At 36.9% G+C, this 72,089-nt stretch overlaps 1 protein-coding gene and 1 pseudogene across 1 annotated transcript; one reads left to right on the forward strand and one right to left on the reverse strand.

Moving 5' to 3' along the window:
* Nucleotides 1–25,327: 25,327 nt before the first annotated feature.
* Nucleotides 25,328–29,457, reverse strand: LOC111906694 (protein ZINC INDUCED FACILITATOR-LIKE 1-like; annotated as a pseudogene).
* Nucleotides 29,458–31,092: 1,635 nt separating this feature from the next.
* Nucleotides 31,093–33,662, forward strand: LOC111906714 (nicotianamine aminotransferase 1). Its single transcript, XM_023902486.3, has 7 exons — nucleotides 31,093–31,497; nucleotides 32,015–32,354; nucleotides 32,509–32,727; nucleotides 32,846–32,905; nucleotides 32,986–33,141; nucleotides 33,220–33,313; nucleotides 33,412–33,662. The coding sequence occupies exons 1-7, from the start codon at nucleotides 31,232–31,234 to the stop codon at nucleotides 33,525–33,527; spliced, it is 1,251 nt and encodes a 416-aa protein (XP_023758254.1). The 5' UTR covers nucleotides 31,093–31,231; the 3' UTR covers nucleotides 33,528–33,662.
* Nucleotides 33,663–72,089: the final 38,427 nt, after the last annotated feature.

The following is a 72,089-nucleotide window of genomic DNA, read 5'->3' on the forward strand; positions in this document are numbered from 1 at the left end:
TATTTAGAGGTATAAAGTTCAAAACTTTCCTCTTCATTTTGGTTTGTTGTTGCATGTGCCATTTCTAGGGTTAAAACCCCAAAGGTGGAGACTTTATGAGTGTAAGGTGCTCCATGGTCCGAGATCTGTCCCTTTTCAGTAGTATTTGTGGTCTAGATCCATAAAGTTCCCATCTTGGTTGTCGATATGACGTCATGCTTGAGTTCTATGCTTTCTGGGGTTAGAGAATGAAATGTTTTGGGTGCTAGTGACTTATTCAGCCATGCAAAGGCCTAAAGTCATTGACTTTATGGGTTAAGAGGCTTAGATATGGTCAGATCTAAAAGTTGGACGTGGGTCTTAACTGTTTAAGAGCCCAAGACCTGAAGGACTGAAACTGGGTATTACGTCGGGCATAATTCCAGTACGTGCAGCGTAACGGGTGGTGCACCCCAATCCTCTGAAGGTATCGGTTACGCCCAGCGTACATGTTCGGTACGTGCAGCGTAAATCGAAGGGTTGACTGGTCAACTTTAGGGTATTTGAGCCGTGTGAGGGGTAAAATGGTCTTTTACCCTCATGAGAGTATTAAGAGAAGGGATGGTTCAGCCATGGGAAGTGTGCTGATGTCGAGTGTTTATTGCATATGATTAGGCGAAGGCTAGATCTTATCCCACGGTGTCCGAGATTTCCGAGATTTACGAGTTACCGAGCTACACGAGGTGAGTCTTCTCACTATACGTTACCTAGAGTAGTATTTATGTGGACCGGAGGGTCTTATGTGTTATGTATGAGATTATGTGAATCTATGTGCTATGTGATATTTCTATGTTATATGATTGTATAAACCGGACCAGAAGATCCAACGATACAGATCGGACCAGAGGGTCAAACGATTCAGACCGGGCCGGACGGTCCAACGTACTGCGGGACTGGAGGGTCCCGTTGAGACACATCGACTGGAGGTTCGTACAGTAGCCTCGAGTGGTGTATGTGTTGTATGTGGTATTTTGGGGAACTCACAAAGCTTTATGCTTACAGTTGTTGTGTTTTGTGTCTCAGGTACTAGCGAGGACCGTGGAAAGACGCCGGTGTGACCCATACACATTCGAGAAAGGATTTGATTTCTTGTGATCTTGGGATATGTTATATTTTGATACTATTGTTGAATACTTTTGAGAATGTTTTTACGTAAATTTGGTTGTTGAAAAATGAAAAAAATTGTTTTGAAAATCTCATCATTACAAGAATTTTAATCTTTTAAAACACTAGGGTTTTGGAATTAAATGTCTTATTAGTGTGACTTTACAAACTCCAAAACTTGAGGGCAAGTTTTGAAACTTTTCAAGACTTTTCATAATCATAACTTATGAATATTTATGAGTTTTAAAGTTCATGAATGAGACTTTTCATAACTTGAGGACAAGTTACAAAAATCATATCAAGAACACTCCTAGAACAATTATGATTAATAACAATTATCATACAATTTCCTATTGATCTAAACTAACTCACAAGGGTGCCAACTCATCGAGTGCATGAACTGGACTCGTTGAGTTGATGATTTACTGAGTGGACTCAACGAGTCTGTTCATGGACTCGTTGAGTTCATCTGTTACAGTGCAGAAAAATCGATTTTCCAGCTTTGAAAAGAAGTGAGCATAAAATATAATAGAAAACAATCCTAGGCTCTGATACCACTATTCGATTTTAAGCACAATAACACTCCTATGGTTCACGTTCAACCCTAGATGCTTTGGAACTATGTTTTCTCTAATTGTACATGCATTTTTCAAATTTCCGAAGCATACAATTTACCTATCATACTATTGAACATAACAACTAGTTAGATGGCTTACCTCTTGTGTAGTTCTTGAACTTGGAAGCTTTAGCACTTCAAATGTAATGCCTTTAATGTGTTAAAAACACCAAATGCAAAGGAGGCTTAAGAGAATAAGACTTGTAAACTCAAAATCGGTTCTACACTCTTAGTGTGATATTGTGCAACCGATTTCATCACCAAAAGGTTCCTTTTATAGTGTTTCAAACTCTAGGGTTTCGTCGATGTAACCCTAATGCACCATGACCTTCCATATCCCTTAGGCTCCATGGGTTAAAGCTCCATGGACTATTTAGCCCATCCTAATGGATCATTGGCCCACACTATAAGAATGGCTGTTTACATAATCAACCCTGTATATTTAATTAGTCTCTTTTGATCACTAAATTAATTCCAAATTAATTCTTGACCAATACTGATTACATAATATGATTTCTCAATTAATATATTATACTTATAATATATTAATAAATCATCAATAAACTTATTCTCAAAAGTCCATCCTATCAAATTGCACTGGTGATGGCAACCCAAAAAGACCATACTACTAACGGGTCAAGTACATACCTGATATAGTTATGGGCTTAGACACTAAATCCAACAATGAACTCCCACATGTGCTAATCGATCATCACAACACCTGCACCTGAGCTTAAATCCAAATCCAAACCTCATTCCCAAGTGATCATCACCATACTAAAAACAACATGAAAATGATCAAAACATACCCAAGAATCCTCATCCCTCAGGTTTCTTAGATTCTCTGAAACTTTCCCTGATTGGACTATGGATCCTATACTTTCAATAGAACGGACCCAATACTACCTTCCACATCTATCCATACTCTCCTCAAGAATCGTCCCAAATATTCTAAGTCACCTACTAAAAGTGATACTACACATGATCGCTAAAAACCACAACTAAACCCACAGAAGCACTTCCTAGGCTTTCCTAGGTTCCCAACCTCGCTCTGTCATCAGCTGCTGAAGTACTTCCCATAATGTCAGTTGCCAACCTTATGAATACAATCACATGAAACAAAGCTTAGATAATCCTCCAAGTAATAGACTCATCCCTACAACAGTTAGACTCAAATGACAGCTGCACAATACGGTTAATTCCATCACTCTGAGATTATTCAACCATTGTCACATGTGACTTAACATATTCACTTAGCATCAACTCCCATTATCTAAGAGTCCCACAAAGCACAAAGCATGCAAAATTCATGCAGTAACATTCCAACCCATAGGATAATCAAGGGCATCCAATCTCACACAATGCAACTCATGCAAGGAACTTTCACTCTCGTTGTGGATTGGCTTATGCATACAAGTTATACCCAATCTAGTATCGCATGCTTCGTAGGCTACAAGGCATCACATATCAGGCTAATATATCACTAACTGATCAGAACAAGCATGCAAGGCTACGATCTCATACAATAGGCATACAAGGCATCTCTCTTAGCATTTTATCATTCAAACACTGAGAAAATCCTTAGCCCTAACAAGCATGCGATTCATAGATTCATAAATCAAATCATATCAGATAACATGTATGGGTATTTTGGGAAAAACTTACTTGAGCTCAGTCGATTGCATGCACCACACCCTTTTTGTATTAGAAAACCCTTTTCTTTTAAAGAAAACATTTCTTTTGAAAAGCTTTACCAAGCCCTCATTTTGAGTTTAGACGCACCCGAGAGTATATCCGAATCCCTCAAACCAAGGCTCCGATACCAACTTGTAACATCCCAAAAATAAGACCATAAATTTTTTCATTTTTATATTAATAATGCATCAAACCATATCCTTATCATAAAACCAAGGTTATCAAATTGTATCGATACATCATTCATATCAAAGCAAATCACAAATTGCGAAATCGAGTGGTGTGTGCTCTGTAATCATCTAGAGCTCTTCCTTTTGAAACTAGAAGTACCTGAAACATAAATTGAAAACCATAAGCACAAAGCATAGTGAGTTCCACAAAATACCACATACCATACATACATATGTAAACACATAATGGGCTTTTCCCTGGGGTCGTGCCCTGCCCGGCATCAGGCCCCGCCCAACAAACATATAAACACATATACGTGCAATAATCACAAAGATACATAGATAATAAAATGGTCATCGGGCCCCGCTGGATTAGCATAAGAGTACATAACACATGTAAGAGTCACGCAAACATCTAGCATCCAAAAATAACAAAATCATGGGCTGGCATTGGTGCCTTCGACCTACTAAACACAGTGAGGAAACTCACCTGGCACTGCCGAATCTCACAGAAAGAATCTTTGGCTGCTGGCCCGCTAAAATCCCAACGCTAACAATCACAAAATAATCATCCAACCAATGATCGGAACCCGACCCACACTAAGTGTCCAAACTAAGGGAATAGACATTTTTACCCTTCCCATAACTTGCCCCAACCCTATTAACCAAACAACCAATTTCAATAATAATCACTCAAAGCCCAACTTTCTTAGGACTTTTTCAAGCATACCTAAAACAAGCATTAGCCCAAAAATTTGATGGCCCAACAAGGCCCTAAGCATCTAAGACCAATAAATGACTTAATGCATGCATGAGACCATAAACACCATAAAGTATGCACCTTTAAGCATAAGGAACCCTCCAAACATCCATATTTACAAGATTTGGGTTCTAAAATGGCCTTAACCCATCAAGACCAACCAAAAATGGCCTTAACCCATCAAGACCAATGTATGAATGACTGTGGAGGTTCGAATAACCCAGTTATTCTGGAAGTCAAAACATGCAAAGTGAAACACAATAATAATACTTAATCCTATATGTCCTCAAAACTTTTGAGTATAAATAAAACACTTCTTATTTAGTCACCATATTGATTACTCATTATTTATTGTTTGATGTTTCAGATAATCAACTTATTACTTGAATTATAACAACAGCTGTCCCATGCCCCAAGCATGCACACTTTGTTTACCTGTGGTGCATACTTTGTGAAATAGATCAATTGAAAACTTTTCCAATCATGCTCATTTCACAACTCCTTATCCTCATTATTAGTGTAAGAATACAAATTCTTGCCACTATTAGAATATGTTAGATTCTAACATTTTATGCAATGATCCTTTTCATGAAGTCACAACACAAAAGCCACCAAGACTCGGCCAATGAAATCATAAAATACTCTATCATATATTGTTACAAAACAATTTTATAGATGCAACGTTTCTCACTCAAAGTACATTCCTTTGAACATCCTTTTTGCATAAAATTTTCTAATCTAGACATAAAATTCTTAATATACGGCTCCCAATACGGAAACATTTCCATATTTTCCATATGACAACTCATTCTAAATAGAATCTTATCTGTTCATAATAATGCCGTTATGGTCCATCCAGTACTATACTTCCAACTACTCACAAGTGACCAATCCTCAGCGAACTTTGGATCGTCCTTTAATAGTTGTTTAATTATTTTAGTCAAAACCGATTCTAGTCCCTTTTCCCTCTAAATGCACTAGTCATTTGAAAAAAATTTAGAATGGTCAAATATTACAGCATATGCAATCAATCCTATACCCGAAGCATATTGGACACGATGCATATGGTTTCATATAAAGGAAAATGATACTTTATCATCCTTCTGCCATAATATTTTATGTGTCATGTTCTCACAATTTGAACTATGAAAAGGGACGTCGTAATCATAATCGAATTTTGAGAATGCACTATGTATCCATGACTAAATTGATTAAAATTTCACAATCAAAGCTTTAGATTTTGAAACGAAGTATAATATTCTCTCCCTTAATTATAGCAAAAAAAACTTTTCAACCCTTGCGACTTTGCAAAGTATAACACTTGTTTTTTATAATTAATATTGCTAACTTGCAATACTTACCATAATAATCATGCTCCCACTAACATGATGATTATTTCCTTACCAGCATAACACTTATGCTCCCACTAGCTTTGACATGTATTCAGAAAATAGCTGAACTTCCAGAAAACAAGCTTATTGAATTCATTAAGTTCATATTTCTAATACTAGATGCTTTGATAATCCTTTATCTAAGGAGCTTAAACTCATACACCTTTTTTTAGATAACTTATGTGTGTCTAAACAATTTTAGAACTCATGTTACTAAGTCTCAAAATGTTCAGACTAATTTCCAAATCTCACAATTTGAATTATGAAGAGGGATGTCGTAATCATAATCGAATTTGAGAATACAATTTTCACAATTGATATCTTCTTAAAATCTCTCTTAGTAAAAGCATTTCCTCACAATCATTTTCATGAAGGAGAGAAGCCTTATGACACTTGGATTTTATAGTGTATGTGTTCCTATCCATGTAAATTTATCAAAACAACAATCATAAGACGATGTTCATGACAAATTCAACTCTTATGGGTTGAACTTGTTTTATCTTGATTTCTTGCCTCATGGTAGCACGGGTGCCCACCATTGCTTCCAGGTTGTTAAGCAGATCACCCTTACCAATCAATGCACTTTCCTTTGATCAGGGTATCTTGCCTTTATGCAATTAATTTAGAACTCATAGAACTCACATGCATAATTAGCTCAACTGGAATGGCACAGAAACAAAATTATGTCAACACGATAGGTTGTAAACCTCAGGTCATGTGCTAGTGATGATTGATAAGGTTTATTCTCTATTTGTTCTTGAAAATTTTTCAAGATCATTAAAAGCTCCCACTGACCTCTTGACATATAAGATTCTCTTGTCAAGAAACATTCCTTGACAAAACTAATATTCAAGAGTTAGTGTAGTTCCTATCCAAGACATCACAACTTACCAATTTCAAATGTACACGAATAAGAAACTTTCAAACTCCACATTTGATAAGTGTTATAAACCTACTAAAAACATGTCACTCAATTCACAATCTTGGAGTATAACTCTAAAACTCAATATTGGAACGAAGTATGATTGACTTCTTGATTTAACCATTTCCAAAATTGTTGATTCCTCTTCTTAGACATACAAATACACTAAGAATCACTTAGAGGATCAATTGATGTATGGTTCTTAATCATTAAGACGATTATAAAACATGTTAAAAGGTACTCTCCCTTCTTCTTAGAATGGAGAAACTTTTATCTTTCTGCCTTACTGATCCTTCTTATTTGTCCTACCTTTCATTAACACCATTCTAACGATGCAAAATTATACTTAAACTTGTAAGCATAACCATATTCACCAAGCTTTTGGCAAATCATAACGAATGTATTATCTTTCTTTGTGGTGGACTAGACCATTGCATAACATTGCAAACTTGATATCTTAGTCCTTCAATTGACTCTTTGTCAATGAATTAGTCTTAAAATTTTCAAATATCAAGTTTCTAATTCATCACACAAACCAAGTTGCACGATTCCAAGTTTCTGTCCAATTTGAGACTTGGGCGATGAGAAACTCTCCTTATTTGGTAAATTCTTGATATTTCCACAAATAACCTAATTAAGAATCAAATCCGTCATTGCTAATAATAGAAACTTTCAAACAGCACTTTTACATACACGCCATTGCAAGGATAAATAAATAAGCAAAATCAAAATTTATTTTATTGCGGAAAAATTTGTCCTTACAATGCAATTCAACTGAAAACTATGCTATTACAGATTTCTTAGCAATTTATCTTTACTCTAAAGTAGCGGCTCAAAAATCCGATCTTTGAATCCATGCGATAGAAATGCATTTCTTCATGATCAGATTCAGCACACTTCTTCCTTAAGCTTCCTTTCTTTTCTTCGATCTTGTAAAATATCAAAATGTAATCTTATCACATCGTGTATTAAGAATCAAAAATAGGAACTTATAGAGTTAGTTAATGGATTTTACCTGACGTAGAGCCATACATTTTGATTCTCCCATCTCTTAGATCTCTCAGGTAGTTAGGGCAGCTTCGTCTCTAATGCCCCTTCTTTTGGAAGTAAAGGCAAATGGACTTCTTTGGCACAACACATGGGACAATCTCAGCCTTTACTGGACTTCCAATGTTGCCAGTATCCATTGAAGTTTGGGAGTTTGATTGACCAATCAAGTTTGCTTGACCAGCGTGCCAAATCATTGTTGATTCGGCCGAAATAAGCAAATAGGTCAAATCCATGAGGATCACGTCGTGCTCCATCATATAGTACTCTCTAAAGAACTCACTATATGATTCAGGAAGTGACTTAAGAACCCAGTGTACAGCCAGCTCCTTGGGGATGACAACACCTAGCATACCCAACCTGTCAATGTGTGATTTCATCTCTAAGACGTGTGCACAGACTTTCCATCTTCGTGCTTACTTGCCAATAAGGCTTGAGTAAGCTTGAAATTTTTAAGCCTTTGAATTTGTGGGTTAGGGAGAACAATTGGAGGAGGTGGAGGAAGTGAAGCATGCTCTCTTGTTCCTTGATTATATCGTGGAATATCATCTTCAAAGGATTCAGGAAGACCATGATTGTCAAAACCAGACATCTACAAAACGGGAGAAAAATCAAGTCAGGGTGATTGAGTCCTTGATAAAACACCCAAATAAGTCATTAAGGCTAGGATCCAACACAATACTCTACGACCTAGAAGAGGGATGTTGTAATCTAGTTCTAGAATATTTGAAGGTAGGTAAATGATGATCTACCAATTTCCACCATGAAAAACGAAAATGATGTTTAATTTTTAAATGAATTGAAACTCCTAGATTTTTTTGAGAGTCATTGAACTTTTCAATGGCATGTTTAAATCTCAATTATGCCCTACAGGTTTGCGACTGGGATGCCGAGGATCACAAACAAGGTGTGAATAACCATGTGAATCACGTGGTGCACCCAATGTTACTATCACCTAATCAATGTGTCGGTTAGCCACACACGCTCCATTGATCTATGATAAACATCGATCCACCCTTCATTACCAATGTCAACCCCAAATTAGTGTGTCGGTTAACCACACACGCTCCACTAACATTCGACAAGGGTATGAAGTGTAATTCCATGGATTAGCATACAATTTCACATTTTTACATAAAGTAACTATGATTTGGGAATTAGTAAAAGCATTTAGTTACTTTGTACTTCATTATACTTATAATGGAAGGTTTTGTCCTATCCTACCCGTTCAACTAACGACCCTCCACTAGTCAAGAGTGCGGTGGGTAAGAGTGGATACCCATTCAATTGCCATTTTATAGGCAATTTCCTTAAATACCCCTTATAGACCAGCTTCGTGAATGAGGCCTACTAACGGTAAGACTGACTTTTTAATCATACATATATATAATATTAGACTTTTAATGTTACATATAGTATAATGGTGTATTTTATACTTTTAAAATACTAGGTGGTCTAATTTAACAAATTATACTTTTAATTTAGTTAAATGTAAACCAAAACTTTTTGGAATTTTTAACTCTCTTTTAATTATACATTTAATTAACTTAATAAGACCATAAGGATGTAATTTGAACTTTTCAAAAATACTAGGGTTTTAGAATTTAATATTTCAAAATTAAACTTTTAATCAAATTTTAAATTCCAAAACTTGAGGGAAAGTTTTGAAACTTTTCAAAACATTATGGTTTAACTATTTAAATTTCAAAACCTAAAACTATTAAGTTCAAATTTAAAACTATAAAACGTTAAGGGTGTAAGTTGAAACTTTTTCAAACTTTATCAAGAACATTCTAGATCAACAATTCAAATAAGGCAATTAATAGCTAATTGGTGGTTATCTAATTTTGACCAAGTCCAATTATATGCAAGATAATTCACCAAATAACTTAAATAATTAAATATTATCTTATAAGGGAACAAATATTTGATTAATTGGTAATTATCTTCTATTTTGGTAAGGATATTCACCCAAAATCAATAAAACTCGGATTTTATCAATTAAAAACGTTTTTGGTAATAATCCTAAGCCAAAACAGCAAGAAAATCACGAAAATCTGCTAGCAGACTCGCTGAATCGTCGAGTCAGGACTGGAATCGTAGAGTACCTAGTGGACACGGCGAGTTCAGTCATAGACTCTGCGAGTCCAGCCCTAAAAACTCAAAATTTTCGATTTTCAGTTAATATTCAATCAAATAAGCATCAAATTCATCAACAAACAGCCCTAGGCTTTGATACCACTGATGGGTTTTGAGCACTACATCATTCCTATGGTGTACATTTAAAACCTAATGCTTCAGATCTAGTTTGTCTAATGAACATGTTGTTGAATAATCCAAAGCCATAAACCCTAGATCTATCATACTATAAACTGAATTAAGGGTTTACAAATTACCTTTGATTGTTATGTAGTAATAACAATCTATTCCTCCTTGTAATTGGCTTCAGAAAGCTTAGTACTTCAGGTGTTACACCTCTAATTGAATCACAACACCAAGAGAAATAAATATGAAGAAGGAGAAGAGGAGTGGCACCCAAAAACGTCTAGAAACCCTAAGGAATCAGTTGACCACGTTTTTGTTGCCCTAGGGGTCCTTAAATATGTGAGGCTATTAGGGTTTTGAACTTAGGAAACCCTAATCTGACTGCTTAGGCTCTAAGCAGTCCATGGAATCCCTCCTTAGAGGCCTTGGACGATTTCTTATGGGTTTCCCCATAGAATTCGTCCACTCCATCCTCTATGGAGTCCATTAGCCCAATATTCAACTATCACACAATTGACAGTTCTAGTCCCCTTTATTTAATTAGTGTCTTTTAGCTATTAATTAAACAATATGATTACTTCTTTAATATATTATTCTTATAATATATTAATAAATCATAATTAATCTCCTCTCTCTTTAATTCTTCCTACAAGTTGCTATGGTGAAAGCAACCCAAAAGGACCATGCTCATAATCGGGTCAAGTACATACTAAAATAGTTATTGACTTAGACACTAATCAAACAACGAGGAGATAGTGGAGTATTTACTTCATCGGGTTGAGGACCTCCACCCACTTCAGGGGTATGGCTACTCACATGTTCATCCATTGCTCTGCAATATGGAGTAACATTTGTATTTTAGAATATTATGGTTTATTATTACCTAATACTCTACTTAAGTCTTTCCTAAGTTTTGTATCCCTATAGTTACAATCAATCGATTCATATATTGAACTTCCAATAGTTTAAGTCTAAATATAAATCCGTGGCATTTTGTTCGGTTAAACTACTGCTCTGGTACCATGATTGAAAGACATATACTCCATTCTTTCTAAAACTACATCATATTTCTGAAAGAACCAAACTTTCATACTTCACAATATTGTTACTCCAAAACATGCTACATGCATATTCATAAAATAATATTTTACATTGATAGTTTATTTACATAGACTGGATACAAACCGACTATTAAGATTTTTACAAAATTTTATATATATTACGTACTTTCCTAGGAATACAATACAAAATTATAACGTTATCTATTCTACATCTTCTACCAGTACAAAACTATACTGGATGCTTATCACCTGCAATAGTTAAACATTTGAGAGGGATAAGCGGGTGAAACTTAGTGAGCTCAATAACAGTTACAATATAACATTATGCCATATACATTTATCAACATGACAGAAGCAAAGAGGAACAAGGAACAAGATAGGCAAATGAGTATCATATGGCAGGCTTTCCATAACAACGAATAATCAGATTCAAAGATTTGAAATCAATGAGACATAACAATTTTCCAAAGCTTGATATACATCAATAAGACTTCAGCCTAAGTGGTGTAGAAAATATAATTTCAGAATATCATTTCACTAGAATACACAGGCTTTCATCCATGTCTTTGTATTCTACTTGTCACACCCCGAAAACCGAAGGCGGAAACATTTCCGGGGTTGACTCCACGTTGAGTATCAAATCCAATGCACATAGTAAGTAAAGTAAAACAACCATTACATTACATAATAAAGTTTTACAGTTGTTTCAAAAGTAAAGTTTGTACAGTTGTGATACATAGTATATATAGACAAAATGAAACGGGTCTTCATGTACTCCGTCTTCTGATCAAAAGAAATCTCCGGGTACCTATTCTAACGTTGACCTGAGAACACAAGCGGTTTGAAAATCAGCATAAAGATGGTGAGTTCATAAGCGGTTTTTGTTTGTGAACATGTTTCGAGTTTCCTTTCTGTTTCTGAAATGTTATATGCACCAAGAAAATCCTATATTTTCTTAATAGTTGGTTATTGTTTCACAAATGTAAGGTATAGTAAGTTGATACACTGAAAACATGTTTATTCATGTGAAAATGTATAATTGATTATCTGACTGGTTAAACTGTTCTGTTTACTTATCATGTGTTACCAGGAAAGTCCCATACTTTCCTTATTGTATGTTACAAATTGTAAAAGATGTAATGTTATCCAGTTTGTTACTCTTTCTAGTTAGGTAAGTGATACCCAGAAAAGCCCCATTCTTTCCTGCATGTTGGTTTCAAATGTAAACGATGTTAAGGATGTAAAAGATGTAATTGTGATTAGTTTCCATGTTTTCCCCAGGAAAGTCCCGTACTTTCCTGAATGTTAGTTACAGTATGTGAAAGATGTGAAAGATGTAAAAGATGTATAAAGTAGTTCATTATTACTATAAGTAAATCTCTGTTATCCTAATTGCGAGTTCCATAACTATACAATAGACTAAAACCTGTGGCAATAAGTAGTCCACATGTGGCAATAAGTCGTCCACATACTTATGACTTTCGTCACCCTTGAACCATTTCGGTTCGGCTGTAGCTAGCAGCCAGGTGTGGGGTAGTCAGCCCCGTATAGATCTATACACTCAAGTCACGCTCTCTAAATACCAGAGATTCTGGTTATGGGTGTAGTCCTCCACTCGCGTATTTCGGTGGAGTGTTCTCCGAGGACGTGTCTCCAATCATACATGATTAACAAATTTACTAGTGATAATATGACAGTCCTTCACTCGTGTATGTGTGTGAAGTATTACCAAAGACAAAACAGTGTACGAATTATATTGTTCATGTGTTATAATGTCATGCTTTTAACTGATAAAATGTAGAAAACATTTGTGAAATATATAAAACATAACCGTTTATAAAATCCACTTCACAAATAAATGTTTAAGTGAGCTGTATGTTCTACTGGTTATCAATTACGTATATCAGTGTTAAAAGCATATGGATTGTGAAACACACACACACAAAAATAAGTTTTGAGTACAAGAAAACCCTTGTACTTTGCTTGTGTTCCCCCCCTGAAAACAGTGAAAAAGGTAGGGGTATGAACTCACCGGACGAGAAATGTGACGATTTGGATGCTAAGAGCTAATCTGGGGCTTGTAAATACACGAGGTTCCTAATTATAATGTAAATATACACATTTGTATCTAATTAGGACTTAGTTTATTCATGTGATAGGGACACTTGCTTCAAGTCGCGATAACACTCCGATACAAGTGTTTGGAGGGACCCAGGTGGCGTTTAAGGACGTGAAATGACACTAGGGACTTGGGACTTGAGTTTAATCCCCATGAGTAAACTAATAGAAGAGTTTTTGGTCTAAAACACCCATTCCCCATGAGTTTACGGCCGTAAACTCATGGTGGGGGTGGTTTACGGTGCTAAATAACTTCTAACACTTAGGGAATGTTTCTAGGTTTTGTTCTAAATGCTTGGAATGGATTTAAATCACCAAAATGATTAATTTATGGGAGTTTACGGCCTAGCATAGGCTCCTGGCCGTAAACTCCTTAATCCTCATGAAAATGGTGTTAAATGTTGTTAAAACAAATCACATGTGATTAATAGGATTATTCCAAGACCTAACATGAGTTTTATGGGACATTTGAGGGGTGTTATGGAGTTTACGGCCCATGAGACCCTCCTCATGGCCGTAAACTCTTCTATAGGGTGATATAAAGTGTTTCATGGTCTAAAACTTGCATAGAAGGGCTTCTAAAATTCATCTAAAGGCTTTAGGGGTGTTTAGTTTGCATTTTAACACCAAAAATCTTGGAGTTTACGGCCCAAGAACAAGCCTTGGCCGTAAACTCTTAGAAATCCCACAAATGATGTGTTTAAGTCCCTTAAACTATTTTTGGTTGGTCCTTTGATTTATTCCATGGCTTTTGGTGGTGTTGGATGGTTTTCTAACACCTTAGAATTGAATTTATGCCTTGTTTTGGGGAGTTTACGGCCCAAGCACTCACCTTGGCCGTAAACTCAAATAAGTCCCTCAAAAGTTATGTTTCAAGTGTCCAAATGCTAAAACCAAGGTCCTATAATTCATATATATGCCATAGAAGTGATTTGGAAGGGTTTAAGGGCATGAAAACCCTAGTTTAATGAGTTTACGGCCCAAGAATGACCCTTGGCCGTAAACTCCTTCAAACTTCACAAAGTTCATGTTTTAATTGTTTAGGGTCCATATCTTAAAGCCATTTAGCCATATCTAAGTCCCAAACTTGTCAAGGAGGGGTTTAAGGGCTTAAAAACCCACTTAATATGAGTTTACGGCCAATGAATGCTCCATGGCCGTAAACTCATGAATATGGTCATAAATCATGTTTTGAACTTGAATTTGAAGGCTAAGGAGGCTACAATACAAGCTAAGGAGTGTACCTTAGAGATTTGAAGCCTTAAATTTGAGTTTTGGACCCTTAAACTTGGATTTAGGAGAGAGGTTAGAGAGAGAGTAGAGAGAGAAGGAAAAAGCTTCAAATGGATGCTAAAACACGTTTATATAGGTCTTAAAACTTGTACACGGTGGAATTCTACCCGATACCGACGTTAAACGCGGCTTTTGGTCGCACCCGATAAAGTTACCGTAACCCGATACGGCAAATTCTAGAAATATTCTGATCACTAAAGTTGAGTGATAAAATGATTTCTAAATGTATTAAGACACCCATTAAGTCATTTTAAATGTGTATTAATAAATGACTTAATTATACGAAAGATCGTAAATCGAATTTGGAATGACGATTGGTTGCGCGAGTTGGACTACAAAAGAGTTACAATAATTTATACGGAAATTTCGGGTTGTTACATTATCCCCCTGTTAAAGGGAATTTCGTCCCGAAATTCAAAGTTTAAAACACAAGACAAGATACAAATCATGGATCAGAAAAGAGTTGTGGATACTTCTGTTTCATTGAATCTTCCCTTTCCCAAGTGAATTCCGGTCCCCGCTTGGCATTCCAGTGAACTTTCACTAACGGGATGCGACTTTGTTTTGTACGTTTGACTTCTCGATCCATGATTTCAATCGGTTCCTCCACAAAGTTAAGGTTTTCATTGATCTCGATTTCGTCTAAGGGGATTGTTAGGGTTACTGAGTTCGTGAGGTAAATGAAGTTTATAGGCAACTGGACCGATCCTGGAAAGAATCTCAAAGGGTCCAATGTACCTTGGATTAAGTTTCCCACGCTTACCAAAGCGTACAGTGCCTTTCCAGGGCGAGACTTTTATCAGAACACGGTCTCCAACCTGGAATTCTAGGGTTTCCGACGATTATCAGCGTAACTCTTTTGACGATCACGTGAGGCTTTCAGTCGGTTACGGATTTGAATGATCTTTTCGGTGGTTTCACGGATGATTTCAGGACCAGTGAGAGCACTGTCGGGGACTCGACTCCTGGCTAACTGTGTATCCCCCACCTCGGCCCAGCACAGAGGGGATCTGCACTTACGACCGTATAGGGCTTCGAACGGAGCAGCCCTAATGCTGGTGTGGTAACTGTTGTTGTACGAGAATTCGATCAAGGATAGATGTGTATCCCACAATTTTCCAAAGTCAATGACACATGCCCTAAGCATGTCCTCCAGGGTTTGGATTGTTCTCTCACTCTGTCCATCGGTCTGAGGATGATATGCCGTGCTCATATCTAGTTTGGTTCCAAGGGCTTTCTGAAGGGATTGCCAGAATCTGGAGGTAAACCTGCTATCTCGATCAGAGATAATGGATACAGGTACACCGTGTAGACGTACTACCTCCTGGATGTAGATTCGCGCAAGTCTTTCCATCTTGTATGATTCTTTAATTGGAATGAAGTGAGCGGATTTTGTCAAACGATCGACAATTACCCAAATGGTATCGTACCCACTAGAACACTTGGGTAGTTTGGTGATGAAGTCCATGGTAATCATCTCCCATTTCCACTCGGGGATCTCGGGTTGTTGGAGCAGACCTGAAGGTTTCTAATGTTTGATTTTGACTTTGGCGCAAGTCAAGCACTTGCCCACGAATGTAGCTATCTCAGCTTTCATGTTTGGCCACCAGTATTGTTTCTTGAGATCCAAGTACATCTTGTCAGAACCTGGGTGAACAGAGTATTTGGTTTTGTGCGCTTCTTCCATGACCATTTCCCTGAATCCTCCGGATTTGGGAATCCAGATTCGATTCATGAAACAGTGAACTCCGTCATCTCTGATCTCAAGTTTCCTTTCCATCCCTCTCAGGGTTTCATCTGACATGTTCTCGGGCTTGAGGGCTGTTAGCTGGGCTTTTCGGATTTGTATGGGTAAGTTGGAATGGATGGTTATCGTCTGGTTCTTCACATTGTGGCCTGCACTATCCTTTCGGCTAAGGGCATCTGCTACCACATTGGCCTTGCCGGGGTGGTAACGGATTTCACACTCATAATCACTGAGTAATTCTACCCATCGCCGTTGCCTCATGTTTAAGTCTTTTTGATTAAAGATGTGTTGTAGGCTCTTGTGATCAGTGAAGATTGTGCACTTGGTTCCGTAGAGATAATGTCTCCAAATCTTCAATGCAAAGACTACGGCTCCTAGTTCCAAGTCATGTGTAGTATAGTTGACCTCGTGTGCCTTCAACTGTCTTGAGGCGTAGGCAATCACCTTTCCTCTTTGCATAAGCACACAGCCTAAACCTTGATTAGACGCATCGCAGTAGACGACGAAATCCTCTGTCCCTTCGGGCAGAGACAGAACAGGCGCGCTGCATAAAGCTTTCTTCAATGATTGGAATGCAGTTTCTTGTTTATCACTCCAACAAAAGGGTACACCTTTCTGTGTTAGAGTGGTTAAAGGTTTGGCGATTTTGGAAAAGTTCTGAATGAATCGTCGATAGTAGCCGGCGAGACCCAAGAATTGACGAATTTTTGTGGGTGTTTTCGGTGCCGACCAATTCTCTATTGCTTTAATTTTGGAAGGATCTACATGAATACCCTCCCCGCTTACCACGTGACCGAGGAAAGTTACCTTCCGTATCCAGAATTCACATTTGGAAAATTTTGCGTATAGTATTTCGGATCTAAGGGTCTCCAACACTAGCCTCAAGTGTTGTTTGTGGTCTTCTTCGCTTCGGGAGTAAACGAGGATGTCGTCAATGAACACGATGACGAATTTGTCTAAGAAGGGACGGCACACCCGGTTCATCAGGTCCATGAACACAGCCGATGCATTGGTTAGACCGAAGGGCATCACTACGAACTCGTAGTGTCCATACCGAGTCCTAAAAGCTGTCTTGGAAACATCATTTTCCTGGACTCGTAATTGATGGTACCCTGACCGAAGGTCTATCTTAGAAAAGTAACTGGCTCCCTGAAGTTGATCGAAGAGGTCATCTATTCGTGGAAGAGGATATCGGTTCTTAACGGTCAACTTGTTCAGTTCACGATAGTCGATACACATCCAAAAGGATCCATCTTTCTTCTTGACAAACAGAACCGGAGCTCCCCAGGGTGAGGAACTCGGTCTAATGAACCCTTTACTTAGCAACTCATTGAGTTGACTGGATAACTCCTGCATTTCTTCTGGAGCTAAGCGATACGGAGATTTTGCTACGGGAGTAGCTCCAGGAATTAGGTCAATACGAAACTCGACCTGACGTTCGGGGGTAATTCCTGGAAGTTCTTCGGGAAACACATCGGGAAAGTTACAGACTTCGGGGATGATCGCGAGGTCTCTAACTTTTTGTTTCTCGTTGATCACATGAGTTAAGAATGCAATGCACTCCCTTCGAAGGAGCTTTCGAGCTTTGATGCAAGAAATGATATGAAGATTGGAACTGGGTTTATTGCCATAGAATACGAGAGTTTGATCCGAAGGAAGATTGAGACGGATAGCTTTTTCGTAACAAAGAATGTCAGCATGATTGGGACTCAACCAATCCATGCCAATGATAACATCAAAGCTCTAAATGGAAACGGGCATGAGATCTATAGGAAATGAGTGATCGTTTAAGGTAAGTGTACAACCTATGAATATATCGTTAGCGCTTTCTTTCTCTCCGTTAGCCATCTTGACGGTAAACGTTTCAGTTAGTGGTTGAGGATTTGTTTTTAGATTATGTTTGAATGCATGACTAACAAAACTCCTTTCAGCACCCGAATCGAAAAGAATACTAGCATATGAGTTGTCAAGAAGGAACGTACCCAAAACAACAGTGGGATCAACAACCGCTTCCTCCCGTCCCATGGTTAGAATCTTTCCAGTGTTATCAGCAGTTGACTTCTTGGGACAGTTCCTTTTGAAGTGCCCAACTTCTCCACAGTTGTAGCAGGCTTGACTAACACCTGCTCCCGATGATTGGTTGGCTGATTGGGTAAAAGTTCTGCAGAATCGAACTGTGTGCCCTTTCTTACCACAGTTGGTGTAAGACAATTCTCGGCAGGGACCAGGATGATGATGGTATTTACACTTGTCACACAGAGGGAGGTTACCAGCATATTTACTGGTAGGAGTTGAGGTTGTGGATCCCATGACAGAAACAGCAGCAACAGGGGTAGTAGTAGCAGCATGGACTGCTACCGTCTGTTGTTTCTTGGAAGATCCTTGAGAAGATTGACCCTTCTTCTCTTTCCAGAATTTCCTCTTTTCACCACTCCTTTGAGTTGGCTCAGAAGTGATAATGATTTCCTTAGCATCGTCGCTGTGATCAATCAGAATTTGAGCTAAAGTCTTGGCACTATCATAAGTATTCGGACGAGCAGTCAAAACATGACTCTTTATCGGTTGAGATAACCCCCAAACGAACCTTTCGATCTTTTTGTTTTCAGGAGTGACTAATCCCGGGCAGAGAAGTGCGAGATCATCAAATCGGGAAGTATATGCAGCAATGTCAGAACCTTTCATCTTCAAGTTCCAGAGCTCGTGCTCCAATTTCTGCCTTTCGCCACGGGGGTAGTACTCAGCAATGAGAAGTTCTTTCATGGCCTCCCAGCCCATGGCATTGGCTACGGGTAAGGTCAGAGATTTGACTCGGCCATTCCACCAAGTCAAGGCTTTATCATCGAAGGTACAAGCCGCAAATTTAACTTTATCAGACTCTGCACAAGCACAGATTTCGAAAATGGAGTCGATTTTCTGGAACCATCGGGATAAGGAAATGACACCTCCAGTGCCATTAAAGGATGTTGGTTTCGCGCTCATGAAATCTTTATAGGAACTCCCTCTTTGGTGCCCCTGACTACCTTCAGGGTTTTGAGATTGAGGACTACCTCCTGAACCACTAGAGTTCATTTGCGACATAGCTGCTACCATTGCAGCTGTCATCATCGTCTCGAGTGATGCTAGGTCAAACTGGGGAGGGGTGGCGGCGAAGAGGGATTGTCGTTGTTCTTTGAGTTGGGTCTTTTTCTTGGAGGCATCTTGATCTAAAAAGATCAGGAAAGAGAGGATCATAAGTCCTCTGAATTGAATCAAGAGATATGGGACAGGAGATATCTCATCAAGACAAATATAGCATCATACTAAGCGATAAAGCAGAAAGGAGTTATCAAGATAGAACATTTTATTGCTAGAGTAATAATCAAGGAATAACGCGTATACAAGAATTTCTACAAAGGATCGGCTTGAGAAATACTCCCATAGTATTTCATGGTTCGCTGTAGCGACGATTTGTTGTTTGGGATATTGGGTAAGTTTTAGGCATGCCGCATACCACAGTCACTCCCAAGCACATGTTGGCCGTGTCTCGAATGAATATAGTTGGCCAGGCTATATTGACCCTAGACACGACTACATAACTGCCCAGGTTTAACCATAGTACACAACACCCAATTACTTATGTTCGGTTCTACTTGTGGTTACGGATGACGACGGTTCGGTATACTTGTATACTTTTGAAAATACTTGTAGTTTGAAAATACTTTTAATTCAGAGCACTTAGGCCCTTTAGTGTTTATAGTTTTATACCATGTAAGGTTTGGTATACTTCATTCACTATAAACAAGGGCTCTGATACCAATCTATCACACCCCGAAAACCGAAGGCGGAAACATTTCCGGGGTTGACTCAACGTTGAGTATCAAATCCAATGCACATAGTAAGTAAAGTAAAACAACCATTACATTACATAATAAAGTTTTATAGTTGTTTCAAAAGTAAAGTTTGTACAGTTGTGATACATAGTGTATATAGACAAAATGAAACGGGTCTTCATGTACTCCGTCTTCTGATCAAAAGAAATCTTCGGGTACCTGTTCTAACGTTGACCTGAGAACACAAGCGGTTTGAAAATCAGCATAAAGCTGGTGAGTTCATAAGCGGTTTTTGTTTGTGAACATGTTTCGAGTTTCCTTTCTATTTCTGAAATGTTATATGCACCAAGAAAATCCTATATTTTCTTAATAGTTGGTTATTGTTTCACAAATGTAAGGTATAGTAAGTTGATACACTGAAAACATGTTTATTCATGTGAAAATGTATAATTGATTATCTGACTGGTTAAACTGTTCTGTTTACTTATCATGTGTTACCAGGAAAGTCCCATACTTTCCTTATTGCATGTTACAAATTGTAAAAGATGTAATGTTATCCAGTTTGTTACTCTTTCTAGTTAGGTAAGTGATACCCAGAAAAGCCCCATGCTTTCCTGCATGTTGGTTTCAAATGTAAACGATGTTAAGGATGTAAAAGATGTAATTGTGATTAGTTTCCATGTTTTCCCCAGGAAAGTCCCATACTTTCCTGAATGTTAGTTACAATATGTGAAAGATGTGAAAGATGTAAAAGATGTATAAAGTAATTCATTATTACTATAAGTAAATCTCTGTTATCCTAATTGCGAGTTCCATAACCATACAATAGACTAAAACCTGTGGCAATAAGTAGTCCACATGTGGCAATAAGTCGTCCACATACTTATGACTTTCGTCACCCTTGAACCATTTCGGTTCGGCTGTAGCTAGCAGCCAGGTGTGGGGTAGTCAGCCCCGTATAGAGATTCTGGTTATGGGTGTAGTCCTCCACTCGCGTATTTCGGTGGAGTGTTCTCCGAGGACGTGTCTCCAATCATACAGGATTAACAAATTTACTAGTAATAATATGATAGTCCTTCACTCGTGTATGTGTGTGAAGTATTACCGAAGACAAAACAGTGTACGAATTATATTGTTCATGTGTTATAATGTCATGCTTTTAACTGATAAAATGTAGAAAACATTTGTGAAATATATAAAACATAACCGTTTATAAAATCCATTTCACAAATAAATGTTTAAGTGAGTTGTATGTTCTACTGGTTATCAATTACGTATATCAGTGTTAAAAGCATATGGATTGTGAAACACACGCACACGAAAATAAGTTTTGAGTACAAGAAAACCCTTGTACTTTGCTTGTGTTCCCCCCCTGAAAACAGTGAAAAAGGTAGGGGTATGAACTCACCGGACGAGAAATGTGACGATTTGGATGCTAAGAGCTGATCCGGGGCTTGTAAATACACGAGGTTCCTAATTATAATGTAAAGATACACATTTGTATCTAATTAGGACTTAGTTTATTCATGTGATAGGGACACTTGCTTCAAGTCGTGATAACACTCCGATACAAGTGTTTGGAGGGACCCGGGTGGCGTTTAAGGACGTGAAATGACACTAGGGACTTGGGACTTGAGTTTACTCCCCATGAGTAAACTAATAGAAGATTTTTTGGTCTAAAACACCCATTCCCCATGAGTTTACGGCCGTAAACTCATGGTGGGGGTGGTTTATGGTGCTAAATAACTTCTAACACTTAGGGAATGTTTCTAGGTTTTGTTCTAAATGCTTGGAATGGATTTAAATCACCAAAATGATTAATTTATGGGAGTTTACGGCCTAGCATAGGCTCCTGGCTGTAAACTCCTTAATCCTCATGAAAATGGTGTTAAATGTTGTTAAAACAAATCACATGTGATTAATAGGATTATTCCAAGACCTAACATGAGTTTTATGGGACATTTGAGGGGTGTTATGGAGTTTACGGCCCATGAGACCCTCCTCATGGCCGTAAACTCTTCTATAGGGTGATATAAAGTGTTTCATGGTCTAAAACTTGCATAGAAGGGCTTCTAAAATTCATCCAAAGGCTTTAGGGGTGTTTAGTTTGCATTCTAACACCAAAAATCTTGGAGTTTACGGCCCAAGAACAAGCCTTGGCCGTAAACTCTTAGAAATCTCACAAATGATGTGTTTAAGTCCCCTAAACTATTTTTGGTTGGTCCTTTGATTTATTCCATGGCTTTTGGTGGTGTTGGATGGTTTTCTAACACCTTAGAATTGAATTTATGCCTTGTTTTGGGGAGTTTACGGCCCAAGCACTCACCTTGGCCGTAAACTCAAATAAGTCCCTCAAAAGTTATGTTTCAAGTGTCCAAATGCTAAAACCAAGGTCCTATAATTCATATCTATGCCATAGAAGTGATTTGGAAGGGTTTAAGGGCATGAAAACCCTAGTTTAATGAGTTTACGGCCCAAGAATGACCCTTGGCCGTAAACTCCTTCAAACTTCACAAAGTTCATGTTTTAATTGTTTAGGGTCCATATCTTAAAGCCATTTAGCCATATCTAAGTCCCAAACTTGTCAAGGAGGGGTTTAAGGGCTTAAAAACCCACTTAATATGAGTTTACGGCCAATGAATGCTCCATGGCCGTAAACTCATGAATATGGTCATAAATCATGTTTTGAACTTGAATTTGAAGGCTAAGGAGGCTACAATACAAGCTAAGGAGTGTACCTTAGAGATTTGAAGCCTTAAATTTGAGTTTTGGACCCTTAAACTTGGATTTAGGAGAGAGGTTAGAGAGAGAGTAGAGAGAGAAGGAAAAAGCTTCAAATGGATGCTAAAACACGTTTATATAGGTCTTAAAACTTGTACACGGTGGAATTCTACCCGATACCGACGTTAAACGCGGCTTTTGGTCGCACCCGATAAAGTTACCGTAACCCGATACGGCAAATTCTAGAAATATTCTGATCACTAAAGTTGGGTGATAAAATGATTTCTAAATGTATTAAGACACCCATTAAGTCATTTTAAATGTGTATTAATAAATGACTTAATTATACGAAAGATTGTAAATCGAATTTGGAATGACGATTGGTTGCGCGAGTTGGACTACAAAAGAGTTACAATAATTTATACGGAAATTTCGGGTTGTTACACTACTATACCATAGTCACGCTTATATCATACACTTCATGCCACTGGCTACATACCAGTACCTAAGTGATGCTTATGTCATACACTTCATGGCCTAAGGTATAGCTCATTATCATAATAACATGGGAAAGCACATTGAACATATAACACATAACATACAATTGCCCTTATATTGAAACTCACCGTGAATTAATCGGGGGTTAAAATAGTAATTTATGCAGCACTTTGTTATAATAGATAGCTTTCTTCGCTGAAAACTGGGAGCTTTATTGAAAACCGGGCCCTGCGAGGGTTGAGCTTCAAACCGAAAAGATAAATTTCTCAGGCTCTTCGGGCACTTCGGGGCATGTTTCGGGTATTGGGAATGATCCCGGGGCTGCGGGGGAACTTGAAATAGTAAAAATATGAGTTTAGGGGTCAAAATGCCAAATTTTCAAAATTACCCGGGAGGTCTCACACCCTTTATATAGGTGTGAGCCCCGGATCCGAAGCAGGGAGAAGGGAGCACGTGGCTGCTTCGTAGGCGAGGATGGTAGGTGGCGATGCGAGACAAGAACACAGGGCGCGCATGCGAGAGGGGCAGGTGGCGAAGCTCGGAAGGCACCAACACTTAGCCACGCGTCGGATCAGGAGAGGACCGCGCCTTCGGTGCGAGGTGGCTGCGACATGCATCGGATAGCTGGCCTTGGATGACTCACCGACTCGGACATGCGGCACTTCGCGGGCGAGGGTGACGTGGCCGAACTTGAGCCATGAGAAATTCCTCGGTTTTGGTGATTTACTTGGTTTTTGTGCCCCAAACTTCAAAAGTCCATAACTTTCACATACGAGCTCCGTGTTTTATGTTCTTTATATGCACACATAGCTGAAATTATGCTATACAACTTTTGTTTAGACTTTGCCGGCTAATTTTCATTTAATATTTAATATTATTATTTTTAATAGACCGGGACAGGAAAATCCGTTAAAAATTCATAACTTCTTCATCCGATGTTCGTTTTCGTCAGTCTTTTTACCGTTGTACTATTATTGACGAGACCTTCGATTCTCGTTTAGGTTGCATCGGCTAAAAATCACTCGATCTTTATTTCGAGTTTTTAGTTGTATACTGCTATTCCGCAACTTAGAAAATAATAACTTCCTCATACGAAGTCAGATTTGCACGTTCTTTTTATGAAAATCATCGGTTTAACAAATACTATGACTTTCATTTAAATCACCAAGTCTAAAAATTAGTTTATCAAAATCTCACTTTTTACGTCATTCGGTGTCGTGCCGGTTTTGTCGCGGATTTTCGATTGGTCATAACTTCTTTGTTATAAGTCAAATGATGAGGTTTTCGCCTAAATGTTTCTAACGATATTTTTTACAAATTTCACTACAAAAAATATGTCATTTAGTGGCACACAAAAAGTGACACTAAAAGCCCAAAAAAATGTCACTAAAGGTTTCTCAAAGAATCAACGGCATACTTAATAAATGTCACTACAAATGCTCCAACTAAAACCTTTTAGTGGCACTTTTTGTTTTTGCTGCTGCAGTTTTTAGGCTTTCAGTGGCACTTTTTTATTTGTCATAGTAAAAAAATTTCTTTTGTGGCACATATTTTGTGCCACTAAATTTGTTTTGATTTAATAATTCATGTTACTTTAGTTACACATTTTAAGATTTTAGTGGCACTTTTTATTTACCACAATAAAAGTAGTGGCATTTTTTATGTGTCATAGCAGAAGAAAAATTTTTGTGGCATATATTTTATGCCATTACAAGCTCATGTGATTTAAAAAATTCATGCTATTTTTAGTTACATATTTTAAGATTTTAGTAACAATTTTATTTTCTACAATACAATTTCATTTATAATATAACATAAAACAAATAATTAAATTGTATCACATTGAAAATAATCAAAAATTTCATTGTTTTTTATCAATATTTTTTTAACTTTTTGAATCGAATATCTATGTATATCAAATATTTCTAAGGACATGCTAAAGGGGATGACGTCAAGTCCGCATGGCCTTTATGGGCTAGGCCACACACGTGCTACAATGGCACATAAAGTAATGACCAAAGTTAAAACATGCATATAAAAATAAAATAAAATAAAAAACAAAGATATTATAGGTTGAATAAATTGTGTTATCTCATATTGTAGAATCAATGCTAGCAATTCCCTTTCGAAAAACAAACAAAGATAATCCAAAATCCAGTGAAATAAGGCTTAGTTTAGAAAATAAATAATATAACACTCAACACAAATAAATTATATTTATAAGAACAAAGGAAAGACAAAAGCCCATAAAAATGATTACTATCGTTATGATGACTTTCAGAAGATGCTCTCTGGTTAAGTGAATTAGAGTTGCTAGGGTAAAAAGTTGCTTACCTCTGAGTAAGCCATGTCGTGAAGTGAAAAAACACAATAGACAATAATAGAAGACATTAGTGGCCAGTTCTTCAAGAGGCTTCCTAAACTTGAATCTTTTCCTTCATTTGTGTTTTCTCAATATCATATGAAGCAGACTCCAACTCATTTTTTTTTATGAAAATGTAATGTTTCCTACAATTCAAGAAAATGAGTTAACAACCTACTTTTATTCATTTGTTTATTAAAGCATCTTGCTTTCATTTCTTCATATTAAAGCATATTGTATGTTGAAAAATCTACCAAGTTATAGCAATATCCTCTAGATATATAGCAATTTCACAGTTACAATCGAATGCATTTTCTTTCCTTTTTTCATTTTTCAAAGTACATTGTCCAAATAAGAAAAAAAAAATTGGATGTAAAAGAAAAACAGAGAGTTTAAATTGCATACCAGAAGCCAAAATGCAGCAATGGCCACAAAAAGTGCAAAAATAGAGATACAAAGGCAAGGCAATAAATATTGAAATTTGCATCACAAGTCAAAGTTGTAATTTGTTGCCACTTAAAAACATAATAATAGTAAATCAAGAATAATATAATCATTATTAAGAAATAAGTAAGTCACCTCCCAAATAGAGAATCTGAAGATACTAGAGAAGGAAATTTCTCTGCAAGCTTAATTTAAACCAAAAACAAAAAGACAAAAAAGAATCAACAAAAAAACAGAACAATTATTGTAAAACTAATCCCCTTCGAGATAAGCAAATTATGCTTACTAATGGTAAAAGAGAAATTAAGTCTATTAGATTCTTACTGACTTATAGAATCCAATCTGTTTTTGCATGATTATGATTAAAAGATTGTGACCTGTTATTGTTGAAGTTGTGAATGGACATGTATACCCTTCTTTTAATCAATTTTGTAGATGTTATTTTCAATTGGTACAGAGCATATATTATAAAGATACAAGTAGAGATATAAACTTGTGCAAGGTAACCTCCCAAAGTTGGGCTAATGATGAGTCCTATTCCCCATGATGTACTAATCTGTAATATATTACTCACATATTAAAAAGAAAATATTGTACAAAACCATAAATAAAGAACTTTGCAAGTTTCACCATTCATAGATATATCATGTTTGTATAAAAGGGACAATAGAAATATTCATGTTGTGTATTATTCTATAAAGACAATAACGAGTTTCTAATAATACATCAACTTCGAATTAGAATCTTATTACGTATTAAGAAAGAAAGAAAGAAAATAAAATGAGACAATTGCTTACAGCTAACAATCCCAAGGCTTGATGTTCCTCAGGGAAAAGTTGACATGCATATGCCTATATATTCATAGAAAGTTAAAAATTAAAAACTTTGTAACTTTTCACATTTTGAAGATACTAAATATGCCAAAAGGAATACCTTTATTGGTACAAGTATCCCATTTAAAAATCCAAGAAGAAACCTTGTAACAATAGCAATCCAATAATTTACACTAACACCAAAAAGTGTGTTAAAAATAACCCTGAAAAGATTAAAACCACAAGAACTATGAGAAAAAAAAAACGGATTAAGCAAACAATTTAAGTGAAGAAGTGACTAACATTGTTGATGTGCCCAAAAGAATAACTGGTTTGCGATCATATCTATCAGCCACCACTCCCCAAAACACATATGTCATTGCCCTTCAAATCATATATGTAGACCCTTCATAAGATTCATAAACATATGAAATACACTTCTGAGAATGAGGAGGGTATTTATATCTTTTTGCAATGTATCACCTTGTTCTATTGATTCATTAAACATAACGAGGAAAAGTTGCTTACCAACAAAACCTGCATAGTAACTAATGTCCTCCGCTTTCTCCGCAATGTTAAAATCATTTATCTACAATAGACATAAAAAATCATCATTGTGACGATGAGGAGGGCATTTTAGTGTTTTGCACAGAAGAGAGATTGAGAGCTAAATGGAGATGGAGGTGAACAGACTTACCATGAAATAAAGAAATGGAAAGAGAGATGATATTGGTAGTGCTGTAAAGGGAAAATGATATTATTTATTTTGAAAGGAAAAAGGAATTGCTTATCAATCATTAAAGGAAAAAGGAATTATAAATTTGTAAGTGGGGCTGATGAGAGAGTTGCTAGGGTTTTTGAAGCTCCATTATCATTCTTGAAAATATTAAATCATGCAACTTCATGTCTATATGAATTTGAAGATTTGCAAGTTGATGATGTTAAAGCATTAGGGGCAACTATGTCCGTTCTTGGTTTATCTCAAAAACCTATTGAATCACTCAAAGGAATGAAATGACCAATTCCATTCCATCATGCCAACAACTAAATTCCAATCCTTTTACGGGCTCAATTGGCTTCAGTGGCGGAAATATGGCTATGGGAAGTTGGTAGTTCGAAAGGAGTTAGAAGATTACAGTCTCACATCTTAACAGTCACTCGGATGGAATTCTCACATGATGATAAATATCTTTTAGTAGTCTCAAGAGATCGCCACCTGTCACTCTTCTCTATAGATCAAACAAGTCAACAATAAGAATAAAAATAATTACATCACATTCTGTTTTCCGTGGAATTCAATTCCATTCCATTTGTATTGTACAGGTGGAATGGATGGAATCAGTTATAAAGTTGTAACAAGTCAAGAAGCACAAAAAATAATAAGTTATAAACTCTGATACAAACACTCTTCCGCCTCGTGGACCCTGCGACTGGAGAGATTCTCATAGATGGAATTAACATATCAACAATCAGACATCATGATCTTCGTTCAAAGTTGAGCATAATTCCTCAAGATCCTACCATGTTTGAAGGAACTATTTGAAGCAACTTGGATCCCCTTGAAAAGTATACAGATGATAAGATTTGGGAGGTTGCAAAACTATAAATATAAATTTCACTGCATTCAAACATTTTGTAATGCTAGAATGAGTAGAATCTATCCATGTTTGTTACTTCAGGTTCTTGATAAGTGCTAGTTTGAAGATGAAGTGAGGAGCAAGGAAGGGAAGCTTGACTCATTAGGTATATGTTGGACTTTTGGAGTCTACCTTTTCTTTCTAAAAGCTAAAATCATGGACTCTATGTATCTAACTAACAGTTTTTATAACAAAATGTTATAGTGAGTGAGAATGGAGAAAACAGGAGTGTGGGTCAAAGGTAACTGGTGTCTCTAGGGCCTGTGCTACTCAAGAGAACCAAATTCTTGGTTCTTGATGAGGCTACTGCATCAGTTTACACAACAACTGATGGAATGATTCAGCAAACACTTGCACAACATATCACTTTTGTGCTTGATAGTGATATGGTTTTGGTTCTGGAACAAGGTCTGATTGATGAATATGATTCTCCAACAAAGTTGCTGGAAGGTAAATCGTCTTTTTTAACTATATCTATTGCTTCAGGTAACCCATCTGTTATCTGTTAATATCCTTTATTATTTATTTCTATTGATTATTTGATTGTTAACTATATGGTAAAAATAACAGGAACACAAGAAAAGAGGCTGTAGTGATAATTTTTTTACAGGACCCTAGCATTAAGGAATTAGCTGAACAAATAGCAAAAGATCCATCATTCAAATTTGATAAACCCTAGCAATTTGGGCAATGATTTTGCAACAAATCGAGCATATACAACTTCCAATTCACCAACAAATGAAATCTGTAATACGTTATTTGAGCAACAAAAATACCTAACCGTGAGCGATCGAGGAAGCGGCGACGATCGAGGAAGCGGTGGCAATCACAGAAGCAACGACAATAGCAGAAGCAGCGAAGCACAGGCCGGCGGCAGCGTGTTGATCCGGCGGCAGCGTGCATTCAGATTATTCCGCTGATGCGCTTTGAGCACATTACACGTGTTCTTAGTTATCTGGACATCCATTAATTTCAAGACATTCTTCCCATGGAAATGTAAATTAACACTTGATTCTTGATTTTATTTTAAACACACAAATTAATTAATAATTATAAAAAATTTACATAAATATGTAATACTAGTTTTAAATGAGAAATATAAAATAAATTGTTAATATTATAATTAAAATTTTTTAGTTATTATAAGAATTATCTATACGGTATTTTTAATAAATATAAAAAAAAAATTTAGTGGTATATCAAGTCATTATGCCACTAATAACTATGGAATTTAGTGACACAAAAGATTAAGTGTCATTAAATGTATTAATTTTTAGTGGCATATAATAAGTGCAGTGTCACTAAAAACCAGATATAGTGGCACATTAACCATATGCCACTAAAAATATATGTCACTATATGTCATTTTATTTGTAGTATTTCAATAATAAAATTCTACTTATTTCGAATTTTATATTTTCGTTAAATTTCAATATTTACCTTTAGATTGGATCTCATAAAACTTTCAATATTTTCCAAGTGATTTTAAACATAGTTCTATTTCATTTCTAGTAAAAACTATCCGTTAGAACTCAATACTCATAATTATATAATATTTCGTAATATTATTCACTTTTAAAATTTACAAAACACTATTTCAAAACGTGTATCTTACATAATGCATTTAATAAAAACTACAACGCATCAATGAAAACAAACACTCAAATAATTTAAATTGACATAATTCATTTCCACTAATTCCATTATATCATTTTCCATTTTCAATCAGGAAAGATTTTCACAAACAAAAATATATATGTTTCATCGTTTGAGCAATCCGTTGAATTTCCCTATCAGGTTACTCTTATCGGTACCAAAATTACACTTATTTGACATGATCATACAAACAATGCAACATAAAACAACAAATAGTAGATACCTCAATTAGCAATATTGTTCGATTCCGATAGAAAATATCAAATCAATAAAAAAACTCACAAGTCAACATCTATACAGAAAAATCAGCATAACAAATTATTTGTTGAACTATTTTTCCAAGAAAGCCTCATTTATACACCCGAAAACGTCCAAAAACGACTAGTTACAATGGCAACCTAAAGATTAAACGCGACAATAAACAGACAAGTACATAAGGTAATTGCAGCCTAGGGAAGAGTTATTCCCAGTATAAAGGACATGTCAGATAATGACCTTTTACAACATGCTATTTTTCAAAAATAGCATCAAATTGCACTAAGTCTAAAAATGTGGTGTTTTCGACAACTTAGCAAATCTCTTCTTAAATTACATAGAATAAAGATACCGACTAGATTAACTACATACGATTGTTTTTCTTGTAGTAGTACGTTTGTAAATTCTCTTCTTTTGTTCCGATTTTGAATAAAAGAATCTCTCAACCACAATTTGCGAAAGTTATTTACTTATTTTGATATATACAATTTAATCATTAAAGATTTATTGTTTTTTATTTTGATCGTTAGGTGACTTAGAAGATGACAACATAATCACGCCAAAAGACACCTCCAAAGGTAAGTGAAGAGTTCAAACTTTTATCATCAATAAATATTCCAGAGTCAAAATAGCTTTGAACAATACTCCCATCATCATGCTAGTGTAAATGCCAGGAAGATGCCGAGGAAAATACCAGGTACCTGCAGCAAGTCCAAGCACGTAGTGTTGTGTAGGGACCCACCTGACCCCAACAACCACATTTGAGCGCTCATAAATCACTTGATTTCTATCTTAAACGAACGAAATATAGTGGAAGAAGACGAAGAAGAATGGAGAAGCAGGAATGGGGTTTCAAGGAGAACCATGAGCTGCATGCTGCTGCAGCTATAACAGTCAGAAACATCCTTCAAGCCATCATTGGAAACATTGATGAAACACGGACTGGAAAACCAATGATTCATCTTGGACATGGTGATCCTTCTGTTTATCCTTGCTTTCAAACATCTACAGTAGTCGAAGATGCACTTGTTGAAGCCATTCGATCCTCCAAGTATAACTGTTATGCTCCAGGAGTTGGAATTATTCCCGCAAGAAGGTTTGCTACCTTTCTTTAACTTAATACTTTTCATTTAAATGATTTACAAGCCCAACGAAGTTTCCAAACTGTTCAAAAAATCTCAATCATGTTTTGTCTGTCCTAAAAAAACCCAACGAACTTAACATTTTGTCTAAAAAACTCAACTAAATTACACTTTCCTGAAAGTCAAATAACAGAAATAGATGACGTGACTTATTACCGGATCAGGAAAATGACTTGTTAGACCAACAAAGTTTCCAAAACGTTTAAAAAACTCCAATCATGTTTTGACTGTTAAAAAAAACCCCAATGAACTTAAACAAAACAAAATTGAGATTTTTTGAATGGTTTGGAACTTTGTTGGACTTTTTAGATAAAAAGTTAAGTTCGTTGGGTTTTTTTGAACACACAAAACATGATTGGGATTTTTTGAATGGTTTGGAAACTTTGTTGGGCTTTTAAGTCATTTTCCCTTTTGATTTTGCTCTTGAGGTTTGGGAACACGCCTTAAACTATCTTTTTCGTTCGATAATAGGGCTGTTGCGGAGCATCTATCAAGAGATCTTCCCTACAAGTTAACAACCGATGACATATTTCTAACAGTTGGAGCAAACCATGCTATCGAAGTTTTAGTAAAAGTTCTTGCTAGACCCGGTGCAAATATACTCTTTCCTAGACCTAACTATTCATTATATGAAGCTCAAAGTCGATGTAATCTACTTGAGGTTCGTCATTTTGATCTCATCGCTGAGAAAGGTTGGGAAGTTGATATTCATGGTGTCAAAGCTTTGGCAGATGATAACACGGTGGCTATAGTTCTCATTAACCCAGGGAATCCTTGTGGAAACGTTTTCACATTTGAGCATATGCAAAAGGTGTGGTGATTATTGCGTGTACTTTAGATTTTAAAGACAAGATAAATTTTATGTGATACCTTTTGGTTGATAACAAGTCAAACCAAAGAAAAACGTTAAGACAGGTTTATTTGATCTTTTTGTTACACTTCTTTCTTTTTTTCCATAATTCAAGATAGCAGAAATAGCAAGACAACTTGGGATTTTGGTGATAGCGGACGAAGTTTATGCCTATCAAGTTTTTGGAGAAAACCCATTCATCCCCATGGGAGTATTTGGAGATATAGCACCAGTGGTGACGCTTGGGACATTATCAAAACGATGGATTGTTCCAGGTTGGCGCTTTGGTTGGATAGCAATAACTGATCCTACTGGCATTCTTCACAAAACTGGGGTTTTTCTCTATTCCTTTTTTCTTTCTTGCCTCTTTCTTGAACATTTATCATATTTTTTCTTTACTTCTAGAGCACATATCAAGTTTTCCTTTTGTGGTACATTTATGATCGTGTCAGATTTCTAGTTCCATAAAGAGTTGTCTCGAGTTAACAGCAGACCCACCCACTGTAATTCAGGTATATGATTCCACAGTCTTCGATCTTAATGAGTATAATTTCATGTTCAGTTAATTTAATGATCTATCCACCATCTACAGGCGGCAGTTCCTCACATTATGGAGAACACACCAGAGTCGTTCTTCTTGAACATCAACAAGTTACTAAAGGAGGCAGCGGACTTGTTTTATGAGAGACTTAAGGAGATACCCCTTCTTGAATGCCCACATAAACCCGAGGGCTCAATGTTTGCCATGGTAAAGATTTATCATAATGTAACTAGTATTGGTTCTACATAGAAGTTTTTAAATAATCCATATGATCTGCTTCTGCAGGTTAAGATAAATATATCAGCTTTTGATGATGTAGTTGATGATACAGACTTCTGTATGAAGTTGGCTAAAGAGGAATCGATGATCCTTTTTCCAGGTAAAAGACACCCTCATAATCTCTCGCAATCCTAAACGCAAATAGTGGTCCTTCCTTTATATTAGTGTATTAATTGGTGTATTATAATGTCGTTGTAGGGTATGCTGTCGGTTTGAAGAACTGGGTCCGAGTGAGTTTTGCTTCAGAACCGAAAGTACTTGAAGATGCAATTGGGAGGATAAAAGCGTTTTGCTTGAGACATGCAAAACAGTAGTAGGATAATTGTGCGACTGAGGATAATTGAGCGTCCAAAAAGATTGCAATAAATATGGATTAAAATAATCATTTATCGATTTGTATTGAAACCTAAATAAGTTGTATGAGAAAATAATTTGAATGGGAAATCAAATATCCTTGCAAAAAAAAAAAAAAAATCAACATCACACTGTTATAATTAATAAAATTAATATTCTTTTTAATTACATTTATCAACATTAAAAATCATTAAAAAAAAAGTAAAAAAATAAAATAAAATGATATTTAATTTCTCAATTTGTATTCAACTTGTACACGTTTTGAAAATAACATTAAATATAGGCTTTAAAGGTGAAGCTGTCTTCAAACCCTAAATAAATAATGTTATTTTTGTCAAGATTCCTTTTTTCTTGTTCAATCTATTTGTCTATTAATTTATATTTAATAAGAATATCATAAAATCTTTAAATTGAAGAGGCACAACACAAATGAGCATGGCTTTGCAATTAATATGCGAAGTATATCTCCCTTATTAATTATTAATAAAAAGTATTTTGTACAGTTGTCATTGCTCTATATCTATTTTCTATTTATTATGTAACTAGTTGTGAGGCACATGTATTACATGAGTGTATTTAAAATAATTAAATATGTATAAACATTTGAGAAATTTGAATATATAAGAAAAATGAGAAAAATATTGAATTACTAAAAGTAAAGTGTTTTTTTTTCTATGTTAAATTTAAAAAAATCATTTAAATAAAATAATCAAAGCAAATTAATCACATTTTATTTTAAAATTTTAAAATTATAAGGAAAGTTCATTAATGAAATTGATATGCATTTATTATTAAATTTAAATACCATATGAAATTTAATAAAATAGGAAACCACAAAATTATATATGGAATAAAAATTAATTCAAAATAACCACAAAATGACATGTGGCAAAATGAATGAGAGTGTGACAAGTGGCAAAAAAACCTTCATTTATTAGAGAAGACTAGGTGTGAGCCCATGTATTACATGGGTGTATTTAAAATAATTAAATATGTATAAACATTTGAGAAATTTGAATATATAAGAAAAATGAGAAAAATATTGAATTACTAAAATTAAAGTGTTTTTTTTTCTATGTTAAATTTAAAAAAATCATTTAAATAAAATAATCAAAGCAAATTAATCACATTTTATTTTAAAATTTTAAAATTATAAGGAAAGTTCATTAATGAAATTGATATGCATTTATTATTAAATTTAAATACCATATGGAATTTAATAAAATAGGAAAACCACAAAATTATATATGGAATAAAAATTAATTCAAAATAACCACAAAATGACATGTGGCAAAATGAATGAGAGTGTGACAAGTGGCAAAAAAAACATTCATTTATTAGAGAAGACTAGACGAATGCCTGTGCGATGTGTAGAAGCATTTATATGGCTGAATTTTTACAAATATATGTTTTTTCAACATTGTTAAATTTGATATAATAATTCATATACTAAGTAGATATAATATATTGATTATTTTGCAGAGTAATTACATGAATGGTCCTTATGGTTTAAGATAATTTATGTGTTTGGTCCCTAACTTATTTTTTTAACTCGGAAGGTCCTTACTATTTGTTTTTTGACAAAACTTCAAAAATGGTCCCTGTAGTTTTCGAAAATATCAAGTTTGGTCCCTAATTTACAAAAACCTCACGGATCGTCCCTGTGGTTTCAAAACTTTTAACATTTGGTCCTTTCAGCTAACTCCGTTACCATTTAGCCATTAAGTCAAGGGCATTTTTGTCATTTCACTACACAGGGACCATTTATGAGGTATTTAATTACTTTTTTTTAAATAAATAAATAAATAATAATTAATATTCAAGGGGTCTCATCTCTCTCTCTATCTCTCTCTCTCTCTCTCTCTCTCTCTCTCTCTCTCTCTCTCTCTTTCTCCCCGCCAAAATAATAAAGGACCATATTAACCCACTTGTACTGCCATCAACATTGCAGCCTTCCCCCTCCTTCTCGCCGTGAACCACCGAATGCCAAAATAACCGGGCAGTAGAGCTGCCACCCACCATTGGCAATACCCACTTCACCACCGCCACCGTAGTGACTGTTGGAAGACCCCTACTCTGACCATCTATCATCTGACATCATCCATCGCTCTTCCCTCTCGTTATCCCTGCTGAGCAGAAGCAAGAAGGAAGCAAGAAAGGCAACCGGAGCAACCTACGGCCACCACTACAGCCTCCATCTGATGCTGCCACCATGATTCCAGCCGCTACCACCACCTTCTACTGCTTTAATCAATTACAATGCAAAATTACCTTTTCTGGAAGGAAATTGGGAAGATTGGTAGAGGACTAAGAAGCACAAGAATGTGAGGAGTGGGATCAGGTCAAAGGAATGATAATGGATAAGCAGAGCACCTACATTCCTCATGCCTGTATCCAAGTCTCTTACAATTTTACCTTATTTTAATTCCAACTCCTTAATTTCTTATTCCCATCTCTATACATGTTCATCTATTTGCTAAATTGGATGTCTCTGGACAGAAAATTGGAATTGTATGCTTCCAATAGTGATAACTCTTACTAAATAAATCAAAAAATGAAGGAGTACTAGAACAATGCACTCCAGGTGCTCGATGAAACACGTGAATGAAATGTTCCTTCACAAAACTGAAAGTGTATACTTTCATGCCTGGAGAAGAAGATTGGATCTCAATTCGAACAGGCCACACTCGATGTGGTGTTTGGGTTACAACAACAGCAACACCGCCTTTGGGGGTGGTGGTGTTTCTCGGTAGTGAAGGATAACGGGATGGAAGATGGGTGGCTGGGTTGTCGTTTCCGATGGGGAAGGAGGTGATGGCAGTGGTGATTTTATGGCAGAAGGCGGTGCGACCGTGTGGAATCGTAAGTGTGTGTGTGTGTGTGTGTGTGTGTGAGAGAGAGAGAGAGAGAGAGAGAGCGAGAGAGAGAGGGAGAGGGGGTGGGAATCCTTGCATATTAAATATTATTTATTTATTTATTTAAAAAAAAGTAATTGAATACCTCATAAATGGTACCTATATAGTGAAATGACAAAAATGCCACTGACTTAATGGTAACGGAGTTAGCCGAAAAGACCAAATGTTAAAAGTTTTGAAACCACAGGGACCTTCCGTGAGGTTTTTGTAAATTAGGGAACAAACTTGAAATTTTTGAATACCACAGGGACCATTTTTGAAGTTTTGTCTTGTTTTTTTTATCCGTTTGGTCCCTACTGTTTGTTTTTGTTAAGCTTTTGGTCCCCATCTTACATAAAAAAAAACTATTATTTAAATAGAGAAAAATGGTGGGGTAGGTAAGGTAAGGTGAGGGGGTAGGGTGGGTGGGGTTGGGGTGTGTTTATTTAAATAAATTAAAAAATCAAGGAAAAAATAGACTTTTTAGGTAAGACATTAACCATGTGTGTAACAAAAATAAATAGTAGCGACCTTCCGAGTTAAAATAATAAGTCAGGGACCAAACACGCAACTTACTCTAAACCATAGGAAACATTCATGAAATTTACTCTAATTTCAATTATATATATATATATATATATATATATATATATATATATATATATATATATATATATATATTAAAATTGCATAATCTCAATCTTTTGAATGACCTCTACCTGCGGATTACTCATTAATAAAATTAAATATAAAATATGCTTTAATGTTATCTATAGTTGTTATTCTTAATTATTTTTTTAAAATTTATTTACTTAATGTTTTAATTTCTATCATTGTAATTATTTAAAACATCAAACAATTTATTTTATTTTAAAGGTAACAATATAATTATTTATATAGTGTTATTTTTAACTATTGTTATTGTAATTTATTTTAAACTAATTATTTCAAAACTCTTAACGATTATAAAAATATCTTTAGGAAAAATATTTTAATATTGAAATTTATTTTATTTATGATTACACTTTATGTTTGATACTTATTTAACAGTATTAACCGAGTTATAATCATTATTAGAAAAACATTATAATTTATCACTTTTATCTATTTACCAAATATTCTTTAGGTTATTTAAGTTGAAATAAAATTTATATTTAAGTTGATCATGTAAGGTTATATTTAAATTAACAATTTAATTATTTTATACAAATTGTTCAAAAGTTGTAGCTTTAAAATGATAATGGTTTACATACAACAATATATTCTTTTAATATTTAAATTTAGTTTATGTATGATTACACGTTGGGTTTTATATTTATTTAACCTTATTAACCAACTTATAATCATTATTAGAAAGAAATTGAAAAGTCATGGGAGTTTCAAATAAATATGGTAAAAGGAAAAATAGATGGAAGTTTCAAATGAATGTGGTGAAAGGAAAAATGTTTCCTTTATAAGTATATTAGGAGGATGCCCGTGCATTGCGCAGAAACACCTATTTAGTTGAAATCTTTACAAATATATGTTTTTTTAAATATAACAATAACGTTCTTGTTAAATTTGATATAATAATTCATATACTAAATTGTTTTAATATATTGATTATTTGGAATTATATGATAATATATATACATCTATTATAACTATATAATTTCAACCGTTTGAATGACTTTACCCACGAGTTATTAATGAATAAAATTAAATATAATATATGGATAAATTATGTTATTTATAGTTTTTGTTATTGTTAATTAAATATTTTTAAATTTATTTTCTTAACATTTTAATTTGTATCATTATAATTATTTAAAACATCAGATATTGTTTTTTATTGCAAAGATAACAATATAGTCATTTATATAGAGCTATTTTAACTATTATTATCGTAAGTAATTTTAAACTACTTATTTGAAAACTTTTAACGATTATACAAATATCTTTATGAAATATTTTAACTAAATTGATATTATAATTTATTTTTTGCATTAGCACTATAATTTATCAATTTTAGCTATTCACACAATATTCAATGGGTATTTTAAGTGGAACTGGAATTTATATTTAAGTTGACACTATAATGTTATATTTAAATTAACAGTTTAAGTATTTTGTCCAAACTGTCCAAAACTTATAGTTTTAAACTGATTATGGTTTATATATATCAACATATTAAATCTAATAAATTAAGTATAATATGTTAAAAGTTAAAAACACAACTTTATAAGTACAAGTAAAAATATTATTTTAAAATTTAAATTTACTTTATTTATGATTACACTTTAGGTTTGATATTTATTTAACCATATTAAACAACTTATAATCATTATTAGAAAGACACTACAATTTATCACTTTTAACTATTTACAAAATATTATTTGGGCTGTTTAAGTTAAACTAAAATTTATATTTATGTTTACCATCTAATGTTATATTTAAATTAATAATTTAAGTATTTTATAAAAATTGTTTACAATTATATCTTTAAAAAGATAATGGTTTACATCCAACGATATACTAAAACTAATAAATTAAGTATAATATGTTAAAAGATAAAAAAATATATATAACTTTATAAGTAGAAGTAAAGATATTATCTTAATATTTAAATTTAGTTTATATATGATTACACTTTATTTTTTATATTTATTTAACCTAATTCACCCAATTATAATTATTATTAAAAAGAAATTGAAAAGTTATGTGAGTTTCAAATTAATGTGGTTAAATGAAAATGCATGAGAGTTTCAAGTGAATGTGATGAAAAAAAATTATTCATTTATAAGTATACTAGGAGAATGTCCGCGTATTGCGCATAAACACTATATAATTGAAGTATTTACAAATATATGTTTTTATAATATAACAATCACGTTGTTTTTAAATTTGATATAATAATTTGTATACTAAATTGATATAATATATTGATTATTTTGAATTATATGATAATATATATATATATATATATATATATATATATATATATATATATATATATATTATTACTTCATAAACTTAATTGTTTGCATGACTTCTACCCGCGAGTTACACATGAATAAAATTAAATATAATATATTGGTTAATATTATTTATAGTTGTTATTATTGTTAATTAATGTTTTAAAATTTTATTTTCTTAATGTTTTAATTTCTATCATTATAATTATTTAATACATCAAACATTAATTTTTTATTTTAAATATAACAATATAATCATTTATATAGAGTTATTTTTAACTATTGTTATTATAAGTTATTTTAAGCTACTTATTTGAAAACTTTTAACGATTATAAAAATATCTTTAGAAAATATTTTTGTTAAATTGAGATTACAATTTACTTTTTGCATTTATCATGTAACAACTCAAATTTTTCAAACAAATTTTTCATTTTTAAAACATAATATTTTCCATTAAAACAAGGCATAAATAGTTTAATTATTCGGTCAATACATTTATTCAAACTCCCAAGATCCTAAACAATCTTCAGTGTGTATCGATCATGCCGGCGCCTTCCCACGGTCCTCGCTAGTAGTACCTGAAATACATACATACACAACAACTGTAAGCATAAATGCTTAGTGAGTTCCCCAATATACACTTACACACATACGCCTTTCCAGGCCCTGACCTTCTGGTCCTCATTACAACGCCTTCCGGCCCATAACATAATCGCCTTCCGGCTCATAACATATTGCCTTCCGGCCCACATATCATACATAGCACATATCACACTTAACTTACCACATACAGCATACATATCCATATAACACTTAACTTACCACTTATAGCATACATATCCATATAACACTTAACTTACCACTTATAGCACATAAACATAATACATAACATACTTGACCTTCCGATCACACAGTCAAACCCTTCCGGGTACAGTATAGTGAGAAGACTCACTTCGTAAGTGCTGAAAGCTAGCAACTCCTGAAATCACTCGTGCACAAACCGACGAGCTACAACCCTCCTATCACATTACATAACTCATTAACACTCATATCAGCTAAATGTGACTATCCCTAAGAAGTCAGACTTAGGTCAACTCTGGTCAACGGTCAACCCGACTGGACTCGGCGAGTACCAAGGCGACTCGGCGAGTCTAGTCGTCCTCACAGATTCCTGAATATTCCCTTTCTACTCGTCGAGTATACCTCTTGACTCGACGAGGTCCTCGTGGAAGAATCGCGGGGCCACCCCGACTCCACTCGCCGAGTCTGATGAACAACTCGGCGAGTCCCAGCACATCTTCAAGCTACTCGCCGAGTCTGAAGAACAACTCGGCGAGTCCATGCCATGCAGACGAGTAACTGCTTCCTGGGATAGGTCTCGTCCCGAAGTACACATGCATGGGACCTTCTGGACCTCTAAAGGTCCTAATACAAGACTATAATCGTGGGGTAACAAGGCATTTCTTCATCAAATCACTAAATGGGTTCTATAAACCCTAATTTCATAATTACATCAAAATAACAGAGCAAACACGAATTCTTACCTGGATGATGTGTTCTCTGTATTCCCAACCTCAGAATGTGACCCCCTTGCTGCTCTTTTAGCCAATCCTCCCTCTTCCTTGCACACCCACTCTTCTCTAACCAATAATGGCCTAAGATCCTTGCTCCTGCTGCACTTAATCGATTTAGGGTTCCTCTCAGAAGGCAAAACGAACAATGACGGCCAATGGACCCCTTTTATACGTCCCAACCTTGAACGGTTAGGGTTTCTGCTGAACAGCGTCGACTCGCCGAGTCCATATCTGGACTCGTCGAGTCCAGTCGCGGACCCGCGACCAAGTCCGCGATCCTACTCGGCGAGTCTAGGCACCAACTCGCCGAGTCCCCTCTTAAATCACCCCAAAAACATAATTTTAATAATACCTGAGGTTCCGGGCTGTTACAATTCTCCCCCACTTGGATTAGACTTCGCCCTCGAAGTCTCATTCTGCAAATAGTTCCGGATGCTGCTCCCGCATTTCACGCTCCGGTTCCCAAGTCATTTCTGATCCCTTACGGTGTTGCCATTGAACCAACACCAGTGGTACTTCCTTATTCCTCAGAACCTTGATCTTCCGATCCCTGATAGCCACTGGTCTTTCCGCGTAATTCAGGCTCGCATCCACCTGAATATCCTCCAATGGAACCACTGCCGACTCATGGGCTATGCACTTCCTCAACTGCGATACATGAAAAGTGTCATGGATCTGACCCAACTCCGCTGGCAACTCCAACCGATAGGCTACCCGGCCTACTCTTGCAATCACACGAAATGGCCCAATGTACCGGGGCCCCAATTTGCCCCGCTTCCTGAATCGAATCACTCCTTTCCAAGGAGAGACCTTCAGGAGAACGAAGTCGCCGACTTGAAATTCAAGCTCGGATCGGCGTCTGTCTGCGTAACTCTTCTGTCGGCTCTGGGCAGTCAATAATCTTTGTCTCACTTGTTGAATCTGCTCTGTCGTCTGGAGTATGATCTCCGTGCTGCCCATCACTCTCTGTCCCACCTCCCCCCAGCAAATGGGAGTCCGACACCTCCTACCATACAACAGCTCGAAAGGTGGCATACCAATGCTCGAATGATGGCTGTTGTTGTAGGAGAACTCTGCCAATGGCAAGTACGCATCCCAACTACCCCCGAAGTCTAAAACACACGCTCGGAGCATGTCTTCCAGCGTCTGTATTGTCCGTTCGCTCTGACCGTCTGTCTGGGGATGGTATGCGGTACTAAAATGCAATTTAGTACCCAGCTCCTCATGGAATTTCTTCCAGAATCTAGAAGTAAAGCGCACGTCACGGTCTGACACAATTGAGATCGGCACCCCGTGCCGAGACACCACCTCTCTAACGTATATCTCCGCCAATTTCTCCGCCGAGGAACTCTCACTGATGGCAAGGAAATGTGCACTCTTTGTCAACCTATCCACGATCACCCAAATTGCGTCAACTCCCCTAGCAGTCCTCGGCAATTTGGTGATAAAATCCATAGTAATCTGCTCCCACTTCCACTCGGGGATCTCCAATGGCTGTAACTTGCCATGCGGTCTCTGGTGCTCAGCCTTAACCCTACGGCAGGTCAAGCACCTCTCAACGAACCATGCCACGTCCCTCTTCATACAGGGCCACCAATATTCCTTCTTTAGATCCAGATACATCTTTGTAGCACCGGGATGGATCGAGAATTTCGATTTATGAGCCTCTTCCATCAACGTAACACGCGTACCTCCCACGAACGGCACCCAAATCCGACCCCGAAACGTCATAAGGCCTCGACCATCCTTGACAAACTCTGAGACTAACCCCACAACCCGCTCCTTCTTCTGCATTTCTGGTCGCACAGCCTCAGCCTGTGCCCTACGAATATCGTCCAATACAGGAGTCATCACGGTCAGTCTCAAGCACACATCTCGCAATGGGGTGCTCTCCGCCCTGCGGCTCAATGCATCGGCTACCACATTAGCCTTGCCTGGGTGGTACAGGATCTCGCAATCATAATCCTTGACCACATCCAACCACCTCCTCTGACGCATATTTAGGTTGGGTTGATCCATCAAATACTTCAAACTCTTATGGTCCGTGTATATCGTACATCGAACCCCATACAAGTAGTGGCGCCAAATTTTGAGAGCGAACACTACTGCCCCCAGTTCTAAGTCATGCGTGGGATATCTCGCCTCATGAGGCTTCAGCTGCCTCGATGCATAAGCTATCACATGACCCCTCTGCATCAACACTGCACCCAATCCCGAAATCGATGCGTCGCAATATACCACGAAATCTTCCATCCCTTCTGGGAGAGCTAATACCGGGGCTTCGCACAATTTCTGGCGAAGTGTCTCAAAGGAGGTCTGCTGCTCGGGCCCCCATGAGAACGTAACACCCTTCCGGGTCAATCTGGTGAGTGGCACTGCAATCTTGGAGAAATCCTTGATAAATCTCCGATAATACCCTGCCAACCCAAGGAAACTTCTGATCTCAGAGGGTGACTTCGGCACCTCCCAACTCATCACCGCTTCAACCTTGGCCGGGTCGACCAATATCCCTTTCTGATTAACCACATGTCCTAGAAACTGGACCTCCCGCAACCAGAATTCACATTTGGAGAACTTTGCATAAAGCTTCTCCGACCTCAATACCTCAAGGACCTCCCTCAAATGTTCCTCATGCTGCTCTCTCGACCTCGAATACACCAGAATGTCGTCGATAAATACGATCACTGACCGATCCAACATCGGCCTGCATACCCTGTTCATGAGATCCATGAACACAGCCGGGGCATTGGTGAGTCCAAAAGGCATCACCACAAACTCATAATGCCCGTATCGCGTTCTAAACGCTGTCTTCTGGACATCTTCATCCCGCACTCTCACCTGATGGTAACCCGACCTCAGATCGATCTTGGAAAACCAAGATGCTCCCTGCAACTGATCGAATAGATCATCGATCCTCGGCAACGGGTAACGGTTCTTGACCGTTAGCTTGTTCAACTCCCGGTAATCAATGCACATCCGGTGTGAACCATCCTTCTTCTTGACGAACAAAATAGGTGCTCCCCATGGCGAGCTGCTCGGCCGAATGAATCCCTTCCCCAGCAATTCCTGGAGTTGCGAGGACAACTCTTGCATCTCTGGAGGTGCAAGACGATAGGGCACTTTAGCAATAGGTGCTGCCCCCGGAACCAGATCAATACTAAACTCTACTTGCCTCACAGGCGGTACTCCCGGCAACTCCTCGGGAAAGACATCTGAAAATTCGCGCACCACCGGAACTTCCTCAACTGACTTCGGCTTCTCGGAAACCTTCCGCGTATCCATCACATACGCCACAAAACCTTGACAGCCCTGCCGTAGACACTGCCTCGCCCTAGCGGCCGAACAAAAAGCTGATCCCGAACGGGTACCCTCGCCGTACACCGAAAGAACTCCCCCTCTAGGGTCTCGTATAGTCACCAACTGACGCTCACAGTCGATAACAGCGCCGAACCGGCTCAGCCAGTCCATGCCCACGATGACACAGACATCCCCCATCGCGATAGGAATCAGGTCAATCGGGAATCCAACCCCGAAAATCTCTAGTACACAACCCCGAAGAACCTCCGTAGCACAAATCACCTTCTCGTCAGCTATAGAGACTCTCAAAGGTCGACTCAACGACTCACGACCAACACCAATATGCTGACTAAAGGCTAAGGACACAAAGGACCTACTCGCACCCGAGTCAAATAACACTAAGGCAGGCACAGAGTTCACAAGAAAAGTACCTACGCATATAATAACATAAGCATAACATCTTGACATTAAAATAAGTACATGAATTAAAACATACCTGCCACAACGTCGGGCGCAGCGCGGACCTCCTCCGCAGTCAGCTGAAAGGCTCTCCCACGAGCCCTCGGGGCCTCGACCTTCACTGGTCGAGTCTCAGTAGTCCTGACAACAGGTGCAGATCCCTGACGAAGCTGAGGGCACTTGGCCTTCCGATGGCCGGTCTGGTTGCAATGAAAGCAAACCATAAATCCCTTGGGACACTCCCTAGCAATGTGTCCCTCTTTGCCACATTTGTAGCAAGCACCGGCTCGACACGCCCCATCATGGCCCTTACCGCACTTTACGCAAGTGCGGTTCTTCGAGCCTCCCGTCCTCGAATCGGCGGACTTGATCCGCTTAGCTGCCGGCTGAGACTGAGCCGGTCGCCGGTCTGCCTGCTGAGACTCGGCCTCCTCCCTGGCCTGAGTCTCTAACTCGATCTTACGCTTCCTGGCATTCGCCTGAAGCTCAGCAAAAGTATGGTAAGTGGAGTTTGACACAAACTCCCGGATCTCCCTCCTCAGAATACCCAAGTACCGGCTCATCCGAGCCTGCTCTGTGGCCACTAGCTCAGGGCAAAACATCGCCCTCTCGTGGAACTTCCGCGTGATCGCCGCCACCGAATCAGTACCCTGCTTGAGGGCTAAGAACTCCTGAACCAATCGTTCCCGCTCCACCGGGGGAACGTACTCATCCCTGAACATGGTAGTGAACCCCTCCCATGTCACTGCCGCAGTCTCTGCTAAAGTGAAGTTCGCCGTCACGAACTTCCACCAGTCCTTGGCTCCCAGACGGAGCTGGTTCAAAGCGAACCGTACCCTCAGGTGCTCCGGGCATGAACAAGTGTAGAAGCACCCCTCTATATCTGCGATCCACCTCATCGCAGCAATCGGATCCTGCGTTCCGTCGAACTCTGGTGGCTTCGTGTTGCTGAACTCTCGGAACAGCAATGAATCACCCCCCTGTGGCCTAGCAGCGGCCACAGCTGCGGTAGCTGCAGCGGTTGCAGCCTCAGTCAATGCGGCGTACCGCTCGTCGAACGTCTCCATAAGGGTGGTCTTGATAGACCCAAACATCTCCGGGATCTCGGCCCGGATCGCCGCCGCCACCTCCTCGTGGATCATCTGACGAATATCCTCGTCACTCACACCGCTCGTACTCGCCCCGTGTCGCGGTCTAACCATGGTATCTCTGAAATACAACATAAAATTATCAGAGATTCTATCAAGTGTAATTGCACTCGATAACGCGACCCTACCCCGTCCCCGACATCCAGGGATTCTTACTTGGGTCTCCCACTTACCCGGTGTCCTCGGTAGTACGGGCCCAATACTACCGACCACACCGCATCAGTGTTCATCCCAAGTCCTCCTCCCCAAACTTCGGATAGTGAGTACTCTACTTCTGATACGCTCAAGCTACCCGCATACTAGCAAAGCATCACATATAGGCAACTTCCCTAGACTAAGGCATCACAAATCAGGCCACTCTAGTCCTAACATGAATACCTAGTCTTCTAGCATGCATGACAATTCATATCATATAATATTGTAAGGTATTTTGGGGATCTTTTACCGTTCGGGCGCTGACTGATCGTACACACTGCTTCTTTCTTGCTTACCACAAAACCATTTACAAAAGTTTATGCCTTTATTTGAAAAGTTTCCTCAAATCCTCAGTTTGAGTTCAGTTACCCCCGAAGGTGCACCCGAATCCCTCAAACCAAGGCTCTGATACCAATTGTAACAACTCAAATTTTTCAAACAAATTTTTCATTTTTAAAACATAATATTTTCCATTAAAACAAGGCATAAATAGTTTAATTATTCGGTCAATACATTTATTCAAACTCCCAAGATCCTAAACAATCTTCAGTGTGTATCGATCATGCCGGCACCTTCCCACGGTCCTCGCTAGTAGTACCTGAAATACATACATACACAACAACTGTAAGCATAAATGCTTAGTGAGTTCCCCAATATACACTTACACACATACGCCTTTCCAGGCCCTGACCTTCTGGTCCTCATTACAACGCCTTCCGGCCCATAACATAATCGCCTTCCGGCTCATAACATATTGCCTTCCGGCCCACATATCATACATAGCACATATCACACTTAACTTACCACATACAGCATACATATCCATATAACACTTAACTTACCACTTATAGCATACATATCCATATAACACTTAACTTACCACTTATAGCACATAAACATAATACATAACATACTTGACCTTCCGATCACACAGTCAAACCCTTCCGGGTACAGTATAGTGAGAAGACTCACTTCGTAAGTGCTGAAAGCTAGCAACTCCTGAAATCACTCGTGCACAAACCGATGAGCTACAACCCTCCTATCACATTACATAACTCATTAACACTCATATCAGCTAAATGTGACTATCCCTAAGAAGTCAGACTTAGGTCAACTCTGGTCAACGGTCAACCCGACTGGACTCGGCGAGTACCAAGGCGACTCGGCGAGTCTAGTCGTCCTCACAGATTCCTGAATATTCCCTTTCTACTCGTCGAGTATACCTCTTGACTCGACGAGGTCCTCGTGGAAGAATCGCGGGGCCACCCCGACTCCACTCGCCGAGTCTGATGAACAACTCGGCGAGTCCCAGCACATCTTCAAGCTACTCGCCGAGTCTGAAGAACAACTCGGCGAGTCCATGCCATGCAGACGAGTAACTGCTTCCTGGGATAGGTCTCGTCCCGAAGTACACATGCATGGGACCTTCTGGACCTCTAAAGGTCCTAATACAAGACTATAATCGTGGGGTAACAAGGCATTTCTTCATCAAATCACTAAATGGGTTCTATAAACCCTAATTTCATAATTACATCAAAATAACAGAGCAAACACGAATTCTTACCTGGATGATGTGTTCTCTGTATTCCCAACCTCAGAATGTGACCCCCTTGCTGCTCTTTTAGCCAATCCTCCCTCTTCCTTGCACACCCACTCTTCTCTAACCAATAATGGCCTAAGATCCTTGCTCCTGCTGCACTTAATCGATTTAGGGTTCCTCTCAGAAGGCAAAACGAACAATGACGGCCAATGGACCCCTTTTATACGTCCCAACCTTGAACGGTTAGGGTTTCTGCTGAACAGCGTCGACTCGCCGAGTCCATATCTGGACTCGTCGAGTCCAGTCGCGGACCCGCGACCAAGTCCGCGATCCTACTCGGCGAGTCTAGGCACCAACTCGCCGAGTCCCCTCTTAAATCACCCCAAAAACATAATTTTAATAATACCTGAGGTTCCGGGCTGTTACATATCACTACAATTTATCACTTTTAACTATTAACAAAATATTCTTTGATTTTTTAAGTGGAATTGAAATTTATATTTAAGTTGACATTGTAATACGCAGAAACACCTACATAGTTGAAGCCTTTACAAATATATATCTTTTTATATAAAACAATAACGTCGTTGTTAAATTTGATATAATAATTCGTATACTAAATTGATACAATATATTGATTATTTTGAATTATATGATAATATATATACATTTATTATAGATTCATAATCTTAATCGTTTGAATGACATCGACCCGCGAGTTACACATGTATGAAGTTAAATATAATATATGTTTTAATGTTATTTATAGTTGTTGTTATTGTTAATTAATTTTTTCAATTTTTTTGCTTAATATTTTAATTTCTATTATTATAATTATTTAAAACATCAAATATTATTTTTTTTATTTTAAAGGTAATAATATAATCATGTATATGGAGTTATTTTTATCTATTGTTATTGTAAGTTATTTTTAGCTACTTATTTGAAAACTTTTAACGATTATAAAAATATTTTTAGAAAATAATTTAGTTAAATTGAGATGACAATTTAGTTTTTGCATTTATCACTACAATTTATTTAACCTTGTTAACCAACTTATGATCATTATTTGAAAAACACTACGATTTATCAGTTTTAACTATTTACAAAATATTATTTGGGTTGTTTAAGTTAAATTAAAATTTATATTTAAGTTGACCATATAATGTTATATTTAAATTAATAATTTAAATATTTATACAACTTGTTCCAAAATTATATCTTTAAAATGATAATGGTTTACATGCAATAATATTTTTAAACTAATAAATTGAAGTATAATATGTTACAAATTATAAAACATAACTTTATGAGTAGAAGTAAATATATTATTTAATATTGAAATTTAGTTTATATATGAATATACTTTAGCTTTGATATTTTATAACCTAATTAACCAAAATATAATTATTATTAGAAAGAAATCGAAAAGCCATGAGAGTTTCAAATGAATATGGTAAAAGGAAAAATGCATGGGAGTTTCAAATGAATGTGGTATAAGGAAAAATGCTTCCTTTATAAGTATACTCGACGAATTTCCGCGCATTGCGCATCGTAGTTTAAAAATATATTGTTAAAATGTTGAATAATATATGTTTAAAATGGTTATATTATTGACATTAACTTTGACATAATATTTCGAACAATATTATTCATTGACATCAATCTACATTCCTCATTACTAAAATTAAATATAATTATCTGTTTAATATTATTTTTAACAATGTTGATGATTGATTAATTTAAATTTTTACTTATACGATTATTTTCTAATTTCATTAATGGTGTTCATTTAAAATACAATTTATTTGTTGTTAGCGTTATGTAATTTATAAATTGATGTTATTATCATTTAAAGTTATTATTCCTTAGTTTTAAACCACTTATTATTATTAATAAGTTAATGAAGACATTTACGAAATTCTTAATACTACTATTAAAATGTGAAACATACACTAAATAATAAACTGATAAGATAGACAATTTGCATTTCAAATGAGATTTGCATTGATAATATGACATATCCATGATTTTTATAATTTGATTTTATTATTTATAACTATGGTTCATTAGTTTTAAAGCCACTTATTAATATTAATAAACAAAAGAAAAATTTTAAAAGACACTTTTGATTATAATTAAAATTTTAAACATATACTAAATTATAAAGTGATAAGATTGATAATTTACATTTTAAAGAGAGTTACATGGATATTATGTATAATATTACATATCCATAATTTTTTATTAATTATTACTTTGAAGCAACACAAACATACACACATATATACAATATTTAATTAAATATTATCTATATCACTTGCCATAATATATTATCGATAATATAAATCTAATCTAATTCACATTAAAGTTTCAACCACAACATACAATGATTGTTTTAAAAGAATAATTAAACCAAGAAAAATACAAAAAATTACTATATAACAAAGATACAAATTAAAAACATTAACATAATAACATGGCTCGAAAAATGGTCCAAAACCCTCAAACCAACACAAAACATTAAAACTTGTTTTCTTTGTGAATTTTCTATGTGATTTTTATTTGTGTCTACTCAAAGAGAATGTCATTTTTATAATAGACTATCAATTATTTGCTAATTAAACATATTATATAAGTTATAAAACTTGTCATGATATATGATTAATTATTTTGAAGGTGAAAATGTATGGAGGTTTCAAATGCATGAGGTGCTTGGAAATGTGTATGGGAGTTTCAAATGCATGAGGTGATAGGAAAAATGTCTCCTTTATAAGTATAGTATGATATAGATTATAAAAATATATTTAGGAAATATTTTAGTTAAAATGAGATTACAATTTAGTTTTTGCATTTAGCGCTATAATTTATCACTTTTAACTATACATAAAATATTCTTTGGGTTTTTAAATGAAACTAAAATTTATATTTAAGTTGACACTGTAATGTTATATTTAAATTAACCATTTAAATATTTTATACAAACTGTTCAAAAGTTGTAGCTTTAAACTGATAATAGTTACATACAACAACATATTAAATCTAATAAATTAAGTTTAATATGTTAAAAGTTAAAGACATAACTTTATAAGTAGAAGTAAATATATTATTTTAATATTAAAATGTAGTTTATTTATGATTACACTTTATATTTGATATTTATTTAACATTATTAACAAACTTATAATCATTATTAGAAAGACACTACAATTTATCATTTTTAACTATTTACAAAATATTCTTTGTGTTATTTAAGTCAACCTATAATGTTATATTTAAATTAACAATTTAAGTATTTTATACAAATTGTTCAAAAGTTGTAACTTTAAAACGATAAAGGTTTACATACAACATCATATTAAAACTAATAGGTTAAGTATAATATGTTAAAAGTTAAAAATATAACTTTGTAAGTAGAAGTTATATATTCTTTTAATATTGAACTTTAGTTTATATATGATTACACTTTAGGTTTGATATTTAATTAACCTTATTAACCAACTTATAATCATTATTAGAAAGAAAACTGAAAAGTCATGAGAGTTTCAAATGAATGTGATGAAAGGAAAAATGTTTCCTTTATAAGTATAGTGGACAAATTCTCGCGCGTTGCGCAGTGTGCAATTATATTGTTTAAAATCTTGATTTTTATAATGGTTGTTTAGTTGTTAAAAGTTACTATGATCAAGTTAAATAAAATTCATCTACGTCCGGATTAAAACACAAGATCTTCAATCTAAAAGAAAAAACTCTACTAAGTGGGCTACTCTCACATTGACGTTTAATTAAATATACATTTTAGTTCAGGTTTTATATTTAGAAATATACATAGTTTTTATCTATTAGAAGAATAGTGTTATGATATTTTGATTTATGGTTGTGATTTCAAACCATTTTTATTTTAACCAATAAGTTATATGTATATATTAGGTTGAAAATGAAGAGTTGGTTTGAAGGTACACTAATAATTGATTTTAATGTATTAAATAAATCAAATTAAGGAGGTTAAAGTGAATGATTTAATTAAGTTAAACAAAAATGAGTATGTTTGGTTATTTACTTGAAAGATTAAGAGTTTGTATAACTTTCAAATGAATATTTTGCATTAATATGACATTTATTATAAAATAAAAACCAAGATTAGTGAATAACTAAATACATATTTTAACAATCTTGACATTAATATTTCTTATTAGGTGTTTGTTTTATAGTTTCAACATTTATTATCATTTATATTATTAATTATTAAGAATTTTTTGTAGGTTTAAGCTATGGTGGTAGCTTGTTCGAGCTATGTATTTCTTCATAAAAGTCCAATTATTAATTTATTGTAATTAATGTGTTTGAGTCCTTAGTCTGTTAATGTTGATTCAACAAAATCATTACATTGACTATTTTCAAAAATATGAAACATTTGAATGCATAACAACAATAGAATTAAAAACCAAGAGATACAACTTGTAAAACAAACCTACAACAATTAACAACAATAAATGGTAAAGTTTCTGGCATCATCTTTAAAAACATCAATGCATCATCTCATTAAAAACTACAAATTTCCTCATAAAGCGATAAACTCATCAACTCATTAAAGTGAATTTCAACATCTCAATATGAACTTCAACACAAAAACTTGCATATTGTTCAAAAAATGAGGTAATCTTCAACTTAAATGTTCATTAAATCTCAGAGTGTTTATAAATAAGTTCAACAAATTGTTCATAACACATTTCAAGCAGAGTTAGAATCATAAAACCTAAAGTTAAATCCTCACCCTTGATTGCTCCATTCACCAATTCAATTTTACCCCCAATATGAACTTATAAGAAATTGATGGTGTACAGCCTTGCCTTTCAAAAAATAATTGCTCGTACCTGTATCCTCAATAAAATATTGCATGTGTCAATTTTTAAAATAGATGTAAGAAACTTCTCAAACCTAAGAGCTATTTTTATTCACGATTAAAAACACAATATGTGAACAAACCAACAAAAAAAACAATTTTTTTGATTAAAAACACAAAATGCATACCTTGCTTATTATAGATTATTGAACTTCAATATTATATTGACAACACAAGACTTTCATTTACACCAGAACAGAGAACAAAATATCACTAATTAGACAAAAGAAGTATTTTGTTTTCTTTTAGGATATTTGTTTCTATAAAAGTAAATATTTATAGGCTAACTACATTTGTGTGAAGGGAATTTCAAAAGTCAAATTAAATCCTATAAGTTGAATAGTCTTCGAAGTTTCAAATGATTGAGACTCATTACTTTGAAGGTGAAAGGGAATTTCACCAATTAGACAAAATAAGTATTTTGTTTTCGTTTAGGATATTTGTTTCTATAGAAGTAAATAGTCTTCGAAGTTTCAAATGAATGAGACTTTCATTTACACCATAACAGAGAACAAAATATCACTAATTAGACAAAGGAAGTATTTTGTTTTCGTTTAGGATATTTGTTTCTATAGTAGTAAATATTTATAGGCCAACTACATTTTTCAAAAGTCAAATTAAATCCTATAAGTTGAATAGTCTTCGAAGTTTCAAATGAATTAGATTCATTACTTTGAAGGTGAAAGCGTGTGGTGGTTTCAAATGCATGAGGTGTTGGCAAATTTTTATGGGGGTTTCAAATGCATGAGATTCAAGGAAAAGTGCTAGCTTTATAAGTATGTATGATAATGATAACAATAATAATAATGATAATGATGACATAATGATAGCCTTTGTCTTTTTTTTTCAGAATAAGGCTCTTACTTGTTTTCTATTTATCTCTATGAAATTATTTTGTACACAAAGAATATATATACTTACATATTACATATATTTTATATACATTCCTCTATATACGGAATGTCTATGCAATTATTAATTTGAATTTGAATCTCCCTATTTAATAAACAAAACTATTATGTCACCTGTCCATTCCAAAACACTCATTTCATCCAAAGTTAAATACCAATTTTGCCCATGTTTTGTTTCACCTTCTATTAAATAAATATTCAATATTCAATAAATCACGTCATTATATTAAAACATAACAGCTGTCCATGTTTGAAATACATACTCGATTAATAGCAAATTTTTATGGTATCTAATTTGTTATATAAGGTATGATATCAATTGCAATTAATTTGATTTATTCTCTCATTTTAATCATACTCGGTTGTATATATAATTCAAACATATTTAATCATCGTTCCTTTACCAAATACGACGCTTCGCAGGAAAGAAGACCAACAACTTCTAGGTGTGAATATGCTCCGACTTTTGCATAATCTGTTTGGTACACTCCATTCTTGAATGTTGTTGCTTTTAATCATGGCTTAGTATAAAGATTGGTAATACAATATAATAGTTGTATGTAACTGTAAGAATTAGCTCTGCAATTTGCAAATTATAGAACATAGCTATAGTTCAATCTCTTAGGGCTTCAGGTCGTTGGCTTTCCTTTTGGCTCCTTCCGAAAGGCATCGAATAAATCAGTTAATCAGGTAAAATGAAGACTATGTTGTCGTTTTCATTTGTATAGTGGAATTAAAAGTGATGGACCAGTTGGCGCCGACCATGGTATTGTTTGGCTAATATTCTATCACTCACGTAGCATAATACTTAACAATTGCAAGCAATTTAGTAAATTATTTACCATGCACATATTGTTTAAAATTTCAATGAAATACAACAACATTAAACCTTTTGTAAAGTATATATATCTATATCAAATGTTTGCATAATTTTATTTTTCAGGAATATACAACGGTAAGCAATTTCATATTGTTATTCCATGGTGTGCATGTTGATAAACTGACTAAAGAACGTCAACCTATATTTTACCAAATGAAACTGATACTTTTTGTAGTTATATATAAAAAAGGAAAAGAATATCGATCTAAATAAGACAAATCAATAGTCATGTTGTCACACCCCCAAACCAAGGATGGCGGAAACGTCCAGGGGTGGAGGACTTCATGTACAGTATCACAACAACATGTATAATAGTGCTCAAAGTAAATACAACCATCATAAGTATAATTGAAAAAGTTACACCAAAGTATATGTTTACATGTTTCAAAATCAATTACATTATGATGACAAAAATAAATTGTTGACGGTTTAACGTCCCATCCTCAAAGCGCTGAAGTTTTTCTGTTTCACTGATTTCCTGAGAATACAAGTAGTTTTGAAAAAGTGTCAACAATTAAGTTGGTGAGTTCATAAGAGTTTTGTTTGGAGTAGAAACCGTTTTCCTTTTTAAAAGCGATAGGATATGAATCCAGAAAATCCAATATTTTCTTAGTTAGGTGTAAACAAAATATTCCTATATGATGTGTTGATGAACCCTAGATTGACTCGTAGATTTCCTCTATATTCATCCAGCGTATATAAGTTATAGAAGATTTAAGTTAGATAAAACGTCGAATGTAATGGGTTCGCCCTAGGTCCACAACCAAACGAGGAACAGGAGATGAGGCGGGCACCACCAATTCTAAGCCAATCCAGACTAAATTCTTGTATGACTCAAGCATATACGCTCAATGATTATAGTTGAAGTCTAACAATGCGAACCTTTAATGTGAATATAACCTATACATACCATAGTTCACCGGGGAGTAATAGAGATTAGTGAACCTGAACTATGCATATGATAGCTTATCAGAAGTGATGGTGAATATAACCTATATGATGTGTTATTGTATCCTAGATTGACCCGTAGATTTCCCCTATGATTGTCTAGCGTATATAAGTTATATAAGATTTAAGTTAGATAAAACGTCGAATATAATGGGTCCGCCCTAGGTCCACAACCAAACAAGGAACAGGAGATGAGGCGGGCACCACCAATTCTAAGCCAATCCAGACTAAATTCTTGTATGACTCAAGCATATACGCTCAACGATTATAGTTGAAGTCTAACAATGTGAACCTTTAATGTGAATATAACCTATACATATCATAGTTCACCGGGGAGTAATAGAGATTAGTTGACTTTGACTTGACCGAAAGTTGACGGTTGTCACACAAGTTGTATATAATTGTACATAAGGGTCTTACTTGCCAAGTGGAATTATACAGGGTTTCTTTTGAAATATATTTCATATATTCCAGTTTTTTATTTTCTTTGTTTGAATATGCTTTATTTTAGTAGTCCAGGGACATAATGGTAATTTTTTATACATGGACATAGAGTTTGTGTTTGTACGTGTGTTTTTGTTTTATTTTCTTTGTTTGAATATACTTTATTTTCTGCATAATTCCAGTTTTTTAATTCATATTGATAATACATAATACATAATACATTCTTCTTTTATGTTTTGTTATAGTGACAATGGCAGAGAGAAACATCACTTTGATTAAAGACTTAGACAATATGAAGGATGATTACACACTAAAAGTGTCTATCATCCGGCTATGGAGATCAATTTCAGATGTTAACCCCAATATAATAAAATCAATTGAGATGATATTGATGGATAAGATGGTAAAATCTGCTATTCCAATAACATTATTCTTTTTCATTTTTAACCAATTTCTGTTTATTAAAATACAATTGTTTAACATTATATAATATTCTTAACCTATGTTAATAGTGTACTAAAATCCGAGTAAGTGTCTATCGAAGAGATTTTCGAAGGTTTGAATCGAAACTGAAAGAAGATCAACCTGTTTTCATCTGATCCTCCACTATCGCTCCTAACAGATACAGTTTTAAAATAGATGATGTAAAGGACAAGTTAAACTTTCATGGAAGAACAACTGTGAATGGGTGTCTACACTTTCAATCCAAATCAACATACGGATTTTCTTGTGTTTTGTTTGAAAGAATTATATATGAAAAAACTACATCTAATGGCTCAATTGGTAATTTTCCCCCTTCTTGATTGTCTATTATATTTTATACTTTAAGTTTACATCATTTTGACATATTTTATTATCTTCTTCTAGAAGTTATTGGTGAAGTTGTTTCATTAGGAAAGCTTGATTCCCGTGATGTCAACAAATCCAGACGTAGCTTACCTTTATAGATCCGAAACTTAAAGTAACCATAACTTTTCTTATATTATATTTATTACTTTAAACTTTTCATGTGTTATTTTTGTATTATATATTCATTTAACCATTTTTATTTTTTGCAGAGGTTTGCAAGTTAATATGACATTGTTTGGAGATATTGCATACCAATTTATTTCTTATGTTGAAGCTCATAAACAAGTTGGTCATGTGATTTTTCTATTGCAGCATGCTAAAATTAATGTCTATAACAATGTCTTGTAAAGGTCTAGGGCTTTAGGTGTCATGAAAACACCCTTTATGTCCATTTATATGGAGTTTACGGCCTAAGCTTCACTTGGGCTGTAAACTCACTTTCATTTGTGTCATTTGATGTGTTTAAGACCTTAAACTACTTGGGAAAATAGCCTAGATGCAAGCCTTAAAGTCCTAGTGTCCTCAAAACACCTTTTAGTGTTAGGAAATGGAGTTTACGGCCTATGAGAGTTCTGGGCCGTAAACTCCGAATCTTGGGTGGATTTGTGTGTGTTTTCTTGTCCCTAACATGCATACATAATGGTCTAAGGCTTTATCATGGTACAAATGTCGGTTTTGGCTTCGTTTCGGGAGTTTACCGCCCAAGAACACCTTGGGGAGTAAACTCCTAGATCTAATGATTTAGCCATCTAAATCATGTTATAAGCATCTAATATGTATTCTAACACTACTAGAAAGAGTTACTCACAATCTGGGATAAAAACCCGAAGATCCGTCAGAGAGAAAATGGCTTTTCTCTAGTTGGAATTGTGAATAATGAAATAATTTAATTCAGAAAACTATTTATAGTCCTGAAATATTTTGACAGAAAATATTTTTATTCCGGATGTTGGACTGTAACATTATGAAACTTGAAATGTTCAAATTTCACAAACCCAGGAGCATCCACTCTCTTGATATCTCCTAAAGTGTAAACCCTAATGTACACAAACTTGTTCGGAAAAGTTTGAAAATCACTGAAATTGGATTGGCTTCTATTGAATAGATATTGTTCGTACAAATGGAAATTTCGGGTTGTCACATCATCCCCCCGTTAGAAGGAATTTCGTCCCGAAATTAGAATGTAAGCAAAATAAGAAATTACAAATAACTAAGCAAAAAGGTGAGGGTATTTCAGTTTCATCTGATCCTCACGTTCCCAAGTGAATTCCGGTCCACGCTTTGCGTTCCAGCGCACCTTCACTATCGGGATACGGCTCTGCTTGGTTTGCTTGACCTCTCGGTCCATGATCTCTACTGGTTCCTCCACGAAGTTGAGGCTCTCGTTGATCTCGATCTCGTCAAGTGGAATAACAAGAGTCTCGTCGGATAGACACTTTTTCAAGTTTGACACGTGGAAGGTAGAATGTACGTTACTGAGTTCTTGCGGTAGATTGAGTTTGTAAGCCACAGGGCCGATTCTTGCGAGAATCTCGAAAGGCCCTATGTATCTTGGATTGAGCTTCCCACGCTTTCCAAAGCGTATCAAGCCCTTCCAGGGTGAGACTTTCAGTAGGACTCAGTCGCCCACCTGGAACTCCAATGGTTTCCTACGCTTGTCGGCGTAGCTTTTCTGTCGGTCTCTAGAGGCTTTTAATCGTTCACGAATTTGAACGATCTTCTCTGTTGTTTCCCGAATGATCTCCGGACCCGTGAGAGTGCTTTCGGGAACTCGTCCCTTAGCTAACTGGGTATCACCCACTTCCGCCCAGCACAGAGGGGATCTTCACTTTCGGCCATAGAGGGCCTCGAATGGAGCTGCCTTTATGCTCGTATGATAACTGTTGTTGTAGGAAAATTCAACAAGGGGTAAATGAGTATCCCAAGCTTTTCCAAAGTCTATCACACAGGCGCGCAACATATCTTCTAAGGTTTGGATAGTCCTCTCACTTTGTCCGTCGGTCTGTGGATGGTAGGCTGTACTTATGTCCAGCCTAGTTCCTAGGGAATTTTTTAATGACTGCCAGAATCTCAAAGTGAATCTACTATCTCGGTCTGAGATGATAGATAAAGGAACACCGTGCAGCCTTACAATCTCCCTAATGTAAGTTCTGGTAAGTTTCTCCATCTTGTCTGTTTCTTTGATCGGTAGGAAGTGTGCAGACTTGGTCAGTCTATCGACGATGACCCATATGGAATCAAGTCCACCCATCGTCTTGGGCAACTTGGTTATGAAGTCCATAGTGATCCGCTCCCACTTCCATTCTGGTATCTCCGGTTGTTGTAGAAGACCGGAGGGTTTCTGGTATTCGACCTTGACCTTTGCGTAAGTAAGGCATTTACTCACAAAGGTAGCAATATCTGCTTTCATGTTAGGCCACCAGTATAACTTTTTAAGATCCAGATACATCTTATCTGAACCCGGGTGGACGGAATAACGAGTGTTGTGAGCTTCAGTCATGACCAAGTCTCTGAAGCCACCGTGCTTCGGTGTCCAGATCCGATCCATGAGGTATAAGGCTCCGCCACCCTTGACTTCCAAGTTCTTATCCATCCCTCTAAGGGATTCACCAGCCACGTTTTCAGGTTTCAAAGCGTCGAGCTGAGCCTCCTTTATTTGCGTGGACAAGTGCGAATGGATAGTTAGAGTCAAAGATTTGACTCTACGACCAGTATATTCTTTCCGACTTAGGGCGTCGGCTACTACATTGGCTTTACCCGGATGATAATGAATTTCGCATTCGTAATCACTAAGTAGCTCGACCCACCATCGTTGTCTCATATTGAGCTCTTTCTGGTCGAAAATGTGTTGCAGACTCTTATGGTCTGTAAAGATCGTGCTTTTGGTACCATATAGGTAATGTCGCCAGATCTTCAGAGCAAACACAACTGCTCCTAGCTCAAGATCGTGGGTTGTGTAGTTAACCTCATGTGTCTTCAGCTGTCTCGAGGCATAGGCGATGACTTTACCTCGCTGCATCAGAACACATTCGAGTCCTTGATTGGATGCATCGCAATAGACAATGAAGTCTTCTATTCCTTTGGGAAGAGATAGTATCGGTGCGGTGCACAAGGCTCGCTTGAGCGTTTGGAACGCTCTCTCCTGTTTCTCCTCCCAGTCGAAGGCCACGCCTTTTTGGGTCAGGGTTGTAAGAGGTTTCGCTATGCTGTAGAAGTTCTGAATGAACCTGCGATAGTAGCCAGCTAGACCTAGAAATTGACGAATTTCAGTAGCTGTCTTTGGTGCTGACCAGTTCTCGATGGCCTTAATTTTGGAAGGGTCCACGTGTATACCTTCTTAGCTAACCACATGGCCCAAAAATTCGACTCGCCGAATCCAAAATTCGCACTTCGAGAACTTTACGTAGAGCTTCTCCGCTCGCAATGTTTCTAAGATTTTACGGAGATGTTGACCATGCTCCTCCTTACTTCGAGAGTAGATGAGTATGTCATCAATGAAGACGATGACAAACTGATCCAAGTAAGGACGACACACCCTATTCATCAGATCCATGAATACTGCGGGCGCGTTAGTTAATCCGAATGGCATCACTACAAACTCGTAGTGCCCATAACGAGTTCGGAAGGCTGTCATGGGAACATCTTCCTCTAACCCTCGTAGTTGGTGGTATCCGGATCGCAGATCTATCTTCGAGAAGTAGTTGGCTCCTTGAAGTTGATCAAATAAATCGTCAATGCGGGGCAAGGGATAACGATTTTTAATGGTAAGTTTGTTGAGTTCTCTATAGTCGATGCACATGCGAAACGATCCATCTTTCTTCTTGACGAACAAGACCGGTGCTCCCCATGGCGAGAAGTTTGGTCGAATGAATCCCTTCTTGAGAAGTTCGTTAAGTTGACTGGAAACTTCCTGCATTTCAGCCGGTGCCAGACGATAAGGAGATTTGGCTACGGGGGTAGCCCCTGGCACTAAGTCGATTCTGAACTCGACTTGGCGTTGTGGTGGTAAACCGGGAAGTTCTTCTGGGAATATGTCGGGAAAGTCGCGTACTTCTGGGATTTTCTGGATGTCTTTCAGTTCTTGACTGGTATCGACGACGTGTGCGAGAAATGCATGGTACTCCTTCCGCAAACACTTCTGTGCTTGAATGCACGAAATGATGCGAAGGCTCGTACTAGGTTTGTCGTCGTAGATAATTAAAGTTTTGTTGTTAGGAAGGTTAAGACGAACTGCTTTTTCGAAGCACATAATGTCGGCACGCAGAAGACTCAACCAATCCATACCGATGATGACGTCGAAACATTTAATGGTGACTGGCATGAGATCTATCTTGAAAGTATGGCTATCTAAAGTTAAGGTACAACCTATGTATATGCAGTTTGTACTCTCTGTTTTCCCATTAGCCATTTCTACTGTGAATGAATTATCTAATGCACATGGTTTTTGTTTAAGCAGGTGTGCAAATTTGTGACTTACAAAACTTTTCTCGGCTCCACTATCGAAAAGTATGCAAGCATAAGAGTTATCGAGGAGGAACATACCAGTAACTATCGTAGGATCAGCTACTGCTTCCTCGTGGCCTAGGGCCATAACTCTTCCCACTCCTCCAGCCATCCCTGCTTTAGGGCAGTTCCTTTTGTAGTGGCCCACTTCGCCACATCCGTAGCAAGCTTGGCCCATACCAGCGTTAGGAATCTGGGCAGCTTGAGCTGTTGGAGTTTTATAGAAGCGGACGGTGTGTCCCTTCTTGTTGCAGTTAGAGCACTGCATCTCCCTGCAAGGTCCGTGGTGATGGAAGTTGCACTTGGTGCACTTCGGGAGAGTCCCAACATATCCTTTTGCTGGTAAGAGGTTCGCAGGGGCAATAGGAGTCACTGTGGCAGCATTGATCGCCACTAGTTGTTTCTTATTGGAGGATCCTTGCGGAGCCCCTCTATTCCACCCCTTCTTGTGGTAGTCGGGGTTGGACTTCTATGGTACGGGTGTAGGGATTGTTGTGTTCTGAGGTTTTCGGTGATCGATGAGGGATTGTGCTAGTTCTTTGGCGCTATCAAAGGTAATAGGCCTGGAAGCGATCACACTTGACTGGATCTGGGGCGACAGTCCCCAGATATATCTCTCGATCTTTTTACTCTGGAGAGCAACCATGTCAGGGCATAAGTTTGCCAAATCACAAAACCTATTTGTGTAGGTAGTGATGTCGGATCCAACCATTTGTAGACCCCAAAATTCTTGCTCGAGTTTTTGTATTTCACCTTGAGGACAGTATTCCTTCATCAACATTTCCTTCAACTTTTCCCAGCCGATGGAATACGGCACCACCAAAGTTAAATAGTTAACATGGCTGTTCCACCATGTTAGTGCTCGGTCAGAGAAGGTACAAGCTGCAAACTTGACCTTGCTACCCTCCTGACAAGCACAGATTTCAAAGACGGATTCCATCTTTTCAATCCATTGTCTCAACACCATAACACCCCCAGTTCCATTGAAGCTGTGGGGTTTGGCGTTAGTGAAGTCCTTGTAGGTGCATTCCCGAGGGTCTCCATGGCTTTCACCGTGGTTCGAGGGTGGTGCACCTGTTCCTGATCCACTAGGGGCAGGAGCGTTGATTGCTGACACAGCAGCTGCAACTGCTGCTGTGAAAGCTGCCTGGAACATAGTGGCATCAAAAGGATTAGGTGGTTGAATAGGTACAGGCGGTGGTGGAGGTGGTGGTATCGGTGTTTCGTTGATTGGATTTCGCCTTGTACTTCTGCGTGGCGGCATCTTTAACTATACGTTTAAAAGATGACGACTCGGATAAGAATAAATGATAAATGAATGTGTCTCATGGACTAAATCCCCATAGTCCAACAACAGAAAGAATAGTATGACTAAATGAAGAAGATAGTATTTGGATATTAATTTCCATAAGATTAGATATCTGTCAATAATACTGGAATTACAGATGTAACAAGTTTGGGAAAAATGGCCTAGAAGTAGGCCTTACATCAACCAAGATGGAAAATTTTGACAGAATTAAGACTAGATAAAGACCTAACAGGTCTAAGGTTTATACAGACAGGAAATTAGACCAAAGTTTTACATAAACTAGGTTATATCCAAAAGATGAGTCGAATGAGAATCTATCGGCGACGAGAACTACTAGGATGAGTCCTCGATCCCGACAGTAGACGTTCAATGTCCCTTATACGCCTGTCCGACCTTGCTTGTTGAGCTTGAAGTTCTCTAACTTCAGCTCGGGTTTCAGCAAGTTCCCTTTGCAGATTTGCATTGCGGACCAGAGTCCTTTCATGAGCAGACTCTAGTTGGCGAATGTGGACAGTGTTAACACCGGAGTTGGCGTCAACATCTAAAACTTGATTGATAGTCGCCTGAGCTATTATCGAGTTCCGAGACATCCTACGCACCATGATTGGTAGGATTCTATCAGCAGAACCTCCTTCGGTGAGGTTGTAGAAACTTCGGTCGCCATTGTAGGGAATGGGCTGACCTTGTTCCTGACTCCATTCAGTCAAGTTAATGGCCCACAAGGGTGTGGGTCCTTGAAACACAGGGCGAGGGTTCAGGTTTGGGTTTTGAGCAGCTGGGGGAAGGTTGTTGACTTTTGGCTCCGAGTCAGAACTATCGGAAAAGCCCTCATCATGGTGATCATCCAAGGGAATTGGGTGATCATCATCTGGCTCTGCCTCTAGCCAACCAGCATTGCCTTGGTTCGGGAAGTACGGATCGCCATGGTGAAATCCAGCCATTTTAATCTACGCGAGAAAAGGGATATAAGAAATAGCTAAGATAGACGAACTACTACGATAATTACAATAAGATCAAATACCCATATGGTATTCCTTTATGGTTGTGTTGGTAAGTTTTTAGACTTGTTGCCATATCACAACCATTCTTGGGCATATTATAATCACTCCTCGGACCAGCATAGTTGATCAGGCTATGCCATTCCCAAGACTGACTATATATCCCCAGGCTTACTTGTGATATTCAACAATTGTAATACTTTTGTTCTTGTCGTTGTGACACTGATTTTAGTATGAATGCAGGCACGTATACTTACTTAAATATTTTATTATTTAAAAGTATAACTCTGAGACAGAGTGTTTTAATCCCATGTATTTATAGTTAGTATATCTTTTATGGGTTGATATACTATATTCACTATAAACAATGCTCTGATACCAATCTGTCACACCCCAAAACCACGAACGGCGGAAACGTTCAGGGTGGAGGACGTCACGTACAGTATCACAACAGTGTAATATAATAAACAAGCAACAACATCATCCATTGCATTATAAGTAAAGTTTTAATACATGTGTGTTCTTTCATTGTAGTAAGACACCAAAAATATACAATCAAAATAAAAGACGAGACTTGTCTGCTCCAACTTCTCAAAACCTGGCCTCCGTACCTGTTTACTGGTGACCTGAGAATACAAGTTATTTTGAAAGCGAGTATCAGCTTTAAAGCTGGTGAATTCATAAGTATATAAGTTTCATTGCCTTGTTTGTGGAAATCTGTTATGAAGGCCATGTAAATCGTTAAATGAAAGTGTTGAGGTAAGTATGAAATCCCTAGAAAAACCCTTATTTTCTATAAGTATGAAATGTAGTCTTCTACCAAGACCCGAATGTTCTGTACGTAAGAAGTGTAGTCTTCTACCAAGACCCGAATGTTTTGTAAGTATGAAGTGTAGTCTTCTACCAAGACCCGAATGTTTTGTAAGTATGAAGTGTAGTCTTCTACCAAGACCCGAATGTTTTGTAAGTATGAAGTGTAGTCATCTACCAAGACCCAAATGTTCTGTTTGTAAAATGATAGTTTTTCCTTTATGTTGACTAGTACTGAAAGTACTTAATCTAACTCATCGTTTATGTGAATGTGTCACAAAATAAAGTAAACAGGAAAAATGTAATATTGTAAGTGTTGTCACTTGGTACTAGGACCAACACTACATCGCATAAAGAGAAATGTATAACCTAATGAACATCCGAAGATTGTCCAATTGTCCTCTGTAGCAGTAGCAGGTGGTTGGAAGGGTTAGTCCCGAATCGATTTCCTAATATAAGTAGTAACCGTAGGCATCCGTAGATGTTCATTACTCACTGTTGCTAATAGCTGAGTTCCGGAATGGTTAGTCCCGTACGTATATCCCGAGGTACAGTTGGATAGAGTCCTGTCTAGATATCCCGAGGTACAGTGGGATATGCAGGAAGTTTTACACAGAAGTACTAATAAATCGTACTCATAGTCCTAAGTACAAGAATCCAGGTAACGAATACAAGATAATGCACCTATGTAAAAGTGTTCTTGTAGGGTATTCATGTATGTGTATCCATGTAACAAGTAAGTATATGTAAACATATTCATGTATCAGGTAAGCATCTGTAAGTACTCATGTATCAGATAAGGTACTAGTATAGACTCATGAATGAACTGACTCTTGTGTGATTCCTTGTAATAGAAGTAATGTTTGATATCTTCACATTATCCGCCTGATAATCTACTGTAATATAGCTAGTTGCTCATGTAAGTTTACCCACTCTTACTACTCAAGAGTATGGGAAACTAAATGAAAGATGCAAACTATAACATCAATACATATATAAGAATATAAGTGTATATGCATAGTTTAGTTCTAGAATGAAAAAAAATGGTTTTGTAAGACATCTTATGGGTTTTGAACAATAATTAACAATGAATTGATGTCATTTGAATAAACATTTCAAAGATAAAACATTTGGTAACAATGTATTTTTAAGATGTAAAACCATTTCATGCATTAGGCACACCTTAGTGCCCTTTTTAGGAGTTTACGACCCAAGAACCATGTCTTGGCCGTCAACTCACTTGGTTAAGTGATTTTGGAGTGGTTTGGTCCTTCTATTAAGTTGGTACAATTTCTTGTAAAGGTCTAGGGCTTTAGGTGTCATGAAAACACCCTTTATGTCCATTTATTTGGAGTTTACGGCCTAAGCTTCACTTGGGCCGTAAACTCACTTTCATTTGTCTCATTTGATGTGTTTAAGACCTTAAACTACTTGGGAAAATAGCCTAGATGCAAGACTTAAAGTCCTAGTGTCCTCAAAACACCTTTTAGTGTTAGGAAATGGAGTTTACAGCCTATGAGAGTTCTGGGCCGTAAACTCCCAATCTTGGGTGGATTTGTGTGTGTTTTCTTGTCCCTAACATGCATACATAATGGTCTAAGGCTTTATCATGGCACAAATGCCGGTTTTGGCTTCGTTTCGGGAGTTTACCGCCCAAGAACACCTTGGGGAGTAAACTCCTAGATCTAATGATTTAGCCATCTAAATCATGTTATAAGCATCTAATATGTATTCTAACACTACTAAAAAGAGTTACTCACAATCTGGGATAAAAACCCGAAGATCCGTCAGAGAGAAAATGGCTTTTCTCTAGTTGGAATTGTGAATAATGAATTAATTTAATTCAGAAAACTATTTATAGTCCTGAAATATTTTGACAGAAAATATTTTTATTCCGGATGTTGGACTGTAACATTATGAAACTTGAAATGTTCAAATTTCACAAACTCAGGAGCGTCCACTCTCCTGATATCTCCTAAAGTGTAAACCCTAATGTACACAAACTTGTTCGGAAAAGTTTGAAAATCACTGAAATTGGATTGGCTTCTATTGAATAGATATTGTTCGTACAAATGGAACTTTCGGGTTGTCACAGAACTGGTGACTTTGTAGTATTTAGTGATGCTTCTAGAATTGGATTGGGATGTGTCCTCACCTAAAGTGACAAAGTAGTAGGTTATTCCTCAAGACAATTAAATACTCACGAGTGTAATTACCCAACTCATGATCTAGAGCTTGCAGTAGTGGTCTTCTTCCTAAAGATATGGACATATTATATTTACGGAACCAAATACAAACTGTTTACAGATCATAAGAGCCTTCAATATCTCTTTGCTAAAAAAGAATTGAACATGAGACAGAGGAAATGGATAGAGCTACATAAAGAATACAATTGTGAGATACTTTACCACCCAGGTAAAGCAAATATTGTAGTTGATGCCTTAAGTAGAAAGGTGATTCCAAAAATGTCACACCCAAAACCGATAAAGGCGAAATACGTTTCAAGGTGGAGGACGTCATGTACAGTATCATCACAATTGCATAATAGTAAAAACAAGAAACATACAACCATTGCATTTACATAGTGAATTTAATTACAAGCGTGTTTTAGTAATGTTCAACAAACACCAAAAGTAAATCAAAAATAAGAGATGGATCTTGTATGCTCCACCTTCTCCAAAATGTTGCATCCGTACCTATCTATTTTTGACCTGAGGATACAAGTTATTTTGAAAACGAGTATCAGCATAAAGCTGGTGAGTTCATAAGAGTTTAGTGTGTGTTTTTGTATAAAATGCATTAGGGCTAATAGTATGAAAAACTACAATTTATACTCATAAGTAGTAGAAAACCCTAGAGAATCCTATATTTTCCAGGAAATACATTGTAATTGAAAATCTGTGAAAAAGTATGTATTCTTCATCTTGGAAAATCAATTATTGTAAAAGTATATTAGTAAACCTCCAAAAAGTAATGTGATACGATTGGTCCAACCTTGGTCAGTGATAGAGGTGTCAATCTTCCTTTAGTGATAGATACTTGTTTACTTCGGGATGTAACTTAGCCTTTAATTTAGTATTTTAGTGTAGCTATAGTATATTCCTTGTGTATTACCAATAGTGAGAATAATAGAGTACCCCATGACTTTCCCGGTTATGCACAGTGTAGTGAAGTAGTGGCATCCCTAGGCCTGTACGGCACGGACTGAAGTTGACAGTCCGGATGTAATAGCGTATGCCCCCTATAGATCTATACATGTAGCGTCGTCCTCCTGTCGGAAGACTCCGGGCGTAGTGGGTAGCAAATAGAGTATCTAGTAGTGAGTTAGCGTGTTATCGACTGTTTAGTGCTTTCTCTTTCGTTATAGTGTGGTATTATTTTAGTATAGTTCATAGTGTGTTCTCTTACTAGTGTATTATCTGGTAACAGTGTATATTATAGTGTAGAGAGTAGTAGTTATAGGGAGTAGTAGTAGTAGTAGCATTAACTATACCTATTATAGTTAACTTAGTGTGTATGGTTCTTGTCATGTTAGTGATTTAGGCATCCAATGAAATGAGAAACACTCGTGTCCCATACTAATATACAAGATATATAACTAAGAAATCAACGACAGTCGGACGGATAACCACTATCCTAAGCCCACAATCAAACAAGAACAGGAAATAAGGCGAGCTATCGGTCCTAAGTCCTTCAAATCTTACTTATATAAATATATTAGTGTGGTTACGTTTTATAAGAAGATTTGTTTAATAAAAGTATTGTCCAAAAGAAACATTTAAAAACTTGTTTATTTATCCAGAATAGTTTCGAAAACGTAGAATCTATTTGTAAGGCATAGTGGTAAATCACATGTGATTTGAACTACGGATAGTGAATCACATGTGATTAATTTCCGTAACATGAATAATTGTCTTCTATAAATTTCCATAAACATGTATAATCAACTTATATCCCCCCCCCTAAAACATATAAAACATTTGAAAGGTTCATTAAAGGGGTATGAACTCACCTGAAATCGCGTAAATCGGGTGAATCGGGTAAATCGGGTGGAAGTGTCGGTTGAGCGTTTTGTACCAAATAACGACGTGTGCACCTTTTAGGACCCTAATACCATATGAAATATGTATTTTACAAGAAATTAATCATTTTATGCTTTTCATTAAAGTATTTAGACATTTTAGCATCGATTCGGGGTTCTAGGGCCTAGAAGGGGTTCCCGGGAGTGGTACAAGGCCAAGAGGGGTTTGCGGGGGAGTCCATGAGTTCACTCCCTTGGATTTTACGGCCCAAAGGCTACTCCTTGGGAATTTACGGCCGTAAGCCCCCTAGGCTTGGCCGTAAACTCATGTCCTTCACCCAAAATGCAAAGTTAGGCCTTTATATCATTTCTCCATTTTCTAGCAAGTGCCTAAGACCAATTTGGAGGGTTAAAACCCTCATTTTGTGATATTTTAGGGAGTTTACAGTCCTAGCTTAGGCTTAGGCCGTAAACTCCATTTTGTTCTTCAAAATGAAATGTTAAATGGTCCAAAACACTTCCTTACACCTTAGATATATTTTTGAAGACCTTAGGTGGGGTTTTGGGGACTTTTTGGCATGATTATAGGGTTCTTACGGCCTAAGATTAGTCTTGGCCATAAACTCCTCTTTTTGGCACTAAATTGTGTTGTTTAATTGTCTTAAACATTTCCTTAGGTCATATCTAAATTCTCACATGCCTTGGATGAGTTTTTGGGGCAATATGGCATGGAAATTTGGTGTTTACGGCCTAAGCACAAGCTTGGGCTGTAAACTCCTTTTTAGGTCGTAAAAGCTTATGTTTTCATGTCCCAACTCATCTAGGCTATTTCCCTAATTATTGTACAAGCTTATAGGAAGGAAAAATGGGGCTTTTGGCCAAGTTTTAGGTGTTTACGGCCTAAGGGGCTTCCTAGGCCGTAAACTCCCTTTAATCCCATAAATCCTTTGATTTTTGGCCTCAAAATACAATGTAATACGTTTAGAATAAGATAGGAAAGAAATCCTTACGTTTGGAAGCCGGAATTCGCGGTTTTGGTGTCGGGTTCGGGTCTAGAGAGAGAAAGTAGTGAGAGAGAGAGAGAGTGAATGAGTGGTAAAAGAGTTTAAAAGTGGTGTTCATTTGCTTATATATGTCTCGGGTATTGCACCCGGTACACCGCTACCCAATGCTAAAGTTTAACGGAGTTAAAACTTTTTACCCGGGTGAAATGGTTCAAAAGTAATATAACTCTATTTAGTTAAACGGGTTAACACCTACAAGTTATAATTACTTACGATAGTATCAAAAAGTGTAAATAACTAGATATTTATTTACTGACAACTCCAAACATTACGGAAAATAATATATATATAACGACAAATTCCGTTAGTGCAGACAGGATTTGTAACTGCAATAAATTTGGGTTGTCACATCATCCCCCCGTTAGGGGAATTTCGTCCCGAAATTTAGGTTTCATACACATAAGAATTACAATACTACTAAGCGAAGAGATGGGGATATTTGAGTTTCATTTGGTCTTCGCGCTCCCAAGTGAATTCCGGTCCCTGCTTGGCGTTCCACCGAACTTTCACAATTGGGATGCGGCTTTGTTTCGTTTGTTTTACTTCCCGATCCATAATCTCCGCAGGCTCTTCCATGAAGTTGAGGCTCTCATTGACCTCGATCTCGTCGAGGGGAATCACGAGAGTCTCGTCAGACAGGCATTTCTTCAAGTTTGAGACGTGGAAGGTAGGGTGTATGTTGCTTAGCTCGTGGGGTAGGTTGAGTCTGTAAGCTACAAGGCCGATTCTGGCGAGAATCTCAAAAGGCCCTATGTACCTTGGGTTCAGCTTTCCACGCTTTCCAAAGCGGATCGTGCCCTTCCAGGGCGAGACCTTCAAAAGGACTCGGTCTCCCACCTGGAATTCCAAGGGTTTTCTTCGTTTGTCTGCATAGCTTTTCTATCGATCCCTAGCGGCTTTTAGTCGTTCACGGATCTGTACAATCTTTTCAGTCGTATCTCGAATGATCTCCGGACCAGTGAGGGCACTGTCAGGAACTCATCCTTTAGCTAACTGAGCGTCACCCACCTCAGCCCAGCACAGAGGGGATCTGCACTTCCGGCCGTAGAGGGCTTCGAATGGAGCTGCCTTGATGCTCAATACGATAACTATTGTTGTAGGAAAACTCCACAAGTGGTAAGTGTGTGTCCCACAATTTGCCGAAGTCAACCACACAAGCTCGTAGCATATCTTCTAAGGTTTGGATCGTCCTCTCACTTTGTCCGTCGGTCTGCAGATGGTAGGCTGTACTCATGTCCAGCCTCGTCCCTAGTGCCTTTTGCAATGATTGCCAAAATCTAGAGGTGAATCTACTATCTCTGTCTGAGATAATAGATATAGGAACGCCATGCAGTCGTACTATTTCTTTAAGGTATGTTCTAGTGAGCTTCTCCATCTTGTCCGTCTCCTTGATGGGTAGGAAGTGTGCGGACTTGGTCAACCTGTCGACGATGACCCAAATGGTATCTAACCCACCCGCTGTCTTGAGCAGTTTGGTTATAAAGTCCATTGTGATCCGCTCCCACTTCCATTCCGGTATCTCAGGTTGTTGAAGGAGTCCTGATGGCTTTTGATATTCGACCTTGACCTTCGCGCAAGTAAGGCACTTACTCACAAAGGTAGCGATCTCCGCTTTCATGTTCGGCCACCAGTATAGCTTTTTGAGATCCAGATACATCTTATCTGAACCCGGGTGGACGGAGTAGCGAGTGTTGTGTGCTTCCCTCATGACTAAGTCTCTGAAGCCTCCATGGCATGGAGTCCAGATTCGGTCCATGAAGTAGTAGGCTCCATCACCCTTAACCTCCAACTTTTTATCCATTCCGCGCAGGGATTCTCCCGTCACGATCTCAGGCTTTAAGGCTTCCAACTGAGCCTTTTTGATCTGTGTGGATAGATGTGAATGGATAGTCATCGTCATCGACTTGGTCCTTCGACCAGAATACTCCTTCCTACTCAGAGCGTCTGCTACTACGTTGGCCTTCCCCGGGTGATATCTAATTTCATAGTCGTAATTGTTACGTAGCTCAACCCATCGACGCTGCCTCATGTTGAGTTCTTTTTGCTTCAGTATGTGTTGAAGGCTTTTATGATTAGTGTACACCACGCTCTTCGTCCCATACAAGTAGTGTCTCTAGATTTTTAGTGCGAAGACGACCGCTCCTAACTCGAGGTCGTGAGTAGTGTAGTTCACTTCATGGGTCTTTAGCTGCCTCGAGGCATAGGCGATAACCTTTCCTCGTTGCATCAAGACACAACCGAGCCCCTGATTGGATGCATCACAGTATACAACAAAATCTTTTGTCCCTTCGGGAAGGGATAATACTGGTGCGGTGCATAGGGCTCGCTTCAGGGTTTGGAATGCCTTCTCCTGTTTCTCTTCCCAGTCAAATGATACACCCTTCTGTGTCAGCATAGTGAGAGGCTTCGCAATCCGAGAGAAGTTTTGGATGAATCTGCGGTAGTAGCCAGCGAGGCCTAGAAATTGACGAATTTCTGTAGGCGTCTTCGGTGCTGACCAGTTCTCAATAGCTTTAATTTTGGAGGGATCCACGTGGATTCCTTCTTCACTAACCACGTGACCTAAGAATTCAACTCTGCGGATCCAAAACTCGCACTTCGGGAATTTCGCATATAACTTTTCAGATCGCAACGTTTCCAGGACTTGTCGTAAATGATCCATGTGTTCTTCCTCGCTCCGAGAGTAGACGAGGATATCGTCAATGAAGACGATGACGAACTGATCCAGGTATGGACGACACACCCTATTCATCAAGTCCATGAATACTGCGGGGGCGTTAGTCAGTCCAAAGGGCATCACTACGAACTCAAAATGCCCGC

The sequence above is a fragment of the Lactuca sativa genome, chromosome 8 (genome assembly GCF_002870075.4).
Source record: "Lactuca sativa cultivar Salinas chromosome 8, Lsat_Salinas_v11, whole genome shotgun sequence".
Lineage (NCBI taxonomy): Eukaryota > Viridiplantae > Streptophyta > Magnoliopsida > Asterales > Asteraceae > Lactuca > Lactuca sativa.

Coding starts and splice junctions, on each gene's coding strand:
- LOC111906714 (XM_023902486.3), top strand. CDS start 31,232: ATGGAGAAGCAGGAATGGGGTTTCAAGGAGAACCATGAGCTGCATGCT. Junction 31,498..32,014: donor GGAATTATTCCCGCAAGAAG/GTTTGCTACCTT, acceptor GTTCGATAATAG/GGCTGTTGCGGAGCATCTAT. Junction 33,142..33,219: donor AGGGCTCAATGTTTGCCATG/GTAAAGATTTAT, acceptor CTGCTTCTGCAG/GTTAAGATAAATATATCAGC.